Raw genomic sequence first — 72,089 nt, 5'->3', positions numbered from 1 at the left:
GCCGTATACGGTGCAGGAAATGCTTACCCTTCCGGAGCACCTGATTTCACTCCCGGCTTTTGGTGGAGTTCGTGTTTTTTTTAGTCTTTGTTTACTCCTTGGTTTTGATAGTTATTGTCTTACAACATGTGTGCATAGTTTGTTGACATTATCATTTATTATCTTTTCAATTATCTATACCCGCTAAACATGCTAAATGATACTTAGATATACTGATTATATTGTAATACCACATTTGCAAAATCATTGCATTACCCATTAAAAATACTAGTTCTTGAATTTTTTGAAATATAATGAACCAGTTTTTAGAACGCTGCCAATTCTTTGTAATTGCAATTTATACATGATATACAGTTCGAAAAATGACGCTACAAACATGTGTCATACTTGATGTGTCATGCACTACAAACCAGTAAAAGTCTGAAATCGCCTATATCTGTACTGGACTGTACTGACTTTTACTCGACCAGTCTGAATTGGTCTGAAATTACTTGATAATACTCGACTGTAGTCTGAACCATACTTAACAGTCTGAATTTGTACTTGACCAGTTCTTAACCATTTTATACGAGTCTGAACCATGCTCGACCTAGTCTGAACCATACTCGACCTAGTCTGAACCGTACTCGACCTAGTCTGAACCATACTCGACCTAATCTGAACCATACCCGACCAAGTCTCAACCAAACCTAGATCTATTCTTTGTATCTATCAACTGAATTTTATCAATTTAGGAAATATTTCTAATAAAAATGAAATTTGAACAACAACTTGATATTAAAAATGTATTCAATATAGTATTGAAATTAAAATTTCACAAAATTTTATGAATATTTCGGAAGTATTTTATACTAACCGGACTATTTTCACCATTAATTAACTTAAGCCTAGTATAGATTTATGTTCAACTGTCAGTTGACTTTAGTTAATGCAGTGAATGTTTTTTTTTTATTAATATTTATATAAAATAATATATAAAACAACTTAATAAATTTAAAAAAATGAGACCTCAATTGTTTAATTTTATCAAACCAAGAATTTAATATAATCATGATAATAGAATTTCCATAGCGATCCTTGATAACCTTTTTAAAAAAGGAAATGTGTTCCAAAGTAACAGTCAAAATTTATTTCAACTGATTTAAGTATTTTTTGTCAAATTAAAGACATGTCATTCATTAAGCACTTTAATATGGTCTAATTGCCTCAGTACATGTGGGAGTTGGTTGACCTCCCCTTGAATAACATGGCGGTAACAATTTTCCACTAGAGAGAAAGATAGTAGTTTAGAGCTGTAATTAACGAAATAGCCAAAGAAACAGGTTTATTTGACAACATATATATACAAATATTATCAATTAGTCAACTGGAAACACGTACAACTGATATAACTGTGAAAGAAAGTACATTTTGTAGAACGTGGTCATACTTCCGGTCAGTCGTAAACAAACACACGTGTTGCCCATTCTCGATTAGCTGACCTTGGACAATTTGCCAACCGTTTTAAAGAATTAACCCTACATAAATTTATATAAATAAAGATAAACAATTTGCATACAACATATGAAATGGTACAAAAAAACTTTTACAGTGTGGCTAAAGGGAGAAAACCTGGCATTTACAAAGACTGGAGCTCATGTGAGTTAACAATAAATAAATTCAAAAACGCAGTATACAAGGGATTCTCAGGCATTGATCAAGCCATATTATTCCTCTTTGCTGGGAATTATTTCTCATCGTGCAGTGCTATTCCTGTATTTGACATTGAGGATAGGGCACACCGCCCTGTACATTACGGCCATGATTGTTCAGGTCAGTCAGGTACATGTAATTATGAATCTTTGAAATCATTAACACCGTACGTTGAAAATTCTGATAGTGAAACCGAACAAACCGAAGTTCCCAAATTAGTTAATAACATGAATAATGAGAATGAGATAATTCATTCAAATGAAACAGATGATATCCGACAAAACAATTCTGATCATGATTTAAACAACAATACTGGGTGCACCAAACACTGCAAGAATAATAATGGTGATAACATGATTTGCTGCAGCGACTGTCATAGGTGGACACATTACTTATGTACTAAACTTCCCTCATATCAACTCTACACTTTAATCAACTCCAAACGCAAATATTCTTGTGCAAGTTGTAGTTTAGTGCCTGGTGAATTTTTGTCCAAATGGTCAGATTCTATAGACATGAAAGAACCAACAAAACCAACATCAGTCAGTGTTGGATTTCAATACTGAAGAAACCACACATGCATCACTTCACGCCACTCAGGATAAGTCAACTGAGACAAGTACATGTAGTGCAAACACAACTTTAACTGAAAAAGATACTAAAATTTGGCTTCAAAAACTGGAAACAAATCTTGTAGCTGCTGTAACAGAAACACATAAGCTTTATCTTGAAAAAGATATTGACAACCTCAAGACAGAATTAAACGATGAAAGACAAAAGCACAGTTATCTTCATGATAAGGTAACTAAGCTAAGCGCAGAAAAATCTGAGCTTTTAGAAAGATGTAAAAATGATGCAGAATTAAATCCTCTTCGAAAACAATTAGATGATCTCAAAAAAACAAACACATCAATTCAAGGTGTAATAAATACATTAAATCAACAAAATAAGAAGATGATTACTGCCATGGGTGATTTAGACCAATCATTTACTGTTCTAAATGAATCTCAATCTGTGAAAATTCAAAGGCAACCTTCACAGGACGTACAATGTCAAACTATTGTTAAACTAGATACAGATACCACAAAAACAAATAATACACAAGCTCATGATCTTACTTATCACACAGTCTCATCATCAAATAGATTTAATGCACTTGAAGAGAAATCACATGATGCAAATGAAAATATGAATGTTAATTCTTACTATGGTAATGCACTAAAAGGTAAATTAGTGTTAATAGGAAATTCACACTTCAAGCCAATAAGAGAAAAGGACTTTATTTATGACTATGACACAGAAAAGTACATAGCGTTCTCATTTCAAGAGGCAACACATATCTTACAGGAAATAGAAGGCCCTGTTGATTGTCTGGTTGTACATCTTTTCACTAATGATATCAAGGAAAACTCATCAACAAAATGTTTAGATATTGTAGAAAAGTTCATCACATTTATTCATGATAAATGGCATAAAATTCCCATCATCATCTCAGATGCAATACCTAGAGGTGACTACAGTTTGATGAACAAGAGGCTTCAGGAGTGTAATATTAATTTAAGGCATAAATACATTGCAAATGAATTGATTTCAGTATGTGACAACGCTTGCATAGGTATTGGAGGAAATGCTATCAAAAAATGTATATCCTCCGACAAAATTCACCTTTCGACACAAGGTACAAAAGTGCTTGTTGCAAACATCAAATCATCAGTGCAAGAAGCCTTATGCATTCCAAATCCCTTCAAAAAGAAATATGAAAGTCATGTAAGGGATAGAACTCGTCAGTACAATTCAAGGTACTCTGATCAAAACAGAGAGTACTCAGATGCAACCAGAGAGTACTCAGATCAAAACAGAAAGTACTCAGACACAAACAGACAATACTCGGATCAAAACAGACAATACTCAGATCAAAACAGACAATACCCAGATCAAAACGGACAGTACTCGGATCAAAACAGACAATACTCAGATCAAAGCGGACAGTACTCGGATCAACACAGACAGTACTCAGATCCAAACAGACAATACTCAGATCAAAACAGACAATACTCTCGATATAATTCTCAAAATAATAACGAAAATGAGTTTTATGGTGGAAATGGTGGTTACAGAAATCCGTACGATAATTATGGTTCAACTCGCCAATTTAACACCAGAGGAAGACGTGGCTACTAAGATATAATAACAATACATGAAGGATGTGATGCGAATAAAGTGTACATTGAATTTGTAGCTAGATTTCATAGCATTTGTGCAGTTATAAAGAATTACATTAATGTTCAATTTTATTTTTTTTAAATTTTTCTATATGCAGGCTAGTGGCCTTATCCTTTTTATTTTTGTTTTTGTCAAGTAATGCTTAAAATGTAATACAACATGTACATTTTTGTATGAAACTTTTTAAAAAGAAAATTAATGGTGACATACTTTAATTAATATTAAGTTGCAATTCGTTAAATCTGCAAATTATTATTATTTTATTCAAAATTTGTGCTAGTAAAGAAAGAACAAAAACAGAAAGAAGTAAATCAGTATGATGAACATCAATCCATTAAACAAGTAGGAAAAAGAAAGGAACAGTTCATTTTTAAAGTAAATATTTCATTGTTGACCTGCACTTGATAAATTGTACTCTAGTTTTAATTTCACAAACTTCAAAAGTGTTTTCATAGGTATGTTTATCATTAAGTACTACCTTTACACTTTATGTTAAAATGACATACTTGCCAGGTATATATATATTCAATGGTGAAGTACTCCTTCAGCCTACACTTATTTTATATACATGTACAAATAAGAATACTAATACATGTACCAATAGTAAGATTGCTTGAATTTATATATATATATAAATATATGTGAATCTGTACATGTAGTACAGCTATAGTCTTTACTAATGGTTTTTATTGAGGTTATAGAAAAGTTTGTATTGTTAGACATTCCTTTATTTTATTTCAATAGCATGTGTATCATGTTTATATAAAGATAAATTCAGTGGTGATTTCCATTCTAGATATTTAACTGGTAAACAAAAGAAATATAGACATGATAGAAAAGAAAGAAAAAGAAATTTTCTAATTAAGAAATCAATCTTTCATTTATTCATTAACAAAATAAAATGCAGATTTTACAATTATTTTTTTGTTATCTCATTTTAATATGTACACTATATTGCATTGGCTTTAAATTTTCAACAAAAAAATAATTACAGCTCTAATCTACTAACTAATTCTCTTGTTTTGGTAAAACAAATATTTAAGTATAAGAAAGATTAAATGGAAAAAACATCACTTCATATTGCTAGTTGGAATATCAATGGGTATAAATCAAAAGATTTTATTAAATTTGAAGACTCTGAGTTTGTTAGTCTGGTCTCTGATAAGGATATATTCTGTCTAATGGAAACTCATTGTGATTTGCAAAATTGCCTCGAAGTACCTGAATTTGACGTGATTAACTTAATAAGGCCTAGATCTCCAAGAAGTAGAAAGCGATCTGGAGGATTATCTATTTATATAAAAAAAGATATTCGAAAAGGGGTGAAATTTCTTGAACATGAAACCAGTGATTACATCTGGTTAAAATTAGATAAATCTTTTTTTGGAATATCAAGACATATTTATATATGTTTCCTATATGACCCACCAGCGGAATCAACTTATAGTTGCCAATTAGATGCTGACATTCTTTCACTAATTGAGAAAGATATTTCTAAACACTCAAAAGATGGGGATATTATATTGGCAGGGGATTTTAACGCCAGGACTGGAGATGAACCTGACCTTATTCAGGGCGATAGTTCAAATCACACACCCCTTTTTAATTCATACAGCCCTGATTCAGATTTACCCTCTAGAAGTAGTCAAGATCATATACTTTCTCAAAGGGGGAAATATTCAATTGATTTATGTATTCAAGATAAATTAAGAATTCTAAATGGTAGAACATTTGGAGATACTTTTGGACAGTACACCTCACATCAACCTAATGGTAGTAGCGTCATAGATTATTTTATTGTATCTGAATATTTAGTAAAAGACATTTATTTTTTTCATGTGCATGATTTTATTGGAACAATGTCTGACCATTGTCAAATATCTATGATGTTAAATGTAAAATACTCTGTAGAAAATGATTGTAAACATGGTGGTTGTCCTCTTCAACCTCTTCCGCCTTCATACATATGGACAGATAAATCTTCTGTGGAATTCCAAAATGTGTTGTCTTCATCAGAAATTCAGAATGATCTGTCCAATTTCATGAAATTACATGTTGATCAAACAGAATCAGGAATCAATTCTTTAATTAATAACTTTAATCAGGTAATTTATGATGTGGCAAACAAAAGTCTAAGAAGGAAACATCATAGTTTAAAAAAATCTAACAAGAAAAAGAAAAAACCTAATTGGGAAAATCTATCTTTATCAGTCCTAAAAAAGCATCTTATTGATAAAGAAAATTTATTTAAAAAATATAATAAGGATCCATATATTAGATCATCTTATTTTAGTGCTTTGAAGCATTATAGAAAATCTAGAAAAAAACACAATACGTCTCTTTAGACAAAATTTAGTAAATCAGCTTGATACTTTAAAAGATAACAATCCAAAAGCTTACTGGAAATTTCTGAATAAATTTTTAAGTGATGGTGGAGATTCTAGAGCACAATCGCAAGACAATATATCAGCCGAAGAATTGTTGAACTATTTTAGGGAATTAAATACTGCTAAAAATATAAATAACCAGGATCTAAATAAATTGTTAACTGAAGAAGAGAAATGTAAGCAATTTAATGAGCTAGATTTTAAAATTTCTGAAAAAGATGTTCTTGATGCACTGAAATCTTTAAAAAATAAAAAAGCCTGCGGATTTGACCAAATGTCAAATGAAATGTTAAAATATGGTTTTCTACATTTTTCTCAACCCCTTTTGAAAATATTTAATAATGTCCTGACTTGTGGAATTTTTCCTCAAATTTGGTGTTTTTTTTTAACTCCTATACATAAGTCAGGTGACACATCAGAACCTAGTAATTACAGGGGAATCGCAATAATTAGTAATATTGGAAAGTTGTTTACTAGAATATTAAATAATAGACTAGAAAAATATTTAGAAAAGCATGGCATTATATCCCAAGAACAACTTGGTTTCTCTAAAGGTAAAATGACTAGTGATCATCTTTTTGTCTTAAAAACTCTAATAGATAAACACACACAAAAAGGTTCGAAACCATTATACACATGTTTTGTTGACTTTAGAAGAGCTTTTGATACGGTTAATCATACAGGACTGTTTTATAAACTTAGTAAAATTGGAGTAGGAACTCATTTTTATAATATAATCAAAAGTATGTATTCTAATAACATACTATGTATAAAAACACGAAACATGTTAACTTCAGACTTTAGATCATATATTGGAGTAAGACAAGGAGATCATCTTAGCCAAAGTCTCTTTAAAATATTTATAAATGATTTTAAATCTTTATTAGACGAAACATGTGACCCAGTATTGCTATCAAATGTTTCATTAAATTGTCTTCTTTATGCTGACGATCTTGTACTGCTTTCTGAATCTAAAAAAGGCTTACAGAATGCATTAAATAAGCTGGAAATCTATTGTCAAAATTGGGGGTTAGAAGTTAATTTAAAAAAAAACAAGTCTGTAGTTTTTAATACATCTTGCCGTATTAAAGATGCACAGCTTTCATATAAAGACACGTTTATCCAAAGTACCCAACATTATACTTATCTTGGCGTAACTTTTAGTGCATCTGGCAGCTTTTCAGAAGCCAAAAACATGTTATATAAAAAAGGCTTAAAAGCTTTCTTTAAATATACAAAATATTTTACTAATTATAAACCTAATATCTCCACTCTAATGCACATTTTTGATCACACAGTGAAACCTGTATTATTATATGGTTTAGAAATATGGGGTTGTTTTAATTCAAAAAAGTTAAATAATGACACAGAACTAAATTATTTCTATAGATTGTGTAAAGATCTAAAAAATGAAAAAGTGCATCTAAAATTCTGCAGCTTTTCATCAGGAGTGAATAAACACGCAACAAATTTAGCCATATTTGGCGAATTAGGTCGTTATCCTCTAATGATAGATATTTTAACAAACATGATTAAATATTGGAAAAGAATTCATATTAAAAATAATATTTTATTAACAAATGCATACTCTCTCTCAAATACATTATCTAAAGCTGGGAAGAATTGTTGGGCTAGTAATATTGATGCTATCTTGAAATTATTTAATTTAAAAGAGTATCAGGTGCTCTCATCTAAAATAAACATTAGAAATATGGTAAAAAAGAAATTATATTTAAAGTATTGCAGCATATGGAAGAAAGAATTATTTAATGATAAAAGACAAAATAAGACCTCTGGAAATAAACTTAGAACTTATCGATTATTTAAACCAAATTTAATTTTGAGCCTTACTTATTGAAATTACCATATATTCAAAGATGTGTGTTAACAAGATTTAGAATTGGAGCTCACAAACTTGAAATAGAAAAAGGTCGTTACTTTAATATTAAACTAGAAAATAGAATATGCAAACTCTGTAATGAGGAAATAGAAGATGAGATGCATTTTCTTTTAACATGTAAAACTTTGGATAATGTTAGAAATCCCTTTCTAAGCAAAATATATAGTAAAAATAAAAATATTTCAAAACTTGACAACAAATCTCTTTCTATTTGGCTAATGGGAAATGAAGATAAAAACATTTTGATAATAATTTGTCAATTACTAGAGACTCTAAATATAAACAGAAATACAATTTTGAATTAGATTTCTCTATATAAAGATATATAAATGATATGTATGATCAAATATGCATTTACATTAGTTATTTCTTTTATATTTGATAGATTATTAGTGTTCTATGAGGTGTGCTGTCCAATAAAGGGACCAGAGTAACAAACAATTGGTCATATTATATTATATATTTTTATTATTACAAATTGCCTACTTCATTTGCTTTAATATTTTATATCCATCAATTAAATCAAAATCAATCATATTATGTACTTTGTTTAACCTATTTTTAATTTACATTATGTCTGAAAATTATATTGTGATTATTCTGCTCATTTTGGGCGCCGTGATTGGCAAATAAAATATTTGTTTGTTTGTTTGTTTTTTGTTTTACCTGAAGATAAAAAGACAGCCCTATTTTCTTAAATTCGTGTATTATCTTGTATATTCGAAAGCCCTTGTTTTTTAAGTTAAACAGGATGTTGCAATTTTGAATAAATGTTATTTAGAATTTAATACCTCTGACCAGGTGTGATCTCATTTATGAGTTTGCCCCAAGCAGAGGTTATACTTTATATTTCACCACAACTCAGAAAAACAATTTTGTTTACTTATTTAATTTTATCCCTTTTTGATATAAATTATATATAATATATTATTTTTTTATCCTAAATATAATAATAGATATATTTAAACAATTTATAAGTTTTGTTGGCTGTTGTTATATATGTCAGTTAAAAAGAAATTTATTTTAACAGTTAAAAAAGTAGAGGTTATTTCGGCTAGTATGGTTCAGACTGGTCGAGTATTGTTCAGACCTTTGGTTAAGTATGGTTTAGACTAGAAAATAGGTCGAGTACAGATCAAGAATGGGTTAAGACTGTTTCAGACTGGTCGAGTAATAGTTCAGACTATTTTCAACGGCAAAGATAAGGGTCAAGTACGATTCAGTATAGTCGAGTATGGTTCAGACTGGGGTTGAGTAATGTCAAGTAAAAGTCAGACCAATTCAGACTGGTCGAGTAAAAATCAGTACAGTCGAGTACAGGTATAGGCCATTTCAAACTTTAATGGTTTGTAGTGATGTATATTGACAATACATCATGCACGCAGTTTATTTATCAGTCAATACCAAATGGAAAAAATTATTGTGAAAAATGATGTTTGACGTTTTCATTCATCGTCGAATTTTTCTCGTCTCATGCTCCTAATGATTAAATCATTGTAATCATTCCTGCACGATCATGTAACAGTTCCAAAAAAGTAACAATTTTATATGTGTTAAATAATAGTAAAATAAAAAAATTACCGTTTTCTGAGGGAAATAAAAAAAAAAAAAGGAAAAAACCTAATTATCAACATGATCAAATGGCAAAATCAAAAGCTCGAAAACATCAATCGCAAGGACTAAAAATTTATAAAAAAACAACAATATCGTGTTAAATGATTATAGTTTTTATTGGCAAATGTTATTAGAATAGAGACAAATCAACCTTGTCCATAGCTGTTTCTACGTATTTGTCACTGATGATGTGCGTATTGGAAGTAATGGCCAATCTATTGCTTTTAAGACACATAGAACATCCCATGCAGTAGATCATAGAGAGGTCACCCTATATATAACTGGTTCTATCAAAGCTTATGTTATGAAGTGTGAACAAAATAATCAAAATAACAGTAAAATCACACCCTGTATTGAATTATGAGATATATTTGTTTAAACATGTTCAAGCATACTTTTAACCTTTCCTCATCCAAATCATTGTATTTAGTATGAATAAAAGGTGTAGATAACATCTATATGTTAAGAACCAGGAATCCGTTAACACAAAACCTGCCTTTGTTTTTCCAACGTAGCTGGTACTTGCATAATTGTTTTGATTAGTTATGCTTAACATATTTTATCAACGAAATATATTTCCACCACTTTCTCCATAAGACGATACCTGTACCAAGTCAGGAATATGACAGACGTTATCCATTCGTTTGATGTAGTTGAGCTTTTGATTTTGCCATTTGATTTTGCCATTTGATAAGAAACTTTCCGTTTTGAATTTTCAACAGAGTTCATACATTATTGACATTCAACGACTTGAAACTTACGTGTGTGTTGAATGTTGAAAGAAATTGCAAACCACTGAGTTATTTTTTTCGGTTTTTGTTGAATACACATTGTGATAAAAACTCACATCAAGTCATAAAATTATATTTGTTTAAGTAATAATAGTGCAAAATGCCCAAAGTACATGTACCATTATTGGGAAATGGGTTCTTTACTGTCTTAATCGAAAGCAAACACTCAACGTAGAACTGCCATATACACTTTTCATTTTATTTAGTACCAGCCCAAATAAGAAATACGAAAAATGCTTTAATAAACTCTTCTGATACCCTGCATAGAATTCCGACAAAAGGACTTCATATCTAATAGATATAGGATGATGTGGTGTGTGTTCCAATGAGACAACTCTCCATCCAAATAACAATTCATAAAAGTTAACCATTGTAGGTCAATGAACGACCTTCAACACGGAGCCTTGGCTTACACCGAACAAAACTATAAAGGGGCCCAAAATTACTTGTGTAAAACCATTCAAGTACAGATACTATTTTTAAGTTTGAAAATGAAGAAAAGGTCAAATGAACACGAACCCAATTAACCCAAAACAAATAAAAATATCCATTTATTAATTTCTATTCGTATTTGCTGTGGAGTCATTTAGGGTTCACTTACGTACTGATTAGAGGATGTGGGAAATATTGCTATTTATTGAAGATCTATTCACAGTTTAAATTTACGCCATTTATTTGGGCTTGCAGTGTCGTTTAAGACTTTCCTTAATATTGACACTTTTACTTTGAGCTGAATGAAAGTCACAAACGGTCTTTTTATAAACTTGGCGTTTTGTCAATAGCATGCGTGGATTTCGTATCTTTAAGATTTAGTCGATATCCTTTATTTATGAATTTTCAACACTGAAAATCAATATAAAGTGACACGATTCTTGTAAATCATGACTAATTGAACATTGTTGAAAGACGGGTAATATCGCTAGGTTCGTGAGCAAACTACGGGAGTTTTTATTAAACTTCTTTAAGTAGAACCTGAATCTAAACAAAAGAGAAACAAAATATTTGCTTAGCAATTTTACAATGGAGTCTTTATGGGGCATACGTACAATGCACTAGTAAACAACATATACTTTTGTGCATGGAATTTGAATTCTCTGATACCACGTATACCTGTGTATAAGAAAACAGCATTTAAAAAAACCAAAAAAAATACACAGGATTATTTTACAGTTATTGCATAGGACAATTACAGAAATTGAAAAAACAACAACAAACAAACTCATACTTACAACACATGTGGATAGTTGGTTGACATCATCATTTATTACCGTTTTGAGTTCAATTATTTATACTGGTAAAATCATATTTAGATTTACTAAATTAAGTTGTGATATCGCATTTACAAAATCAATGTATTACCCACTGAAAATGCTAATTGTTGAAATGTCTGAGATATAATGCATCAGTTTGAGTACGCTGCCAATTTCTTTGTAATTTAGATTTATACATGATATACAATTTGGCAAGATGACGCTACACAAATGTTTCATATACACTGACAAAACAGCATGCACGCAGTTTACTTTTCAGTCAATACCAAATGGAAAAATTATTGCGGACTTAGAAAATAGAAAAATGTTTGTTTGACGTTTGCATTCACCTTAAATTTGTCTCGTCTCATGCTCCTGCACGATCATGTAACATCCCCCCCCCCCCAAAAAAAAAAAAGATACATAAAATAAGATGATTGCTAACTTGGAAATAACAAAAGGACGTACAAACTGGTTATATTATTGAGACCTGCCAACACCTTCATTTCCTCTCGTCTGAACCGACCAAAAACAATAACAATATGGATGTGTAGTTGCTACTTTCCTACTAAAATAAGAAAAGATTATTTTTTATTTGTTATTTGAAATAAACAGGTGCTACACTGAAAATTACTGTACAGTATGTTTCATATCTTCAGTTTATAATAGAGACACACAGAGAGATTGAACATTTAACATGTATGACAAAAAATATTACATTTGCTTTAAGGTACTTACCTGAATATATATTCGAGTTGATATAATATTTCAGAGCTTGAGTTTCCAATAACGATTTATTTTCATACGTTTGCTCATGAAAAATGAGTAATAATATGTAGGGTTCTAAGATAAATGATTAAATTGGAGTTATTTTGTCGGAGAAACGACGGATGGCACTAATGAAGCAGCAGTTACTTATCTAGACAGGACACGTGAAATTAAGGCGAGTTTTGTTGCGTGTATACTATTTGATTTAGATAATATGTCATGAACTGTTTTTGTTCATTTTCACTTCGACTTCTTCTTTTGTCTTCTTTCTCTCGTTTACATTGAAATTTGAAGCTACAAATCAGATATAGCTCTTCATCTTTTAAATACGCTTTGGATTTCAAATATTTTGACCACGAGCATCACTGAAGAGACATGTATTGTCGAAATGCGCATCTGGTGCAGGAAAATTTGTACCGTTATTGTTATTATATAATGGAACATATTTAAACAAAAGATTTTTCTGCTTTTAGATATGTCATATCAGGTGCAGGGATGAAATGTTTGGCAGAAAAAAAAAACCAATATTGTGTTCAATGGTTATAGTTTTTATTGGCAAAACATATATAACAGAAGAGGTAAATAACCTTGTGCATAACTGTTTCTACGTATTTGTCACTGATGCTGTGCATATGAGAAATAATGACCAACCTATTGTTTTTAAAACTAATACAACAGAACATGCAGTAGATCATATCGAATTAACCCAATATATGACTGGCCCAAACAAACAGTATGTTATAAAGTGTGAACAAAATGATAAAATGCCTTTCCGCTCAACGAACTGTGTATATTCTCGAACAAGTTGATTCATGTGGGATCACGTAAAAGGTGCATTGTTTTATAGTATTCTAAATTAAAGTTTTTTTCATGTTAAATATTTATTATTGAACCATGCTTACATGTAATTTAATGAAATTTAATCAGTTGTATTATATTTACAAAGCGCCGTAAAATATTGATCAGATTGTTTTAACTATTTTGATATAATTATGAAGAACAGCGAGGGATAACAATTCAGTATATAACGCAAACGCATTAAAGTTACTAATGTCGGCGACATATACCGGTAGTTTTAGTCAAAATGTCAGATTTTTTATATATCTCGTAGGTAGTGCTCCTTTAAATAAAATTATTAAACGCTACTCCAAATCTGAATCACATAGAGAAATGTGCTATATCTTTGATTTATAAAAAGTGAGCACAAGTGAATATACGATATCATTATTGAAGCATTCTTTATATCAAGTACATTTCAACAATAACGTAAAGTTTCATATAATCTTATACAATTACATTATATAGTTGAGAGCAATGCACATATTGTTAAACTGTTATGATATTGCGTGGCAACTATTGGTTTAAAGCGTCGATGATGGTTATTATCAATAAAAAACGGCCGTCCTACGTTCTTATTCTGTGCGGATTTGGTAAAGTCCTTCTTTGCATGATAAAATACCTCTTTAGACAATGAAAACATCATGTTATTAATTTTATTAATACTATGTTATTAATTTCGTGAGTCCGAAGCATTTTTCTTGATTACTATTCATCATGAACGCCAAAGCCGAATATTTGGAAGCCGATGATATATAGGAACTAATACAGTTGAAGAGCTATATAACACAACAATATATAAAAATTAGCCAAATCCATCCAAGGTCAACCATGCTTGAGAGAGTTTGAAATAGAAGCGAATTCTGTTTTGCGATGTTATATAGATACTTGTGTATTGCTGTAGATGGTAAACTGACCTCCAAGATTTCAATCATTTCATTTCAAACATTCATAAATCGATACATCAGATTAAACAATTAACGTACAAGATACAGTACTTGCAACCTTAGGCGTTACTATTTCAGCGATCAATCAGCGGTCATCGATCAGTCACCGATCAGTCAAGTTCGCGTCAAACTCACGTCAGCAATCCGTCAGACTTATAGTAAAAGTAATTGACTGATCGGACTGATCGGACGGATAGTAGCGATCGACCTTGATGACGGATTGAACTTTAATACGTCACATGATGAACTAATACAAACTACGGAATCTTAGTTTCGTTTAATTTAATTAAAATGGCGACTCGTGAAAATCGAACGTTCAATGATATATTTTGTTTATTAATTATTTAACAAAGTTTTATGAATTGAAATGAAAAGAAATGTACAGATAAAACCTAAATTAAAATATCATCATTAAATAATGGTATTTTTCGTGTTATTTAGGTTATATATTTTCAAACCCGACGAGTGTCTACATCGCGAAATTGATTTTATTATTTTCCAAACATACTCGGGAAAAACAAAATGAAAGGATCAGTTATTGAAAAATGTAGTCTATTTTTTTCAATATTTAAAATTTTTGTATCCTTATCATCATAAAATTCTTTAAAAAAAAAAATCATAATCATGGACTTTTTATATTCTCGTCACAATCGAAGCCTTTAAAATAGCAAATTACAAAAATAACTACGCCTAAACAATAAAAAGTACAAAAATACAATGGTGGTAAACATAAATATATTCCTTAAAAAGAAAGAAATAATTTTAAGCAGATTTATTCTTGAATAATTCACATTTTCTACACATGAAAATCATTTATAACAACTGATTGCAATTGAAATTACAATATTTTCCAATATGAGAAGAAATATTTGCATTTTGGCAACGTGTACAAAAAAAAATAATATCTTTTTCCTTAAAGTAAACATAATTTATGAAGAACAACCAATCCTGATGAACAAAAAGTAATAAAATCATATGGAGGTTAATAATTTATATCATAATAAAGCAATAACTGCATTCTTATTCCACAAAAATAAAAGTTTAAACATTTTAAGTCTCGTTATATCTCAATTCTAATTAGCAGACTTGTCTCAAGATGGTAAAATAACTGATTTCAAATAAAATAGTATCATTTTCAATAAAAAGAAGAATAATTTTGGTTATTTTAAAAGATGCTAATAAAATTTTAGTATGATTTTTCTGATATTCTTTTAATTTTATGAAAAAAAAAACTATTCTAAACTATAAAAAGTACAAAAATTTAATAGCGGTCAATAATTTGCAGTAAAATGAAGAAATATTTGCATTTTAGGCAACTCATACAAAAATTTAGTATCTTTTTCCTTTAAGTAAGCATATTTTATGAAGAACAGACAATCTGGATGTACAAAAAGTACTCAAATCATATGACGGTTAATAATTTGTATCAAAATAAATCAATAACTGCATTCTTATTCCACAAAAATAAAAGTTTAAGTATTTTGATTCTCATTATATCTCAATTCTGATTAGAAGACTTGTCTCAAGATGGTAAAAATAACTTATTTCAAATAAAATAGTATCATTTTTGATAAAAAGAAGAATAATTTTGGTTATTTTAAACAATGCGAAGAAAATTTTAGTATGATTTTTCTGATATTCTTTTAATTTTATGAAAAAAAAACTATTCTAAACTATAAAAAGTACAAAAATTTAATAGCGGTCAATAATTTGCAGTAAAATGAAGAAATATTTGCATTTTAGGCAACGCATACAAAAATTTAGTATCTTTTTCCTTTAAGTAAGCATATTCTATGAAGAACAGCCAATCTTGATGTACAAAAAGTACTCAAATCATATGACGGTTAATAATTTGTATCAAAATAAATCAATAACTGCATTCTTATTCCACAAAAATAAAAGTTTAAGTATTTTGATTCTCATTATATCTCAATTCTGATTAGCAGACTTGTCTCAAGATGGTAAAAATAACTGATTTCAAATAAAATAGTATCATTTTTGATAAAAAGAAGAATAATTTTGGTTATTTTAAACAATGCGAAGAAAATTTTAGTATGATTTTTCTGACATTCTTTTAATTTTATGAAAAAAAACTATTTTAAACTATAAAAAGTACAAAAATTTAATGGAGGTCAATAATTTTCAGTAAAATGAAGAAATATTTGCATTTTAGGCAACGCGTACAAAAATTTAGTATCTTTTTCCTTAAAGTAAGCATATTTTATGAAGAACAGTCAATCTGGATGTACAAAAAGTACTCAAATCATATGACGGTTAATAATTTGTATCAAATTAAATCAATAACTGCATTCTTATTCCACAAAAATAAAAGTTTAAGTATTTTGATTCTCATTATATCTCAATTCTGATTAGAAGACTTGTCTCAAAATGGTAAAAATAACTGATTTCAAATAAAATAGTATCATTTTTGATAAAAAGAATAATAATTTTGGTTATTTTATACAATGCGAACAAAATTTTAGTATGATTTTTCTGATATTCTTTTAATTTTATGAAAAAAAAACTATTCTAAACTATAAAAAGTACAAAAATTTAATAGCGGTCAAAAATTTTCAGTAAAATGAAAAAATATTTGCATTTTAGGCAACGCGTACAAAAATTTAGTATCTTTTTCCTTTAAGTAAGCATATTTTATGAAGAACAGACAATCTTGATGTACAAAAAGTACTCAAATCATATGACGGTTAATAATTTGTATCAAAATAAATCAATAACTGCATTCTTATTCCACAAAACTAAAAGTTTAAGTATTTTGATTCTCATTATATCTCAATTCTGATTAGGAGACTTGTCTCAAGATGGTAAAAATAACTGATTTCAATTAAAATAATATCATTTCTTTGACATTATTTTAATTTCACAAAAAAAACAACCTATTCGAAACTATAAAAAGTTCAAAAATCCAATGGCGGTCAATCAAGAAGATAAATAAAACTAAGATAACGCTAGGTTAAATGCTTATTTTTGCTACCATTGACGACTGGGACATACGAAAAATTATCGTAATCTTTAATTTTTTTAACACGAGATGGTCGATGCATGTTTTAACGTTCTATGGCTTTAGCTGACAGTGTTGTTTAGATTTGAACAAAACAGCTAATTACTGAAGACAATTTTCAGTAAATTCCAACAAGATCAATCTTGAATTTTAACAAGTTTAAGTGACGTATGAGTTTGTTGTTCATGTCGAATGCACACTATGATTTTGACACCATGAACATCAATGACAGCACTGTGTTTATTTTTTGTCAAGTTTGTTATGATATTATACACCTTTTACTTTCTTTTCTATTGTTTATTGGTCTATAGTTACAATAGCAAGGTACTACAGTACCTTTAGCGTAAACGTTTCTTCATTCGAAAATCGTACGTACATCATTGGGAAGAAATCGTTCGTAGATAGTTTGGACATCGAACATACATCATTGGTATAGCGTTCGTACATCATTCGTTCATCGTATGGTAAATGTCATCCTTTAGGGCTTTATGGATATCGTTAGTCGTTTTATATGTCGTAAGGTACATGCTGTCGTTTATCTTATGGTCCATGATATAGTTTAGAGTTTTGTATATCTTAAAGGGTATATCGTATTGTTTAGCGTATGGTTGATGTTGGTGTTCTATTTCATAAAGATATTTGAACTGTTATATGAAAATATAACGAGTTTACAACTTAAATGTAGATAAATAAAAGATAATTTAATATAAAAAAATGGTTCACACTTATTATTCGAGTGGATTGATTGGTAGTTGATTGCTGAACGTTCAGTGGCGTATATATATGTCATACATATTCAGACCGAGAACGCATTGTAATGTATATATAAACCAATAGGTAAGTAATTAGAAAGAGACCGTATGGAATGAAATTCAGGTAAAGTATTTTACTGTTTGATAGCAAAAGACCTATAGTGACATTTTTTCTATTTCCGTATCTTCCTGGGTATCATATTAGATAGTACGTTATAAATAAACTCATCATAGAAGCCAGGAGTAAATTTTATATATACGCCAGATGCGCGTTTCGTCTACAAAAGACTCATCAGTGACGCTCGAATCCAAACAAGTTTTAAAAAAATGTACTTGACATATATGCATATCGATTGTCTATTAAAGTATATCTTAGTTCTAATTTTTTTGTTTCATACTAATTGCGTATTTCATAATGTCTTTACAGTTGATTGGACTTTTTTTTTTTTTGGGGGGGGGATGTTTATATTGCGAAGCATTGTGTAAATGACATTTCAATTTCGAAAATGTAATATCGGAATATTAAACTCAACAATATCCTTAGACCTTTGGAATCTGATTGATCTATTATACAAAATTGCAAAAGTTTTATCTGGTTGGTGAAAGTTTAAAACGGTTGGAAAACACGATGGTATCGCCTGACCAGCAGTCAGAACTTCGGCGTTGACATGAATATCTATTATATAGTCATTTTTATAAATAGACTGTTTGCAAAAGTATGAATTTTTCGAAATACAAGGATGTTATTATCCCAGGCATATAATATCTCAACCGAATTTGGCACAACTATTAGGAATGTCAGGTCATCAATGCTCTTCAGCTTTATACTTATTTGGTCTTCTTACTTTATTGATCTGAGCGTCACTGATGAGTCTTATGTAGACGAAACGCACGTCTGGCGTATCAAATTATTTCATTCCTTACCAATTTGAACATTAAAGGATCATCGTATATAAACACAGCTAAACTGAATAAAACATTTTTATGCTGTTTGAACCAATGAATTTAAAAATGTGGTTTTGAAAAATCTGTAATTTTCTGCTGAATATAAATATTCAAGTTCCCTGATACTTATTAAAATTTATAAATAAAAACTTAGCCAAGTCAAAATACTAGGTCCTTTTTTTTAAATATAATCTCACTAAGTTAAACATAACAATGTAAAGATATAAATAGGACAATGATTCAAAGTAGTAATTGTTTTACATATGATAAGAATGTTCAATAATATTTAGAACTATTTTTTCTATTTATTCAGTATATAATTTAATTTTGGATGTAACGCGTCTTCTCATTGGCTGACGTTATTTTGTTATCAGCCCATAGACATAATTTAGTCATGTGACCGTGACGTCATCAACGTTTTTTCATGGTTTTCTACGGTTTAAAATGGAATTTTGAATTAAGTTATAAGAAATGACTGTAATATTTTTTCTGTCTATTCGAAATAACATAAAAAATGTTGTGCACACTACGCGCGTTATTGAGTGTACACCACATTTTTAATGTTATTTCTTCATAGATAGAAAAAATATTACAGTCATTCCTTAAATAAATTGCTGCTGCAAAATACAAAATTCATAATTTCGCATTTGGTGAATTGTTATCTATTCTTTTTCGGTCCATGCAGTACTTTTAAATAGTCAGCATGTAGTCATATACGATTTGTTCAGTCGTCTCCCTTTAAAAATATTTATTTAAATTTATTGCATACCTTACGCACACAATCATTTAACACTGATAAACACATCTATAATAAAAGAAAGCAAAACGACAAATTAAAAGCAGGTAAAAAAGGGTTACTTGTTAAAAAAAATCATATCGAAATGAAACTTGTGAGACTTATGATATTTGTTTTATATACTTGCGTTTGTGAATTCTAGTAAGTTTGCCTTATAATTCATTGGTTTTCTTTTTTTCTATTATATTTCTTAAATGATTAACTCATTTTGAAACTTCATGCAAAATAATCTTTACATTTTGAGCAATTAAATGTATTGCAGGTACTATTTTGAATAAATTACCAACCAAACGTCTTCCTATTTCTAATCTTACAGCATTTATTCAAGTTAACACTTTATTTGCTGCATGCAATAAGTTTCCTTTTAAAATATCTGAGTTAACCAATAGATTGCTCGCATGCACATTTACGTAACTGAAAATCACGTGCTCTTTCAATGGTATAAATGACGCATGTCATTCGAAAAAAATGGCATTAATGTTTAAAATGCCATTTAAGATGATGTGAAAATTAGTGTAGATGGAAACCTGGTTTTGAAGTTAAGGAATTATATTATTTAACTACAGTGCATTAAGTTGTATCGTGCAATGTCAAATAATGTATTTCCAGAGGTGCAAGTCAACAACGAAGTGCAATATTTCAATAAAACAAAAAGTGTTCTCCCAAAATTTTTAACACAAGTAATAGGAAAAGATACACAATCAGAACCAAATTTGCGAACAAGTTCTTTGAAGAAAAAAAAGCAGACTGATTGTATAAAAAAAGTTGTGCGAAATATAAGTTTTAATCTGCCTTTGGACGAAATATCAAGATCTTCAAATGACTTGTTTGTTAATGGAATAAATAAAAAATCTAAAAAAATACGATCTTTTGAAACAACAAAAGATAGACCTTTAAGCGACAGTCTTCCTTTTTATCGTAGAAAAAGCAGCGGTGCGTCAGTTTCATCTCACTATAGATCCCTTCTAGCAGATTCAAGAAAAAGCAGTGTTTCTTTAGTTTCATCTAACTATAGATTTCTTTCAGCGGATCGTAGAAAAAGCAGTGGTTCTTCAGTGTCATCTAACTATAGATTTCTTTCAGTGGATCGTAGAAAAAGCAGTGGTTCTTCAGTGTCATCTAACTATAGATCTCTTTCATCGGATCGTAGAAAAGGCAGTGGATCGTCATTTTCATCTCATTGTAGATCAAGACTAACAAGTGATGCTTCTAATGACAGTTCTCGGAGTTTCTCAACTGGATACTATAGAGTACCAATTATAGGTGCTCATGGTGTTGGAAAAACAGCATTAAAAGATCGGTTTATGAGCTCAGAGTACATGGCACCTATGCAATCAGATATCGGTAAGTTATTTTTTGTATCTAAATCAGAAAATTTACATAAATGTCGTCCAAAATGAGTTCAAATAATTTGTTTGTAATCAGCATCTTTTTCAAAAATGATTTTCATCATTCGTTTTTAACTATTAGAAGTGAAAACCTAGATCATTAAATAAAACTTACAGTAAATAGAAAGCAAAAAAATGAAGAAAAAAGATAGGAATCATGCAAACGGAAGACAGCAATTACATGAACTAAAAAAACATAGGAAATTGACAGGACATCATAAAGTTTCAATAGTAGATAGGTGTTAATGCAATACGTCATACACACAATCTGTAAAAGTACTGACGAAATAAGATAACAAAATTCAAAGTAATGCAATCAACACCACATTCTATAAATGATAAAACACGTCAATATGCAAAATCACATGACACATGACAACATCAATGACGCATTGTAACTCGTCTTAAACTTTTGTTTACATCTTACATTTGCAGATGAATTCGATGAAAAGAAACTCACTATTGTTGTCGACAATGAGGAATCTACAATGGAATTTATTGATTTGTCTTCCATTAAGGTAAGTTTATAAATATTTTTTTCCTTTTCACAGATAGAGGAAGATGTGGTGTGAGTGCCAATGAGACAACTCTCCATCCAAATAACAATTCTCCCTTTTTCTGAAACAATAGCATAACATCACAGCAAAGAAAACCACACGATAAAATATCAATTGGAAGGCTTAACTCAATATAAAACGTAAATTAAAATGTTTGCTTTTTGGTAATATTAATGATGTTCTTGTACCGTTGAACGACACTAGCTGCATTGTATACATATTCAGGCTGAGAAGATAACCATGTCTTACCGATTGAACAAAAGGAGGATAAATCAGATTAAATCAGTATTACTGTTTTTGTCAAGACATTGAAGGAAAGCATCACATATTTTTGGATATACATAATCTAACGTTTACTTGTTACATTTAGAAATTACACAAAACGATACATACCTTTGGTTTGTCAGACATAACAAAATATATTTACTTTAAATAAAGCTGTTTGTGTGATAATTGAGTAGGTGAAGACGTTCATTGATACCTAAAGAGTTCCTTGATTTATTTCAGCAGGAATATGGAAAACAGCAATGCTGTAATTAATATTTATAAATTGTTTCCTATAGGAGTATGATCGACCAACAGACGCCCATGTTGTTGTCTTTTCTGTCCACGATAGTGATTCATTCACACAAGCACAGGGTTTTCTACAACATCTTCGAATCGAACTTGATAGTGACAGACCAATAATACTAGTAGCCAATAAAATAGATCTAGTCAGAAAAAGACAAATTACCAAAGAAGGTAAGATGTCGACATTTTTTATGTGTTACATAATCATCATAATTATAACTGTTTTGTTAATCATATTCGTGGTGGCTCTTTTTCATGTTTTTGTGTTCTTCTCTGTTGGCGGGCGTTTGTGTTTCTTTGACACATTTCGCGTTTCCATCCATAACTTTATCATGTTCTGCTATCATTTATTTTCAATGTTTATGATAATTGTAAACATATGTAAATATAAGAAGATGTGGTACGAGTGCCAAGGAGACAACTCTACACATCCAAGTAACAATTTATAAAAGTAAACTATTATAGGTCAAGTGCACCACAAATAATTTGTTTTTAATCTAACACAGTAAGTAAAATAGTTTACAAAAAGTTTACGATAATATGATAGACTTCAGTTTTAGATTCTGTTAAACATAGAATTTAAACCTTTGTCTTACTATTTTCAGATGCACTCCAGCTTGCTAAAGAATTTGAATGTAAATACATTGAAACATCAGCTGTGTTAAACCTCAAAGTAGACGAACTTCTAGTGGGATTATTGAAACAAATAAAACTAAAGCTAAATCCAGAAGCCATCGAAAAAGCAGCTATTTTGAAACAGGGAAAAGGGAAAAAGAATGCTACATTAAAAGGGCCAAAAAGACTTCTAAATAAAATCTTTAAACGTTACTCGAAACCTGTATCACAATGTGAAAATTTATTTCTTCTTTAATTTGTAATATGTTAAGATGATGAATTATATCATTATATTAATTAAGCATTACTCAATTCCAGTATATTTCAACGTTAACATGCAGTACAAGTAGATTATGTGATTGAGCGATATAAACATCAATAAACATACTTCTTTAAAGAATATAATCATATCATTAATTCTTATTCATCATACAAATATTAAGGAAAATATAATTATCTGATTAAGACTTCTGGTAAAATGGTAAACACGTTTGCATTTAAGTGCCTTATCATTTCGATCTAAACGTTATCATAATAAAATGAATGTCATTTACTGTGCCTTTATTTTTGTATTGTATAAGAAGACTTTATGTTTCCCTTTTATAACTTAACTTAAAGTGTGACAACTTATAAAATGTTTGGAATGTTATCACTGCCTTTCAATGTCGTTGACTATTTGTTTAATCAAATGTTGTTACACATGTTTCATGTTGCATTGCAATATTGAGCACCTTGAAATTGTTATTCAAGATTGTTATACTGTTTATTATATTGTTATATTATTACGAGTAAAAATATATGGCGTCCAAACTGTTTCGTTTTGAACACCACTTATAATTCTTAGAAACACAAAACGTCAGAATTATAACGGAGTAATTCATATCATTAGATGTTATATTGGTAATTCTCATCGGATTTTGTCTAATGCTTAGTCCGTTGCTGTGTGTTACATTTGAATGTTGTGTCGTTGTTCTCCTCTTATTTTAATGCGTTTCCCTCAGTTTTAGTTTGTTACCCCGATTTTGGTTTTTTGTCCATAGATTTACGATTTTTGAACAGCGATATACTACTGTTGCCTTTATTTAAGCCTTTTATCTTGGATCTTTATATATATATATATATATATATATATATATATATATATATATATACAAAATAGACTTGATATCTACGTTATCTGAAAAATAAAAGTCCACAGTAAAAGAGGGACGAAAGATACCAAAGGGACAGTCATAAATCTAAAACAACTGACAACGCCATGGCTAAAAATGAAAAAAGACAAACAAACAACAGCACACACGACACAACATAGAAAACTAAAGAATAAACAATACGAACCCCACTTAAATGTACTTATCGCAGATGATGCAGTACGTATTACCTTCAATGGACTTACCTAGATATTAAATTAAGGTTAAAATGCGATAGTTTGGTTTTTTTAATAAGATGTTGTTCTGTTGAGAACGAAACTTTACAAACAGTGAGATAATGTATCATTAACGCAATTGTGTGTGTACTCAATTTTTGTGTAGTTATATTTAAGAAAAAATCGTTGGTTTCCAATCAAATGGCAAAATCAAAAGCTGAAACACATCAAACGAATAGATAACAACTGTCATATTTCTGATTTGGTACAGGCAATTTATTTATGTAGAAAAAGGGTGGATTACACCTGATTTTACAGCAACCTAAGTCTCTCACATGTATGACAGCCGCACCATTATATTGACAACGATGTGTGAACAAAACAAACAGACATTATAGGTAATTGATTAACAACTTAATCACTAAAAACACTCAAAGAATTACATGTATATAACAAAGAAGCACAAAGTGGCATATTGACCAGGCACATTAGCAAAATTATCGACAATAGTGCATGCTGTCAAAGATAGGAGGAATATATAAGAAGGGCAAATAACGACAACCGTAATATACCGGTGTGCTAAAATGTCCTCAATCGATTGAGATAAAACAAATCCGGTTTAAAAACTCAAACCGTAGAAAACAATTTCCAATTTAACGTTGTCAGTGATATTACAATACTTGTAAAAAAAGCATTTTTATAGGTGTGACTAAATATTTATCACTTTAATTGTGCGTATGGAAGATTATAACTTACCTCATCATGGTCATTCCATTGACAACTTACCATAGGTCATGTAAATAAGGATGACTATCATGATAATAGAAAATCAACATGTTTTTAACAACTTCATTTATCTTGATATTGAAGCCTTAAACATTTCCGTTGCGTCGGTCAGGTTGATTAGTGTAACAAAAAATAAAAGCAAATATGACAACTCTTTAAACAAATGAAGACTTTGTTGTTTAACGTAACTTTTGTTCTCAAAATTTAGGTGATAATTAAAAAAAAAGGTACAATTCCTTCAATTTCTAATTTTTAATTTTCATCTTAGAATGTATTAAAAAGACAATTAGATTTCATTTGGCATTCTTAATTCTTGACACATACATCGTATATGAACAATCCATCATTACCACGGTTTGTTAATCAGTTTATACGAAATTTCAAACTGAGAAGAAAAAAAAACCCAACATTTTTTTTAAACATTGTAGCCACCTTAAGGATGTACAGCTCACAGAAGCCAAATAAATTCTAGAAATAAACTTTTCTTCTAACTTAACTGATTTTGGGGTTTATATGATAACTATGTACACCACTAGGTCGATGACACTTCTTGTGGACGTTTCGTCCCCGATGGTATCACCAGCCTAGTAGTCAAAACTTCGGTGTTGACATGGATGTCAATAATGTGGTCATTTTTATAAATTTCCAGTTTACAAAAACTTTGAATTTTTCGAAAAAACTAAGGATTTTCTTATCCCAGGTATAGATAACCTTAGCCGTATTTGGCACAACTTTTTGAAATTTTAAATCCCCAATGCTCTTCAACGTTTACTTGTTTGGCTTTATAAATATTTTGATATGAGCGTTACTGTTAATATCATATTTTGATGTTTTTTTGCCGTCAATTTTTTAAATTTGTTATTTCGTTTTAACAAAATGCGTATTATTTTAACTTCTTTGTTATAAATGATTGAAACAATACATATATAAGATATTTACAAAGAAAACATGATGTGGGATGTATAATTTTCTGGTTAAATTATTTCTTGCACCCCTATCCAATTTTCTCCAAAAATTGGCTTAAAAGACTGACTTGATTGGTAATAAAATTTGAAAAAAAAATTACTCAAAAACTTCTTATTGTAAATATTTTTTCACAGAGATAAGTTTGATTTATGAAATTTATTAAGTTCATTATTATTTACCATTTGCACCACATTTTTGGAAATAATTTTTGAACGAGATTTCAACGAGACTAAATCGTCAGAACAATAAATCCTAAAAATTGTTTACGTCACATGATCAGTTAGATGACAACATGTTGAAAGATAAGCTTCAATATACCAAGATGTCCATAGTAACAGTTTCAAAACTGAAGCTTCCACAATGTGTTATGCTTAAACAATTCACAATCAATATATGTTGGAGGATATCAAACGACCAGTGTATGAGTATATAAAAAAATGGATATTTTAAAATAGTTGCAATTTTTGGATGACGAAAACAGAATCAAGAATCAGAATCAATTCAGAATTGAAAAATGAAAAGTTGTCAAAAACTTAACTTTACTCCTAAAAGTGGTGAATCCTGCTTTCCTTTCGCGGATTTTAAATTTCTATGTTCGAATATCTCTGAAATGATTGTTCTCTACAAAATGCTAATACACTTTGAGTAAATGGTAAAGTGTTTATTATTGTTCCCAATAATTTTTGAACAATATCATAATTTGGACGACCGTTACGCATTATCTATATAAAAGAAAAAAAAGTATACTGTCATTGCCAGGATCCTGTCACATTTTAGTTGTATCATTAAATGTAGGTGACCGAGAGGTGTCACTCGTGGAGCATTGTAGAGCAGTATCTGATAATTGCACTGCAACAACTGACACTTGTTCTTTTTGTTTTATTGGGTTGATGATAATAATTCTGAACGTAGGAATTTGATCACGATATTGCTGGCCCAAATAATGGTCTATTTTATAAAGTAGATGTATTATCAAAATGACCAAAACTATAGCACAAGTTGTTAATTATTGTATATTGTTATAGTGACATTTTAATCGTTTTATAGTATTTCCTACGACTATCCAGTACATATTATAGTACATAGTACTTTTCTATGTTGTGATGTTATACTATTGTTTCAGTAAAAGGGAGAAGGTTTGGTACCATTATTTAAAACGTTTTATCCCGTTGCAAATGTTTGCACCTGTCCTAAGTCAGGAATCTGATGTACAGTAGTTGTCGTTTGTTTATGTAATTTATACGGCTTTCTCGTTTCTCTTTTTTTTTTTATATATATTAGACCGTTGTTTTCCCCGTTTGAATAGTTTTTACACTAGTAATTTTGGGGCCCTTTATAGCTTTTTGTTCGGTGTGAGCCAAGGCTCCGTGTTCAATGCCGTACCTTGACCTATAATGATTTACTTTTATAAATTGTTATTTGGATGGAGAGTTGTCTCATTGGCACTCATACCACATCTTCCTATATCTGGTTCGAGTACACAGTTATCGTCCTTTGATTTTTGTTGTCCACGAATATAGTCCTTAGTGTGGACAGTGTGTTACTTGCTAATATTTTTTATACCCCTTCCAAATTTTTTCTCCATGTTTTATGCCTCATAAAGCAAGAAGGGGGGTGAAATGACATTGTTAAAAAATTTTGGGTCATAATTTTTATGTAAAGTAGTGATTAGGTCAAGCTGAAAAAGGTTTAAAAAAAATAGCACTTCGGAAGCTGTCAAAGGATTTCAAGACCCCCTTAACATAAAAGTGTCCATATTTTGAGTTAGAGCTGATGAAGTTTTCTATAATTTTGATATAATTTGTCCCAAAAATAGTACAACGCACTGTCAAACAAACAAAGGAAGTCTCTAATGGATTAAATGTTCTTCGCAAGGATAGCAAAGAATATCAATAGCATTATGAAATGATTCATTTGCAACTCACATTGAAAAACTAATGACTGCGTCAAACAATAGGAAGACTAAAAAACTTATGTTTGTCATAAATAAAATTGAGGATGGAAATAGGAAATTTGTCAAAGAGAAAACAACCCCACAAAAAGAAGATAACAGCAAACCTTGAATACCCTTCCGGAGCACCTGAGATCACCCCTAGTTTTTAGTGGGGTTCATGTTGTTTATTCTTTAGTGTTCTATGTTGTGTCATGTGTACTATTGTTTATGTGTTTGCTTTTTTATTTTTAGCCATGGCATTGTCAGTTTATTTTCGATTTATGAGTTTGACTGTTCCTCTGGTATCTGTCGTCCTTCTTTGATTAAGGTCGTCCATTTGTATTCATAGCAAGGAATATATAGAGATATGTAGCAGATACTTTGATTTCTATAGTTTTCTTATGAAAAGGTCAATGGGATATTAAAAAAATTAAAAGGATAAACTTTAGTATCAGGTATTGCACGTCATAAATATAAATTATTCCACTGCATTCAGTGTTTTGCGATATCTATCCGCTCGAGATAGTTTAATTTCAAAATTTAAAAACGAGACCCGCCGAACATTTAAAGTATTTAAAATCTAACTGTTAAACATTGATAAATATCGTATTGCCCGAGATATGGTGGTGAATTGTTTCTCTAATGACGATATGCAGAAAACCTTAATTCTTAACCTTTTCGAGCGACTTGTAAAACCGATATGTTCTACGTGACGTCATCATGCATCGTCACCTTTTTCCATGTAGTCATAATTAAATTTTGACCAATGAACAACTGGAATCAAACGAACCAGATGTTAATTAGATAAAAATAATAAATAGGTCAGGAAAAAGATAAATTGAGTAAAAATTAGAGAAATATATAAACAATACGTAACTAAAACGCGTTGCAAGAAGCTACCTCTACTTTTCTTGTGGAGGTTTAATGCAATCTCTGCGCCAAGTTACGAAACTTGTATAACCTCATATTTGTTCAATGTTAGAATCGGCATTACTTTAGCACGTATAGTTTTCCAAAAAAACTTGTTATAAACATGGTATTATTCACCAATGATTTTCTCATTTAGTGTTGGTGATAATATTTAAGAAACCATGTATTTCTTTATAGATAACAGTTTGTTGAAAGATTTGACGGACTGAATAACTAAACAACAGTTTGTTTACAGATTTGACGAAACAAATAGTTTAAAAACAGTTTGTTTACAGATTACGTAGAACGATTAATTGAATAACAGTTCATAAGTAATGTTACACACACTTAATATATGTCTTTCTATTCTTATAATAGTTTAGTAGGTTAAAATCAAATACTACATGTAATATCACATTCGTTACATAAAGAACTGGAATAGCTTTCATCTAAATCGATCGGAACTTTAAGATAGTTATGGATATAATATAATAACGTATTATAAGAATGATAAAGGTTGAGGTCGGTAAGAGGCAACGTAATATTCCCGTAAATACATTTTGTATAATACAAATCATATGACTTTGTGTTACGATATGATAAGGATGTGTTGTCATTCAGGTATATTAAATCTAAGAACAGGAAACCGTGGTTCTCGTGTGTTGTAACATAGATGCATCGCATCGCTCAACTTTTGGAGATGATGACCGTTTGTTTGTAAAGTGTTGATTGCCGTACTTCCTTCTCATATCCGTACTAGATGAAGTTTTCTCTCGAAAGCGGAACCGCCTAGATGAAGTTCAAATATATCAACATGCACTTGCTTAATGTATCATAGGGATATAAAAACACATGAACTGCAAAAAATATATTATCTCTTTGAAGAAAACACCTAAACAAAGACAAACAGAAATGGCGGACACATGTTAAGAACTTATTCATACAGCAATTGGAACTGATAGCAGTGTACAGTAATTTGATGGCCATACGTGATAAAAGTTCAATAACAACTTTTCACCATTTAAATTTCTGTTTTTCAGACATCTTTACATATTGTCTTTTGACTCGGACTTCTCTTGAACTGAATTTTAATGTGCGTATTGTTATGCGTTTACTTTTCTGCACTGGCTAGAGGTATAGGGGGAGGGTTGAGATCTCTTATACATGTTTAACCCGGCCGCATTTTTGCGCCTGTCCTAAGTCAGGAGCCTCTGGCCTTTGTTAGTCTTGTATTATTTTAACTTTTAGTTTCTTGTGTACAATTTGGAGTTTAGTATGGGGTTCATTATCACTGAACCAGTATATATTTGTTTAGGGGCCAGCTGAAGGACGCCTCTTTTCTAATAAACGTTTGCATGTTTAGAATGACTGAAACATTATAAGTTTAGACACAAAATCATTATGTTCGTATATATCATTTGTTTACAAATTTTCGGCTCTACCTTGACACCATTTGAGAGTATGGCCTTGAGAAACAACGATGGTCCGTCGTAAGGAAACAATATATGGTTGACCCGTGTAAGTGATAGTCACAACTGTAGAACGTAAAAGACACCCTTTGTAGATTGCAAAAAGAGCAGAATAATGCCGCTACAAAGCAGCATTTGCACCTGCTAGGTGGACGGGATTTAATATAAGTTGCTTGTTTCCCAATTATGTAAATAAATATGTTAAAACTAAAATAAACTAAAACAAGTCACCCTTTCCACTCAAAAGCATGTTATATTCAGCTGATCAATATTAAAACAATAAATACCCTTCATTTTCGAACATATATACTATCCTTACAGATCCAGTGTTACAATTCCTTATAATTATGTCCTTTCGTTTGCTATTTTGTCAGAAATTTTAAAAGTTATATTGTGACCTTTATCAAACTGTATTCCTCAATGTTGTTAGCACCTAAATCTTGAAATGGAAAATAGGAAAATAAAGAGATAATATTACAAAACATGATCAGTGTTTACATACAAGTTTACTTTTAAAAATGATTATCCTTTTCTTTTTTATAATGAGCGATCATGAGTTCTTATCACAAAAAAAGTATGATTTCATTTGACACATGATCATCTCTATTGATTTATTTCATATTCCAAAGTTTTTCTATTAAGCAGCGTTTTTCTGCATATTGTTTAATTCGAAAATCAAACATAACATTTGCAAACATTGGCATCCCATTTGGCCATTGCATCTTGTTATTTTTGTTATGGTGTAAATGGAAGACCCTTCTGTTAAAAAAAATTCTTTTATAAAATATTGAACAATTATGATACTTTATGTTTATGATGCAATGATTCAGACGAACGTTTAGTCTAATTAGGACTAGGCAACACAATTTTCGAAGGCCAAATGCCTTGAACACTTATTGATTTTTCCAGTTAAACATTTTTTGTTGCGTTATAAACTTAGAATGATTTATGTATGGATAATGATCTCAGTTGTCAAGGACCAAACTAATGTAGTTGATAGAGAGACTAGTATTTAATAAATCAATAAAACAATTTTTGCATAACATTGGAAAAAAATACCTTAAAAGTGGTTTATCATTTAAAACTACTAAATTATAAGCGTTTTACAGATGTTTGCAAAATAACCCATTGGTAATGCCTGTCATACTGTTATCCAAGTCAAACCATGTTTGAAATGTAGTGTCGAATCTAAATATAAAAACAGCAGCTTTTATACTGAATAAAGGAATAATAATTACCAGAATTTTCTTTTTCATTTTGAATGGCAGAAACAAGTTTCGTTTTCAATAAACTCACCAGAGACGCTCGAATCAACACTATTTTAAAAATGGTCAAATGTAAAAGAGCCCTTAAACACAAAAATCTAAGTGTTATGCCATATCCAGCTAACACAATTAAGGGTAGAAAATTCTTAGTATTTTGAAACCTTCATAGTTTTGAAAATAGTTTTTTTTGTAATGTGTTTATTGGCAAAGAACTACATATATATTAATAATAGTAAATAAGTTCATAGTACATCAGCAAAATCGAGACAAGTAGATACAGTTGATATTTTGAATCCTTCTATAAACGTATAATATTATTAATAATAATTTTAAAAAAGAACAGAAAATCTTACTCTGAGGTAGCATGGATTGGGTAGATATTTTTTATTACGTGAAAATTAATTTATAAAATCATTCTATTAGTTGGAGCCAGGGGTTCCAGCAGGTGTACGCTCTTTGCAATGGTTTATTTTTATAAAATATTATTTTTTCAATGAACAAATTTTCTTTAAGATAATTTTTAAGGCTACACTATTTACTTGTCCACATTGCATTTTTGTTTTGTATATATAATATTTAGTTAATAGTATTATGAGATTTTTTAAGTAGTTTTTTTCTGTTTTTTCTAATATCCCAAATGAGACAATATCTAAATTAAGTGGTAGTTCAATTTGGACTTTTGAATATATCCATTTATTAAGTTCTTCCCAAACATCAAAAACTTTTGGACATGTCCAGAATATGTGTTCAATAGTTTCTATTGAGTCCGTACAGAAAGTGCATTTATTGTTTTGTGAGACTTTAATTTTGAAGAGTAATTTATTAGATCCCAAAATTCTGTGATTAATCCTGTATTGGAGCCACTGTAATTTTGAGTTTTTAGTAATGTAAAATGGAAGTCTGTATATTTTATTCCAAATAATATTATGTCTATTTAAGATTAAGGACCACTTTTCCTGTGATGTGATATTTGTTATTTTTTCATTAAAAAAAGTTTTGAAAATAGTTTTTTTTTATTTTTGTGATAATATACATAGCAAAGACAAAATTTAAAAGAGGCCTTTGATACATGAAGAAAATACATGTGCAATCAAAAAAGACAAAACAATAAGAATACCAACCGAATAAAAATCTAGAGTAAACATTCGGTCATGATTCGGAATCGGGAAAAATGACAGTGTTTAGTGAAATAACAGCACGTAGTAAGTACCCATTGTCATCACATTGCGTTGATGGTCCGCAAAATGACAAATACATTCGTAAAATATGAAATAGAATATATAGAAAAAAGGATAAACTACATACACCACTTACACTGGTTCGGAGTAGAGGGAGTGAATAAAGAACACAGTTTATAAAGTCCCTAACATGACCAGTATGTTACCTGCAATTATTTCAACCTTAATTATTCTTATTATACATTATAAAGGTTGCTTAAACCCTGTGTGTCTAATGAATTTTTTTTGCAGCTGTTGGTATTTCTAATCACGTCATTTATAATAATTGAACATAAGAAAATATTTTGGTACACTCATTTACTTTCTTATAATCAAGGATACATGTCAATTAATTTAGAACGAGCAATTAAGGTTACATTCAAAATACAAATTTAGACGAAAAAACTAAATGTAAACAAAAAAATAAGAAACAATTGACCATTTATATACAGGGGATTATCCCATTGTTGTTGAATTTACACGTAAGAGCGAGTATTATACTTAATATGTGTGGGTTATGTGTTATTTCTTTTCACAGTTCGGCAAGCACAGCCATAAATCGAATTTCCGATCGTCATGAACAACAGATATTATATATTATTTTCAAATAACAGATGCTGTCATTTAGGTCATTTTGAAATTAATATTTTATAGGATAATGACTGCGTCATTTGTTGTAAAGAACAATATAACAACAGGACTTGTTTTTGGTCCTCTATGATTATATCTTGATAATGTAGAGTCCATGATATTTCTTCATTGTAATGCACTCAAATAAGGACCTTAGAAATGACTTAAACTTGTGTGAAGTTAGAAGATATGATATTATCAGAAGCACCGAATTAACTGAGAAAAGGAGGAAGTCAATAAGATATACAAAATCACACGATCTGCTACATCAACAAACACAACTCATGGAACACAACTGTCCTTTAAAAATTGAGCATAGAAATGGGGAATGTGTCAAAGAGGCAACCATCCGACGAAAGAGTAGAAAACAGTCCGACCATCAATTGGTCTTCAATACAGCGAGACATTCCAACACACTGCAATACACAAAGTTTAACTCAGTTTGAAAGAGGTCTTAAAACAACTTTGAACAAGTAAGTAGTGGGTAAAACCTGGTTTTATAGCTAGGACATTCTCCTCCTGTCTTATGAGTTTAAATGTCCCTCTGGTATATCTGTCCTTCTTTTATGAGAGTTGTTCATTGTTCCATTTCCCTGATGAAATTTGGTGAGCAATCCAAATAATTGTTTTGTGCAAACAATGGTTTAAGTTATAGGCAAAATACAAATTAAGATCAACAATAAGAAAAACGAGACTTAGAGTACAACACATTCAGTCTTAGAAAGTATTTGACACAATTATGTTAAATATAGATGTAACATCCAAGATCAAATATTACCCATTGCATGTTAGGTTCATGTCTTAAATGTTTGGACAGTTCTGCAAGCACACGAATGAAAATAGTATATGTCCGTCATTAATAAACGTGATGCACAAGTTGTCATTGCTTTACATTAAACTTAAAAGAGTATTATACAAACAGAAAAAGAATTATGCAAACTACCAATACATGATTTAAGGCACAATATTTCGTTTTTATTAATAAAGATTCTGCAATTTGACTCGGAACATGTCAACTAATATACTTGTTTTTAATAATATGCAGTATCTCTGGTGTTACTTTCGTCATCTCTAAGACTCAAACACATCAAACGGATGGATAACAACTGCCATATTCCAAACGATAATAATAATAAAAAAAGAAACAACAGCTAGTTTTTGATACAGATATATATCGGAAAAATGTTAAAAAAATGAGGGGGGGGGGGGAATATACCAAATTACAGAACAAAATAAACTGATAACGCCATGGCTACAAACAAAATACAAACAGACAAATAATTGAACGCTAATATTATATATATAAAAAAAGACAAAGCAATCCAAACCTAATTAAAAACTCGGGGTGATCTCAGATGTCCGGAAGGGTAAGCAGATCCTGCTCCATATGTGGCACCCGTCGTGAAATGATTTGTCAGATCAGTAAGCACTTACTCATTCATCAGTTGCCCGTCGGTAAATTAGTGTTTAATGGGTTCGCAGTTTTATCTGTATATCAGATTTGTTTTTTCGTTCATTCACGAATAAAGCATGCCATTAGTTTTCTGTCTTAATTGTTATACATTTGTTATTTGAGGTGTAATATATATAACAACGTGTCATTGGTTTTGATCCTTATTGATATGTTTATATGTGCTCCTTCCAATATAAAAGTGTTTTACTTACCAAATTATTGTTTGTGTTTTACACTTATGTGCAGAAAGAATTTAAAGGTATACACATTTATCAAAATGGGTGCAATTTGGAAACTATGGAAATATGACAATTACGATTTTGTTCAAGCAAAATAGTTAACCAATTTCTAGTATGATATGATAAGCATCATTTTATAATTTTGATCAAATTCCATGAATGCTTATAATTTTGAATTGAATTGTTATCAATTATGCCATTATTTTCTTACCTGGATTATTTCGCATTTTCCATTTGATGTTTTTGGTATCTAAATCTGAATATTAGGTGGTTATTCATGGACTGTTTTATTGTTGAAGGACGCACAGTAAACTTTCGGTGAGTTTTGACTTATTTGAATATTTCCGTATTTGATTTATCCCAACTATTCTATTGTTAACTCTGATCAAAACATAACCGAAGTAAGTTGACCTCTACATTAATGGTTGACAGGAAGGTCGACAATCTACTTGGTATTTTTAGAAGGAATTATTAAACTTTAAACAGTTCACCGAATGGTATTTCTAATTTAATCCGAGTATTTAGGAGAAGCTTGATTTGAACATGTTGAAGCCAGTACGTTTTAAAACAGAAATCCAAATGTTTCGTACTCTGCACTCTATGTAAACTTTATTTAGAAAAAGATTTATTTACTAAAGGTTTACTTCGATGAAAAGGATGCAACGTTGCTTGTTTGCGATTAACTCTTTGTATTTCAAATTTCCTTTAAACCCGACTATAATAATGTCATTGACCTGTCTTGGATTGATGCAGACAAAGCAAGCTTCATATGAAATTAAAATTCACTGACTTAACCAACAACAAATAAATGCGATTGTGGAGCATATATAACTGATTTCATATCACCTTCATATAACATTATGCCATTCAGCCTCAACATCAGAACTGTCCATGTATATATATATCAGTTCAAATGAATAGCCTGAACAATAATATAGTTGTAGGATTCTATAAACACCGGCATATAGAGTATATATCTCCTAATTGCTTTTGTGCCATTGTGATCCTATAAAATCGTCTTGATAGAGGGTTATTGTTGATAATAAAAATATTACACCCTTTGATCCAAATTGTTAAGTTGAAATAATCCCTTCGAATGTTGTCTGGTGCCATCATATTATAATTGACTGTTACGACCTGGATCATATTGGACTACAAAAAAATTAAAAGAAAACAATGATATTCATTACCTCAGCTGTACTATAAAACTCCTATATGATATCCATACATTATTAGAAAATAACCAAAGGGGTACATCTTCACTCGAACAGTACGTGCTACTGTAATGCACATCTCAGTCTTGAGCAAAAATAAAATAAAAAAAAAAAAAAAAAACAAGAGAAAAACGACTACCACCGAAGTTCTTTTGGAAAAATCAAAGACACATGTATCAAAAAAAGGGACGAAAGATACCAGAGGGACAGTCAAATTCAGAAATCGAAAATAAACTGACAACGCTATGGCTAAAAATGAAAAGGACTAACAGAAAAACAATAGGAAACACGACACAACATAGAAAATTAAAGAATAAACAACACGAAATCAATAGATATCATTATCTGCATCATGTAAAGAATAATGATATAAAGTATATGTTACGAGGGAGAAAATAGAAGAGTGTAAAAGGTTTGCTTTATTTTCCCTAAAATATATATAGTGGCATTAGAACATGCTACAATTGGTCATTGTACGACAATGTTACAGTTAAATACATGTATAGTACAAATATCCGATTCTATTACGGGTGATTGTATTTAACAAGTAATCCCGTCATACAATGTTTAATGGTTATTTTAGTTTAGAGTTTGACTGTTAAAATTACTAAGATTGCTGAAGGTGTCGTCACTTTTCATTATCTCGAATCATACATACAATTGTGACATTTATCAAAAATGCTAATGATTATCGTGGTTTAACAGTTTGAAATAAACGCTAACATTAACAGTTTGAACACGAGGGACTGTTAACTGATATAAATATTTTCTCTGAATAGACATTTATACACACGCTTTTAAATCTTATATTTCAGAAGATTAAAAAAAAATCGCAAAACGTAGCAATAAAAACACTGCTTTAGTCTCACAGATAATCATGAAATAAAATATACCTACATGTAAGCAAAACCGACAATATATTGCAAACAAATTTCAAGATGCAACACAGACAAAAAGCAGTCTTCAAAAGAATATTAAGAAAACAAAGACGGAGAAAAATAAAAGGAATCAAACACCAGAAACTATATTGGGTGATCCAGATGGGTATGTATATCCTGCTTTGCCGGTTGCAACCACAGTGTTGTAAATGTCTCTTTCCCCTGACGATAGAACATTTTATAAAAAAAATTAAAAAATTAAAAACAACCATTAACACGAAAATACAAAAACTAAACAAACTTAACGTGTTTTGTAAAATATAATACATTGAAAGTTAGTTAGTGATATCCAATTTTTTATATGAATATTTGAGATACTATACAACTTTTAAACCAAATCTGTGAATATTTTAAATAATTCAGTTAAGGTTAAAAGCAGTCTATGTATGGTAACGCAACATATATGAAAATCAGTTTAACTGAAGAAACAAAAAAGTAAAATCACAAAAAAAAATCCAAGGGAAATTCAAAACAGAAATTCTTAATCAAATGACAAAATCAAAAGCTCAAACCCTTCAAAAGAAGGGATAACATGAAATATATATAGAAACGATCATCAGTTATATAGTACGAGTGAGGAGTCAAATACATAAAACCAAATGTTCTAGTTATAACAAAGTAAACACCAAAGGCAAAGTTATCAAGATACAATTTTATTCTGTTGTTTAAACCGTATTCAGATTTGAAATAGAAGAAAGATACTTTCACTTGGTTTCAGACAGTGACATCATCGTCGGTCACTCTCAACATTTGTGTTGCGTATATAACATATTATCGCTATTTTGTGCATTTTTCCTTTGATCTTTTTTTGTGATAATTTTCATATCATGCTACTCGCTTGAGATGGAAAATTATCACCAGAAACTTAGCAGGCATGTGGCGTTGCTAACGAAATTGACATGAAATGGACAACGTCGTCATAGGTTATAGCGATAAACGGATTATCATTGATCATCTCAACTCGATTGTCTTTCTCGCTTTCGCCGTCCCGGCCAAAGCGAGAATACCAATCTCGTTGAATTGATCAAGTATAATCTATAATTATATTGAAATCATGCTATAACGCACAACTACGCATTAATCATGTTAATAAAAGATATAGAAATGCTATATTCAACTGTTAAATGATTGATAGTTATGTAACTTTAAAAACGATAAAGGGTTGTACTACTCATGCATCTCAGATATATACACTATCATCTGTTTTCTTTTAATTTCAATGATGATATCCTATGTACAAAACGTATGAATCAGAATGACGTATTTGAATACAGGAATGGAAATAGATCCTTTTATTTCATTGAAATCTATTTAAGACAAAAGTTAAATCCACAACAGCGTTTGAAGAGAGGAAATGGTAGAAGTGTTGATGCATTTTCATGTTTACAGGCACTATTCAACATTAGATCGATGCGGTCTATTCTAGCATTTATCCGAAGTTGTTTTTAAGAACAATCTATTTTATTTCATCTATTGTCTTGATAAAGGCAATGTTAGAGGTAATATAATATTTCAAAGATAATGACTTATAACTAAAATATTTTTGCGCAGATGCTCTGATTTATTGGAATGCATTTCTTGTCAATACTCGTATTTGACAAAGAAGCAAAGAGAAAAAATATGGCTATTGTATGGTATAAATTGGAAATTATTTATTATCACCTTAATTAAATACAATTATCGAATACAATTTCTTTACTGAAAAAAAATTTATAAGAATACTAGTATTTGATATTCATAATTCATGAAGGTCATTCAACGACAGAAAATTAATAGAGGTTAATATACTGTGCTTCACGTATATGTTAGCTTTGGACCATAATTCACAAGTAACAATGGAGCAACATGTATCGTCAGCAACTTTTGTCAGTTTGTTATTTAAATTTTACTAGAAATTCTAAAAGTCGAATGTTTGGACAAGTTTATTGAGATTATGAAATGAGGCTTGATAGCAATAAACTGAAAATATCTTTCTTGGTATTAGCAAAGTTTTGTAACTAAAGTTTAAATGTCCCTTTGGTTATGTTTATATGTTTTGAACTAACACTAGTTAAAAAGTTCTGAAATTGAAGCAGAATTTTGATCTTAAGAATTCTTAATTAACCGGAAAAAATGGGAACGCGATGTTAAGATCTTAAGGTGGTATAGGTGTCTAAAATAAAAATGATAGATTTTTCCAAAACTTTGCACAGTTGATCCCTACAAGGTATATAGTGAAAATATAAAAAAAAAAAAAAAAAAAAAAATGGGGGGTCACCGGCCATATAAGAAAATTACGTGAACCTTAAAAAACCATAAATTTCGGCTTTTTTGTATAGATATATAGGGAAATTAGTCACCTTCTATGCTTCAAGTCATATTTTCATTAAAAAACAAATGATAGAAATTTGATATATTTTAGAGATGAAGTGCTGATACCATAAGCTTTAAAAAAACACGAAAAAAATATAGGTCACCGTGCATATAAGAAAGAAAAATATCATTTTATTTCGGTTTCCATGGAAACTTTACTGATATTTCTTGAAAATATTCAATTAAGGGATAGTTACAGGCTCAAATGATGGAATTTTATTAATGTTTTATCAGTTATGTGAAGGTGCAAGAGTATAGACTTTAAAAAACACTAATAAAAAACGGTTGCCATGGAAACAAATGAAACAATCACATTAAAGTTGGTAATTTTGTCCCTATATTAACATGCAAAATGAAAATACTCAATTGAAAATGCCGTTACATCAGGCCTGGAAGGATTTTTTTTAAGGAGTTCTAAAAAACAATAAAATAAATGCACTATCGAGGAAATATATCTGTATTAATGCTTTGTTAAGGGGGTTTGGGGTGGGGTCAGAGGGGTCCTGATCCCGAAATCCTGGGCTTAAAAACATGAAATCCCGAGGTCCCGAATTCAAAGAAATTTAAATCCTAAAAGTCGAAAAAAAATCCCGGATCCCGAAAGGATCAATCCCGAAATCCCGAGTTTAAAAACACCCGATCCAACGTCCCGAAAAGGGTCATGCCCCCTGTTGTTTCTATGTAAACAAAAAATTATAAAAACCAGAAAACGCGATTCTATGAAATTTGATGATTTTCTGCATTACATTTTTTTGGTTTAGTTGAAAATCTTATATATATCAGCTGCTTTATTTTTCCGTATAAATTGTTATATTTTGTTATATTTCGGCCCTATATAACTGATTATGCCACATGGATTTGGCTCATTGTTGAATGCTAATTATGACCTTTAGTGATAACCTCTATGGCAATTGGTATCTGTGAAGGAGAGTTGTCTATATGACAGGATTTTTTCCTTTATTTGAATATACTTAGTTATCCGTAGGCCGTTGAGCTTAGGAAAATAAAAAATCAAAGACTGACTTTTGTCACAGAGGTCTTGGGTTTGAGTCCATGGGGAGAAATCGATTTTGAATGTAGAATTGCTTACATGGTGGATAGTTGTCTCATTGTCAATCATTCCACAACTCCTTATTTTCACATTTTTCTGCAAGGTTCCCAATTCAGCATTGTGTAGAATCATGCTCTCTAGTTACATATTCTAATTGAAAATCATACCACATCTTATTATATATATACTGCACAATAATAGAAATGGTGGTTCAAATTTAAATACAGGCTTCAGATGTATCAAATTGTTAAAATAAAACAAATTGACTATTTTGTTCGCCATAAATGAAAACAAATATGGGTATAAATACTAGTTTTTATGATTATGCGATCACGGATCAATTTTGTTATGTCGAACATTTACATTTAGATGCACTGGTATATTTCCAGGTATAGGTTCTATATCTATGTTGTATATTTGTGTTGCTTGGTTGCTGTCCCATCAAGCTATTCCAACATGTCCTGTAACTTATATTTCTAAGTGTAAATAACTGCACATGTATTTGTGTGATGGTTGAAAACTGACAGGTTGTGTTATATACAACCAGAGCAGACAAATTATGTATTATTTGGACTAAAGTGTTTTTTGTCGAGCCTGCGACTTTTGTGGCAGAAAGCATGCCATAGGGTTAGTACATGATCCAAAGACGGCAGTGGCATAAGATAACTTCTTAAAAGCTTTATATCTAAATTTTTAGAAGGTGGATACTTCATACTTTGTATATAGATACTCCAGTCTTCATGATTTTAAGTTTCCGTCTGTCCATTGTCCTTGACCTCATTTTCATGGTTCAGTGACTACTTGAAAAAAAGTTAGGATATTTGTAATGTTAATTTCTTTTATTGTGAGTAACTATATTTGGAATATGCGTAGCTTGCAAGGTCCTCATGTCTGTCACATAGTTTTCACTTGACCTCGACCTCATTTCATGGATCTGTGAACAAGGTTAAGTTTTATTGGTCAAGTCCATATCTCAGATACATTATCAAATAGGTCTAGTACTATTTCCGGTCTATGGAAAAACTTTAAGCTGTACATGAATAAATGAAAGGTGTTATCTGACCTTGACCTCAATTTCATGGTTCAATGGTTACAGTTCAGTTTTTGTGCTTTGGTCTGGGTTTTTTTTATACTGCAATAGATTTACTATATTTGTTGTATGGAATGTTTGTAATATGTACTGTCATTCTCACAGGTTGTATTTGACCTTGGCCTCATTTTCATGTTTCATTGCTGAGTGTTAAGTTTTTGTGTTTTTTGGTCTGTTTTTTCTTAAACAGTAAGTAATAGGTCAACTTTATTTGTTGTAGGAAGGATTTTAAGCTGTACATGTATGCCTGGCGTGATTCATCTGACCTTGACTTGTGTGTCTGCACTCTTGGTTTAAAGAATTAAGAAACTATAGAATAAGGCAAAAAGAATGATAATTTTTTTTTATTGTCAGTACTATAAACACAGGTGTAGTCCAACACAAGTATGACCAAGTAGACAACAGACTGTTAGTACTCAATGTTATAACTACAAACATAAAAATAAAAAATGTATATGGTTCTGTAGCATTTTTTTATGAATTAAACATTATCAAAATGCTACAAGTAAGTTGTCAATGTTGGATAAAGCATGTAAATTAGGAGATAACTGTATTGTTTTTTAAGCTCCGACGGCATCAATTTGGGATTTGATGGTCGCAAATTAAGTTTACTGGCGACGCGTTAGCGGAGACAGTAAACGGGTATTTGCGACCATCAAATCCCAAATTGATGCCGAAAGTGACGTTATCCAATCAAAATGAACGTTACAAACGTTGTTGCATTAGAATGTCATATTACATTAAAAAATTTACCAAGCCCAAACAAAAAGACTAGTAGCTGAAAAATTAAACACCTGCATATAATTCCAATTTACAGGAGAAAGGACTGACAATGATGATTCAATGTATTAACAGTTAAAGTTGGAATAAGTTATTTCTTAAAAGGTCGTGTGAGAATTAAATTTGTTTTAATTATCCTGTACCGAGAATGAAAGTCACTGTATGTAGTGCTATTATATTCTTTATCATTTATAACAACAAAAAAAATCCTTAAAAATTCATGTTTGTGTATAGAATAAACAAAATTATCTATTTATGTACCAGTATACATTTTCTCCAGCCAGTTAAATATTTTATACAGCATCAAATACATGTTAGAAATCTACTTAACACATTTCACAATATTTTAAAAATAAGTTTTATAATCATTTTAACAATACAGACCTGGACATATAGGCCAAATGAAATAATTGATATCAACATTCTACAATGCCAATGGACAGGCAATTAATGACAGGCAAAATTAGAAAAAAATATTATATACACAGTCTTATATAACTATCCATAGTACATATATTGTCCTATATATAACCAAATAATTGATGTAGGCCAAGCAAAAGAATTATCTCATATCCACTGTCTTATATCATCATATCTGACTCGTCAGGCAAGTATTTAGTATTTATGACTGATGTAGGCAAAGTAAAAAAACTCGACATACACTTTTTTTCTATCAATCTTCTCTAACATTGTCTAATACATAAACCAATAACTAAGAGAAAAAAAATCATATCTAATCTGTCTTTCATCATCATCTCTTAGTAATGCAGTCCAATTAAAAAAAATCATATCCCCTGTCTGATAAAATCATATCGAACATTGTCATACATGTACTAATAATTGATGTAGGCCAAGTACAGAATTCTTCATGTATACGCATTCATACATGGTCATATCTAACATTATGATACATGTACTAATAATTGATATAGGCCAAGTAAACAACTCTAAATATACATTCATACATTGTCATATCTAATATTAAGATAAGTGTTCTAATATTTGATGTAGGCCAAGTAAAAAACTCTACATATGCCTTAACACATTGTCATATCTAACATTATGATACATGTACTAATATTTGTTTTAGACCAAGTAAAAAACTCTTCATGTATACACATTCATACATTTTCATATCCAACATTATGATACATGTACTAATACTTGTTTTAGTAAAAAGTAAAAAAAACTCTTCATGCATACACATTGAATACATTGTCATATCTAACATTATGATGCATTTACTAATATTTGATGTAGGCCAAGTAAAAAAAATCTTCATGTATACACATTCATACATTGTCATATCTAACATTATGATACATGTACTAATATTTGATGTAGGCCAAGTAAAAAACTACACATACACATTCATACATTGTCATATCTAACATTATGATATATGTACTAATATTTGATGTAGGCCAAGTAAAGAATTCTACATTCACATTCATACATTGTTATATCAAAAATTCTCATTTACATGTATGATTGTACTAAAAGTTGATATAGGCCAAGTAAAAGTTCATTGTTTTTCAAAGTAATCAAATATTCTTTGTAATATTTTCTTGTTTTTGTCACTCTGACATCTCCTGTTTTAACTGACTTTTCTGACAGTAATGCTATTAGCCCCATTTTACCACCTTTATCTATAGACATTTTCAAATGGCATAATTTCAGATTTGATTTAGCTGCTTTCAGTGCCATAGCTTTTGAAATTACTTTTTCCTTTATTACTTTGGAATATGTTTTCAAATTGCACAACTGCAAGCGGTACTGGTCAGGATAGTTTGGTGAAAAAGCTAAATCATCAAGGTAATTTGAAATATTTCCCTTGTCAGTTATTAGTTTAAGCAATAATCTTGCATCATGGACAGCATTATGTGACTCATACTCTTGTCCTAGTAAGTTATTAACTAAAAAAGACTGACTGTATGATGCTAAACCAGGAACAACCTGTTTAAACAAATTCAAAGAATCTATAAAACAAGATATTTGGGAAGAAAATTCATTCCACATATTTAGAGAGAACAATGTATTAAATAAAACATGGCAATCAAATCTTTTAATGTTATGTCCTATTAATATAGGTTTGTCTTTAAATTCGGATATGTAACTTAAAAAGTCAGTCAATCCTTCATGGGGTAGTTTGTAAGGAACCAATAAACCATTGTGATACATCTTATTACCAACTACAGTTAATCCAGTAATTCTAGAGGCTTCTGCTGATATAGGCTGGTTAGGGAAAATATAACGACTGAATATTCTGTCTACATTGCAAGCTGCAATTTGAGTAATATCTGAATATCTACCTGAAAAAAAAATTTAAAATAAGAAACAGTTTTTAATTTCAGATTTTCTTTTAAAGCATTAAAATTCATTCATCATAAGTTCTAAAACTGCAATATTAAGTCATGAATATATAATCAAATGTAAGAAGTGTTATTTCCCTACTAGTTCTACGTTGAAAAACTTATTTACTCAAAACTATATTTTAAAATGACTGATTTTCATTAAAAGGGAATCTGGACATATCATTTAACAAAAAAATGTTGACCTACAGATAAGCATAAAGAATGCATATGACTATTGAGAATATCTCCTTTTAGTCAGGCCAGTGATATGATTTCTGGGCTTTCTACTTACTGAGACCAGTCGTCTCCAAATCAAAAACCACTAATGATGCACCAGTAGTTACAACTTGGTGGCTATCATCTGGCATATCTGGTATATTTTCTATGTCATCTTTCTTCTGATCAATCTGTAAACCTGGTTTTAAAAGCAAATTTCATACTATAAAGGTATATTGATTTTAAAAGAATAAGATTTTTTTCAAAATGCTTCTTTCTTCATACTCTTATCACCAGAATGTTAGGTATGTATTTCACATGTGGCATGCAAATGACCCTGTAGTTTAATGTTTTCATATTTTTCAGGTCAAGGCCTTTCATAGCAGACTGTAATGTTTACCTTTTTCTCATTGTTGAAGGTCATAGATTGTTAATAATTGCCTCTATCAACATGGCTTTAATTTTGGTTGATAGTTGTCACCTTGGTGCAAATTAAAATGTAAATATTCAAACATTTTTATATGTGTTGAAATCTTTCTTAAATTACCGATTGAACTTTGGTATGTCGTTCCTTCCTTCGTTTCAGACAATACTGTTCTTTTGGCTCTTTTCTTTTTCAAAAATATTCTCTTCTTCTTCCATTCCTTACTTTGGGTCTTTGCTTTCTTCTTCGATCTCTGCAGGTTAAGCTTTGAACCCCTTCGTATTGTCTCATTTCCTGGTGATAGTCCTATAGATGTATTTAACTGAAATTAAAGAAAGGTAATACATACTCACATCATATATATGTGTCAATATAAGTACAAGACACCAAACAGAATATTTTGTTTCTTGTCCATATGATTACTTTATACTACTTACAAAATTATTATATAGTGTAAACATGAATACGGTTTAGATAATATGCACATTATAAAGCATCATATGATGGGCTGACTGCTTATAATGTTGTGTGAACTATATTGGTAATTAATTTTAATGATGCCTTAGCTGTACTTGATATAGCTTTTTTTTTTCTAAACTTGATATTTGAAAAAGTTCCGTAATTTGTATAGATCTTGACAAATTTTATCATTATTCAGAAAAAATAATTATTGTATGGAGATAAGGTTCAGTTGACAATTTCAGCCCAGCCAACAAATCTGTGTGGATCTTGTTAATTATGTTTATTTGTTGAAAAAGTAAGTATTTCAAGGGCAATAACTTTTATAATTGAAAATTCCTCCATTTTAACATAATTTAAGATAATATTGGTTGAACTATTTTTACTAACCAAAGGTACTCTCTATCAACTTTAATTTAGGTTTAGTTTCCTCAAAGATGATGAAAAGGGTTAAGATGAAAAAAAATTAAAGGCATCAACTCCTGTAAGAAGATATCTTCAAATGAAGGTCATGTGTGCTAGAACTGAATAAAATACAGGATTTAAATAATTCTATTACCTCTGAAATGTAATGATATCCCTCGTTCTTTTGCAGTACAGCAGAGCTGACTCTGTAGTTAAGGCTGGAAGATGAGGAAAAATGTTTAGTTTTTGGAGCTTTTAAAGCTATTATATTGTTAACGCTCTCATTTGCCTGTGAAGACCCTAATTGGGATAATTTGTCCGACTGTGGTACCATCTGCTTTATAAATAGCTTTTCTAGGTCTGATTTAAGTGATGCGGAAGATAAATCTTTTCCATAAGGAAGGTTTGAGTGGACATAGTTTTGTTTGTTTTTCAAATATCCACACCAATTTTCTGTGCAGTATTGGTGGTCACCATACATATGGTTGACTGTGGCATGAAAACCTTTTTCAATTCCTTCAGGATTACCATTATTCTGTTCCAATACATATGACACATTCTTAACTATTGATTCTGCAACCATTCCTGACAACTCTCTATGCTTTGACTTTAAATCATTTACTTTTTTTATTATATTGTGTTTTATATGGTTTTTGTCATTGATTTTGACCATTGAGGAACTTGGCATTAATACTTTTGCCCTGTCAAAACCAGTAGAGTCGTCATCACCTACAACCTGTGAAATTACTATGTCTTTGTCATCCAGTCCTTTTAGCATTTCTACCACCATATCTGGCTCCATACCCTAAGAAAAAAATTGCAAGAATGTATACCAGAAATTGTCTCTCTTGTATATATTTATTCAAAAAAGAGAAAACAATCTATAGACAAGTAATATGAAGAAATGTATCCATAATCTGGGTTTCTTATGTTTAACATCTTTTAATGTACCTATTACACCTATGCTTGCCCAAATAAAACAAATTCATGACCAAATTTTTCAAGAACAGAATTCATATATTACAGAATCATCAAAATCATAATTTTTTCAACATTTTTGTTTTTCAAATAAACGGGCAAACTATGTTGACCAATTTCTTGAAAGATAGGGCACCTTTTGCAAAACTATAAGGCTAAGTGCAAACCAGATGCTCCGCAGGGCGCAGCTTTATACGACTGCAGAGGTTGAACCCTGAACGGTTGGGGCAAGTATGGACACAACATCAAAGCTGGATTCAGCTCTAAATTTGGATTGTGATTAAATAGTTGACACAGCATAGGTTTCGGACACAGAATGAATGTGGTCTAATAAACTTAAAATATTTTTTTTGCCTTTGAGCAATTCACTATGCTGTTGAATATAAATCCTCTCAAAAAAATGTTTAAAGAAATTTTCTTTTTATTTATGAAATATGAAATGAGAAAAAATTTAACCCCCCCTTTTTTCACATCCCCCTTTCCCTTTTTCCAAAATTGATCTCAATTCAAATTTCTAATGGAGTTTGCAACCAGAACTACTCATTTAAATACATCATAAAATATTAAAATGTAACAAAAGGTGCTTGTTATCACTGAATGGTAAAGATTGTTTTAATTTATCAGTTGGTAGTAAAAGTGAATATACATTGTATATTGTATAAAACAATGATTTAAGTTGATTCAACTACTATTCTGGACAAAGAAAGATAACTCCAATCAATTGAAAATTTCTTGCTATTGCACAATATTGTGCAATTAGATATTTCTTGCTATTTCGCAATACTGTGCAATTGAAAATTTCTTGCTATTGCACAATACTGTGGAATTGAAGATTTCTTGCTATTGCTGAATACTGTGCAATTGAAAATTTCTTGCTATTGCACAATACTTAATATAATAATTTTGGATCCTGATTTGAACCAACTTGAAAACTGGGCCCATAATCAAATCTAAGTATATGTTTAGATTCAGCATATCAAAAAAGCCCAAGAATTCAATTTTTGTTAAAATCAAACTTAGTTTAATTTTGGACCCTTTGGACTTTAATGTAGACCAATTTGAAAACGGGACTAAAAATTAAGAATCTACATACACAGTTAGATTTGGCATATCAAAGAATCCCAATTATTCAATTTTTGATGAAATCAAGCAAAGTTTAATTTTGGACCCTGATTTGGACCAACTTGAAAACTGGGCCAATAATCAAAAATCTAAGTACATTTTAATATTCAGCATATCAAAGAACCCCAAGTATTCAATTTTTGTTAAAATCAAACTTAGTTTAATTTTGGATGTTATGGTGCGAAAACCAAGAAAATGCTTATTTGGGCCCTTTTTGGGCCCTTTTTGGCCCCTAATTCCTAAAATGTTGGGACCAAAACTCCCAGAATCAATCCCAACCTTCCTTTTGTGGTCATAAACCTTGTGTTAAAATTTCATAGATTTCCATTCACTTTTACTAAAGTGCGAAAACTAAAAGTATTCGGACGACGACGACGCAGACGACAACGCCAACGTGATACCAATATACGACCAAAAATTTTTCAATTTTTGCGGTCGTATAAAAATCTTGAAATTGAAAGAGGTAGATACATGAAAGTTAACAGAGAAGAAAGATTGTGCAAATTTCATGGTTCGAAAAGTGCCCAATGACATGCTACATGTATGTAGTATTGTTTAATTGCTGCATCATTACTATTTGTTTAGGCTGTTGCCAATTATTGTAATTGAGTTTGTGCCAATAAAATATTTGTATATATTTATTGGTATAATAAACCAAGTCAAGGTTCATTTATGTGATTCAGAGTTAAGTGTACTTTCATTTTCACTCAACTAGTATGGATAATGGTTAGGAGTCCAGCTAAATCCCCATCTGCTGTGTTGAAAAATTAAATAGGTGGCCTTGGGCTGTATTTGCTCTTTAGTCATGTTGTTGTCTACATGACACTTTTCCCATTTTAAATCTCAATTTTATGTTCGACAAACAAAATTTTGTCTGAAATTTCCTATGGACACATATTTTTTAAATCTATATTAATTAGCTAAGTTATTGATAATTATGAAATCCAAAATCCAGGTCAGTGGAATATTTATAGATGTAGAATCTCAATTGACTTCATTTTGTACATAATTCAATAGTAATAGTTTATGAGTATTTGTACAAGGAGGATATTACTTGTCAAACCATTTATACCTGACAAACTATTGTAGGATCTACCAGAACCTTTCTTCTGCCAGCATGTGTCGGTTGATACAGATATACCTGTTTGTGTGTCACCATTTTCCTCTGCACGAAAATACATATATTGAAATCATGATAATTAAGAGAGAAAGTTTTTTTTTTCCTATAGCTAAGATATATAGTGGTTATATTTTCACTGTTTGTACTATATTGTAATTAACAGTCATTTCCAAATTATACAACTAACATGACTATGAGAATAACAGTACCGTAGTAAAAGATAAATAAATATTTATTAAAGAATTTTGTGAACAATAATATGAAAGGTTTTAAATAATGTACTGCTGAAACAGAAAACAATGAAATTAAAGTAGCAATATTTTATAACACTTAACTCATAAAAATAGTAAAATTTGTGAACCATGTCATGACTGAAGGAATATGGACAATAATATTCAATAATAGTTTAGAAATACGATATGGCAATAATAATTCTACTGCATACTAAATATCATAGACCTACAATTAAGGGTTCCCTGTAAAATGAACTTTAATATGTAAGATATGCAAAAGTGTCAAAGTCAATGGACCATGCCCAAACACTCTCCATGGAAAAAAAATGTCAAGGCTTCTTAATCATGTTAATTATTAAATTTAAACACTTGTTAACGTTCCATTTTGAAAAATCTAATGACCTTTGTCTGAATTCACTTCAAAGTCTGTATATAGGTGAACTTTTTTAAGTATTCAATTTTAAATTCAAGTAAATCTTAAAATAAGTAACAATGCAACACAGATGTCCAGTTGAACAGAAGCTTGTATCTGGCTAATTTAAAATTTAAACCTGTAAATGACTGGTTTATTTCTTCTTGTAAGTATCTTTCCTCAGATATTTCTGCTTGTGCTTCTATAGCAGCTCCAGTTTCATTTTCTCTCTCTTTTAATGCCTTGAAATCTATGCTATGTATGTTGAGTACAGACAAAAAGTTGCTCAACTGTGTTCCTCCGATGCCGGAATGTATCATACCTGGATATTTTGAAATATAATGAATTACATGTATCATGATTATGAGAACTTTATATGTAATCATTTAAATCTGGACACATTTCAACTTTTAGTTGCACTTAAAAAACATAAACCCACTTTTTTCATTCATATTAAATTCAGCATAGTGAACATGTATGTATTTGCCTGCCCCAAGTCAGAAGCCTGTAATTCAATCGTCATTGTTTTTTTATGTGTTACATATTTGTTTTTCGTTCATTTTTTAAATAAATTAGGCTGTTACTTTTATCGTTTGAATTGTTTAACATTGTCATTTCAGGGCCTTTATAGCTGACTATGCAGTACAGGCTTTGCTCATTGTTGAAGGCTGTACAGTTACCTATAATTGTTAATTTCTGTGTCATTTTGGTCTCTTGTGGAGAGTTGTCTCATTGGCAATCATACCACATCTTTTTTTTATATTCAAATATACCCATGAAATTATGGCATATAATACACATGTATAAAAAAAATTGGGATCTCTTAGACATCAGGATGTATATTGAATCCATGAAGAATCATCACACTGGCAAACCGCCCCATTTTTTCACTTGCACCACTTTCTGAATTGACCAAATTAGATTTACCAAATGGCCCCACTTGTGAAAAAGAATTGAAAATGGGTTGTTTAACTTGCACCATTTATGAAAAGGGTAAAAATCACTCTGAAATAAGGTCTGTCAACTCACCCCACTTGTGAGAAATAGATTAGTCCTGATGAATTAAGTATTGTCAACTTGCCCTACTTGATTAAAAAGATGCAATCCTTTTGTATATTTATCATGTTCCCATCCCACTAATTAATAACATCAATATCTATGAAAACATTAGATAAATAAATATTGACTCTGTCATGTCTGTGGTTAAAGTTTGTATTTGTATTTTATATTTGTATAATATAATGTTACTTATATATGGACGTAGCTGGTCTTCCAGTAACTATTACATGCAATCTGCAGTAAACGTTCCTCAACTTCATAAATTAGGCGAGATACTCGGTTCTGTGAAGGGATGTCATCATTGCTCAACATACCACATCTTCTTATATTTAATTTGTAGTTCTTTTCTTTTTGTTGAAATAAAGCATAAAGAAGTGACTATCAGTATTTCTTTGACCTGAATGCCAACCAAAGTTGGAGAGTTGGCAGACATCATCACATGAAAATTATATATTCATCTAGCATTTGCATTTTTTCATTAAGTGGGACAAGTTGGCCGAAGGAACATTGACAGGATTTAAGTTAACACTTTTCACAAGTCGGACGATTTGTTCTGCTCAATGAATATCATTACAATTAAAACCTGGTAACGGGAACTGATGTCCCTTACTGTTATAAACATAAAATTAAACATTTTTTAATGCATGTTAACCTGTAGCTATTTTAGTGTTGACATCAAATACACCTATGCCTCTCTTGTTTTCACCAGGGTAATGCGTCTTCCCTAATTTAATTTTGTTTAAACGACCACATATTGGTCTATGGCAGACAATATACAAAATTCCTGAAACGCCATAGCATCTAACACCCCTGGCATCGTGCAAATGAAGGGTTTTGTTACACCCGATACAGCTTTTCAGCTGACTAGCCAAATACTCTAATTCACACAGGAATCTACAATGGTCTAGAGGGACAAGATCAGATGGAATATATTCATGAAATAAATCATCTATGTCATGTTCGTGATAGCTTTTGTTGGTTTCAGGAGGATATTTGGTTAATGTAGATGATGTTTGCAGTGATGATGAAATAAAATAAGGGTGGTCTTCTAAAACTATGTCTGAGACAAAGAACTTCTTTGGTTGTGTTTTAACTTTTCGTCTACTTTCAATAAAGTTATGTATTCTTTCTACAGGTTTCTTAGTTGAAAAGCGCCCTTTAACACTCCTAATGGTAGGCATTTCTAGGAGGCAGACGACATATAAAGATATTACGATAGTCGCATTAAACATGAAATTATACCTTTTTCTTCTTCTGTCGACGGATCAACACGACTGTTTGAGGATTCGTTCTATGTATGTGATTTATGTGAAACTGCCTCATAGTACACCAAAATGCTGCTCATGTTCTATATTTTCTGAGCAGCAAGTTAGTTATTGTAAAAAGCAGTTCACCGTTGAGCAATGTAAACATCTCCACGTCTTTTGTTGTGTCCATTTTTGCATTTCCGTGCATGCCGGAAGTGATCACTGCCAAATGTTATTATTAAAAGATGTGTATTTGAATTTATTTTTCAATAAAAAAAGTGAACCCGATTAATTGAAGGACATAATGAAGAGAATTATGTTTTATTTTCATCTTGGTACAAAGTATTTCATTTACGACAACAGATCGAATGTCGATATCAGATGCGCAACTTCTTGCGCAGAAGGCGCGAAAATTTAAACTCCTATACCACCTTAAGTCAATTTGGTGACGTAAACTTTATTATTACCACCATGAATTGGTTCACCGATACGATGGGTAGAGTTCTCATCTTAATGACATTGTACAAAAACATACATCCTTAGTTTAGTCTTCTGATATGATAGTTTACTTATTGTATCTTATTGCGAAATGTAATGTAACCTCCGGGGTGCACATAAGCAATTCGAGAATTGGCTTTCATAACCGAAAATTAATTACAAGTATAATAATAGGTATACAGAGTATACAGAAACATAACACTTTTCCAAAAAGAGTAATATTTCAACTTTGACAAACAGGTATTTTGTTGCATGACCCGTAAATTTTGTCGTTGTCCATTCCTTTTTGCTAATATAATATGATCTTCAGTAAGCACATACTCAAACTGTGAAGATTAAAATATACATAAATGCAATAGCTTTTTATAATATATAACACAAGACATTGACGGCGTGCATAAAGCTGAGTTCACAAACGTAACATCTTCAAATTATTAAAATCATTTACGATTTCGGCATTTCTATAATTTTAAGCATAAACGTTCAACATATTTTTTTTTCAAACATAAAGCATAGCAAATGTACATTCTGGAAATCAAAAAAAAAAAAATATATGCTAATGTGTAATGGAAATAATCAGCGACTTTGCCGTGGACCCTTTTAAAAAATAGCGTTAAAACGTAATTTCTTTAAACTGTAACATAATAGCTGGACATTTAAAAAATTCAGGTGACTGTTCAGCCTGGACTATCGAATCATTTATAATTTGCAGATTTTTTTTAAACCCTTTTAAATGCATATTTTGAATATCAAGTCATTTCGAAATAGGAAAATAGCAAGTAAAAATCTTTTTACCGATCTTCAATTTTCTAATATTAATCCTTCCAAATTACTACTTCTTACACATAACGAAATTCTGTTGTAGGAAAATGCAGGAAAATACTTTTAATTTGTACAAATTTCAGATAAAAAAATCTATTTTATGCTTATTTAATGTTACAAGTTTCATATATTTTTGCCGCGTTCTGCATGTTAGTTTTGTACTTTATAGATGTAATTTTGGTAACCTTTTTAATTATGTGTATTTTAATGGCACGCTTTAATCATTCCATGATAAAAAATGCTTCTCGTATAAAATGTTGTATAAAGCTACTTTTAAAAGCGCATTTAACAGTTGCCGTTATTTTTGTGCACGCCGTCATTGCATAAATGAGTACGTATTATTATCTATGATGCTAGGTAAATTCAAATAAACTTTTTGAGAAAAGAAACGAATACATTTATTACCAAACCCGATCTAATTTATATTTTCCCCAGAAACTGACGTTATTTAAAGTCTAAAAAATTAAGAAAGGATTGATGTGATATATAATAATTTTTCATTATAAACCACTGACGCATCTAAGTGACGTCAGTTGCAAATTGACTCAAATATTATTGAAATCGTATGATTACCTAGACTATTTAACATAATGCCAAATATAACATTCACAAAATACTCCATATTACGTTAAACCATATTGGAAAATCTAATATACTTGTGGGATGTTTTTTTTTTTTAATTAAAGATTTAAACAACAATTTCTAGATATTTAATTAATAATACCATTAGTAAAAAAGTACGACAAAACAATCAATTAACAATATTAAAAGACTGATTTATTGAAGATATGTATAATACATATAATAGAGGAATATAACGTTTGTTTTCTTTTTGTTTCATGTGTTTGAGTTTTTGATTTTGACATTTGATAAAGAGCTTTTCTGTTTTGAATTTTTCTCTGACTTCGAGATTTTTAATATTTTATCTTTTTTTTTCACAAATTGAGATTCAAAATCCTTTCAGTTTATTTCATTCATTCAGTTAACTGCTAGTAGTCTGTTGTTATTTATGTATTATTGTCATTTTGTTTATTTTCTTTGGTTACATCTTCTGACATCAGACTCGGACTTCTCTTGGACTCAATTTTAATATGCGTATTGTTATGCGTTTACTTTTCTACATTGGCTAGAGGTATAGGGGGAGGGTTGAGATCTCACAAACATGTTTAACCCCGCCGCATTTTTGCGCCTGTCCCAAGTCAGGAGCCTCTGGCCTTTGTTAGTCTTGTATTATTTTAATTTTAGTTTCTTGTGTACAATTTGGAAATTAGTATGGGGTTCATTATCACTGAACTAGTATATATTTGTTTAGGGGCCAGCTGAAGGACGTCTCCGGGTACGGGAATTTCTCGCTACATTGAAGACCTATTGGTGACCTTCTGCTGTTGTTTTTTTCAATGGTCGGGTTGTTGTCTCTTTGGCACATTCCCCATTTCCATTCTCAATTTTATAGTTCAGCATTGCAATATCTTAGCATATGCATAAAGATATTATCTATGTCAATTTGAGGTCAATTGCAAACATTCTATTAAAATGGTAATGTATAAGGCAATAGAAATACATCACTATTTCAATCTACATTTTTACAATTTTGATTACTTTTCTCAATGAATGTTCTATATCATTTGTTAATAAAAATAGGTGTTTATTTAGGTCAATTTGACATCAACCTTTTTACACATTAAAACTAAGAAAATAAGCATGAATCAAAATAAAGCTGATATTTGCCTTCTACTCCACATCTTTTTTAACTGATAAATTAGCGATCAACTTGTTTTCTTCTTCAAATTCTACTAAATCCTAGTATCAAACTTACAAATGGAAATGGAAAATGTAAAAAACACAACACCCCGACCAAAGAACCGAAACAGCCGAATGGCCACTGCCAGAGTTAACATATTGAATAAGATGTATATTATTGTATATACCGCAGATTTTAGGACTACATCATGTAAAGATTTAAGAAACGTTTATAAACATCATGAACATGGTGTTAACAACAAATGTTTTTCATTTTTTACATTTCCTTTTTTAGTGCGAATGATAATATTTAAGAAACCATGTCATTTCCTTATAGATAACAGTTTGTTGAAAGATTTGACAGAACGGCTAACTGAAAAACAGTCTGTTTACAGATTTGACGAAACAAATAGTTGAAAAACAGTTTGTTTACAGATTACGTAGAACGATTAATTGAATAACAGTTTATAAGTAATGTTACAAACACTTAAAATATATGTCTTTCTATCTTTATAATAGTTTAATAGGTTAAAATCAAATACTACATGTACTATCACATTCGTTACATAAAGAGCTGTAATAGCTTTTATCTAAATCGATCGGAACTTTAAGACAGTTATTGATATAGTATAATAACGTATTATAAGAAAGATTAAGATTGGAGTCGGTAAGAGGCAACGTAATATTCTCGTTAATACATTAGACTTTGTGAGACGATAGGATAAACATGTGTAGTAATTCGGGTATATTAAATCTAAGAACAGGAAACCGTGGTTCTTGTGAGTTGTTACATAGGTGCATCGCAACGATAAACTTTTCGAGATGATGACCGTTTGTTTGATTGCCGTACTTCCTTCTAGATACAACCCTACTAGATGAAGTGTTCTCTCGATAGCGGAACCGCCTAACTGAAGTCTAAATAATATCAAAATGCACGTGCTTAATGTATCCATTGGGATATAAAAACACATGAACAGAAAAAAATATATTATTCTTTGAAGAAAACATCAAACAAAGACAAACATAAATGGTGGACACATGTTAAGAACTAGGCCATAAAGCCATCGGAACTGGTAGCAATGTGCAGTAATGTAAGTTCAATAAGAACTGTTCACCATTCCAGACCGCTTTCACATTTTTGGTTTTCAATCATTTTTACAGGTTGTCTTTCAAAAAATTCAGTCCATGATGATACTGGATCTATTTTGTTTTTGTTTTTATATTTTCTCTGTTAATCTTTTAATCCAACATTTTTTTTTATCTTATTGCAGACCTTTTTTTCATTTTCGCCTGTTTATACAATAAAATAATGGAATATCAGCTACACATATGATAACGTATATGTTCTTAAGGTTGTATACAGACTTATGTCCACTTTTCCCGAATTTGACATACCGAATTCGAATAATTACCGGGTTTTGTACTTACATGAATACAGCTTCCAAATATTGAGCAGCATCTGCTTATCCTTTCGGAGCACTTGATATTAGTATTTGGTTGGGTTCGTGTTGCTTAGTTTTTAGTTTAGTATATTGAGTTTTGTGTACTACTATTTATCTGTGTGTCTTTTTCTTATTTTGGCTATGGCGTGGTCAGTTTATTTTCGACTTAAAAAGGGAAATCATTCTATAAATACTACTAATAATAATTTATTGAAATTTTGCATGTAGACAGATCATACTTATTACAATTTTTTTAGGCGAAAATAAAAATTAGGGTCACAGATGTTGTTTTCGAGATATGACGTCATCAAAAAGCAAAGAATCGCGTTATACCGAAATATAGAACTAGCGCTTTAAATTGATAATTGAAGGCAAAATTATTGAAAAACGATGTTTAAGGATGTATTCATCTGACTTTTCAGTCTCGTTCAGTCTCGTTATTGAATTATTTCCAAAACATGTGATAAAAGTGGAAAATATCAATGAATTTTAAAAATATTATAATCAAACATAACTCTGTGAAAAAATTGTGTATTTACAATGAATGTTTTTTGAGTAATCAGGTTTTCAAATTTTACGACCAATCAAGCCAGTATTTTTAGCCAAAATTTTGAGAAAATGGGTTAGGGAAACAAAAAATGATTTTACAAGAATCATGTACATCCCATGCCATTTTGGTCTTTTCGAATTTCTTAGATATGTATTTTTTCAATTATTTATAACAAAAAAGTTGAAATAATATGCATTTTGTTCTTAAAACTGAGAAAAATCACAAAAATACAAAATTGACAGCATGGTAAATTTTACACAAAAAAGCGTCAAAATATGACAAAACTTTCTTATATTAACACCTACCTATAGTTTTTTTAAGTAAATTTTATTCAGATTGGTCCACTTCATCTTTATAGAAAGTATGAAAAAAGTTTAATTGTGGAACTGTGATTTTTTTCACAATAATAGCCCAAAAATAGGTAAAAATCGATGAAAAATAGGAAAATCATCCAAATTGGGCATTTTCAAAGGGCCGTAGCAAAAAAAGAAGTGCACCACTATATGTTTTATTCTTCACCAATTATTTTTTTACAGTCTTATAAACCCAAAAATCTGGTTAAGAAAAAAAGTTTAATTCTAGAAATGTTTGGCGCCTCAGAGGTGTACATCCTTAAATGGTAAAACTAAAGCAGTTAATTCCAACTTTTACCTTATACATATTTATTTTTCTCAGTTTCCTTATTTTTAAAGGCCTTTGAACATTTCCCGCCATTTTCAGTTTCAATTTATTATAGATTTTTCTTGAAATAAAAAAGATCTACTGAAGTTTTTTTCCTTCAAACTTCTGCATAACTTGTAGCTTTAGGGGAGATTTTAATAAAAGCGTAAAAAAATGGGGGTCACCGATGTTTTAAATTCGCTAAAACGGAAATAATCTTATTATCGATTTTTGGCGGGAACTATAACTAAAGTTATAGAACTTAAATCTTTTCACTACAAAATATAATAAACTTTTTTTTCAAGGTATTTCGATTATTCATTGATATTTTTTCAATCTATCGAAACGTTTAAACATTACATATACAACAGTTTATTATAAAGTAATTGTCAAAGTTGAGGTCATCTAAATTTTTTAATTGTATTTGTTGTATAGAGAAAACGAATGTCTGCCTCATTCCGTATTAAGGAAATAATTTACGACTTGCAGAAAAAGAATATTCTACTTCGGAAGACTGAGGGTGTCCGAGCTGAAAAGTAACACGTTCAATTTAGACTAACAGAATAAATTCACTAACTTGTCCATTCTCACCGGGAAGATAAAACCTGAAATGCGGTGTATAAAAAGCCACAAACTCGGCACTTAAAAAAAGCCCTTAATGACACCATTTTCATAAGAAATTTAAAATTAGTTAACATTTCCGTAATTGCACAACGCTCCATAATCGAACCAACTTAAGTTTGACTTCCAGTGAAATTTGAGTTTAAGGTCGAGTTTTATTGTGATTTCAAACATTTATTCCAGTAAGAGTTCTAGTTAAAGCTCGAGTTACACTTAGAAACTTCCGAGTTATACTGTTAGACAGAGTAAAAATTATTGTAAGAGTTAAAATTTTGAGATCCGATGAAATTAAGAGTAAGATTGTAGTTTCTATTTTCCGTTGGTACATTTTTTTTTCTTTAAATGTATATTCTTTTATCACATTTATCTTTCATAAATTCTTGGCCAATACTGATTAATGGTAGTTTATTTAAAAATAACTGATTGAGAATCTGTGTGCACTCTCTGCTACCTTTGTATTTAAAAATTGTTTGACCTTTTCAGTCATGGTCCGACAATATCACTGTATCACTGTATCACTGTCGACAGGCAAGTGATCACATTGTGTGATCTAAACACAAAACTACTTCTGAACTATTATTATTTTTTTTCGCATTTTGCAAACTTTCAGTGGCAAATATTACATGAACATCAGTACAAAACATTTTTCTATATGAGTGGAATATTTCTTTCACCAGACGGACCATTAATGTGTTGGTTACTATTGAGCAGTACTCTGTGAGACATGCAACTCTACATAAATACATGTGTGTCAGTGTTAAATATTTCTCTTAATGGAGAATTTTTAAGCCAAATGTATATTACATGTACGTGTTAAATTTTTATACGTCCGTTTACGGGACGTATTATGGTATATCGTTGTCTGTCCGTCCGTCCGTCGTCAACATGTCGGACGCTTAAACCAATTGGCATAAAACTTAGGAATTGTTTATATCTATAGTCGTGAGCTCCCTTTCGGTTTTATGAATTAAAGATTTTATGTTTCCGAGTTATAGGGTTTTATTCATTAATAAAAGGGGGATTTTTTAGTTTTCGGACATTAACTCAATAATGCTTTCAGCAGTTCTCATGAAACTTTGGTGAATTGTTCATATCTTTTGATGTAAGTTCGCGTTCGATTTCTATCGATTTTCGATTTTACAGTTCCGAAATATGGGTTTTATCCATTTAAAAGGGTGATTTTCTAGTTTTCGTACGCTAACTCTAAAATGCTTTCACCAATTCTCATACTACTTTGATGAATTGTTTATATCTGTTAATGTAAATTCCGTTTTGATTTTCATAATTTTCTAATATGAAATTGAGAAGTTATATTGTACCACAATGTTTCACATCACAAATGAAAGGCTGAAATTGAGTTTGGGGGGTACATGTAATTGCTCCAAACGCTCAGGAATTAGGGGCCAAAACAAGCATTTTACCAGTTTTACCATTTTACAATGAATTGTGTTTAAGTGTGTTGATCTATCTAAAACTGTACAACAAGGTTCCATACCACAAATTAGATAAAACATACTTTTAAAAACAGGTGGAAAATATTTGCTAATTTGACAAAACTCCAGCGGTGCCAAATACTTTAAACATGGTTAGTAGTATCAAAGGACAAATGCTGTTATTTCAATTTTAATAAATTTTATATCAATGCACACTTCGTTTGTTGATTTTGCAATATGACTTGGTACATGTACATTAATATACTTGTTTTTAATTATATGCAGTTGGTTGTTTTACATCCATCATATCTAAAGTTCAAACACATTGAAAGAACGAATAACAACTATCTCATTTCTGACTTGGTACAGGTCAATACTAAAAGCAAGTGAACAGCTAGTTGTCGATGCATTGTACATGCATACATGTGTATCGGTAAGGTGTTGAAAAATACCACATGAACATTCAAACTCATAGATAAAGAACACAGAGACAACGCCGTGGCCAAAAAAGAAAAAGACATACAGACACACAATAGTACACAAATACAACATAGATAAATTAAGACTAAACAACACGAACCTCACCAAAAGTTGGAGGTGAAATCAGGTGTTCCGGAAGGGGAGGAAGATCCTGCACATCATGTGGCAACCGTCGTTAAATTATTCGACAGTTCAGTTAGCACTTACTCATATATAGTTTCTGATCGTCATTAATAACCGATATTAGTTTATACTACTACTACCAGGTGTTAATTTGACAATACCCAGCGGTGCCAAATACAAGTAATACATTTATTATATTGTATAAATTTATTTTACTAAAATATACGATAAAGAAAGTGAAATAATCTATTTGAATGGTTGTTTGTTTCGTATAAACAACATTCACCAGATGCCCGTACGATGTCAGAATTCGGTAATTTATAAATATTGATATATAGAGAGATATCTTTAATTATACCAATATTCAGGATGAAGATATCTAAATCATCTACTACTCACCAATATGTACATTGCTATATGCAATTTTATATTCACCAGGAATTTGTTAACAAATATTCACAACATTAAACATTGTTAAAGGACTACTGTTTATAGTTGAAAATGTAGACATAAGCATATTTGACTAAAATCCTTGCAAGGCAAGTTTTGTTTCACGAAATGAACGTCGACAATCTGAAATCATAATAAACGTCCTCTGCATAATCGGATTTTGAATGCAATATACGAACGGCTTTAAATTATATCTTAAAATGTCCTCATAGAGATCGTTGAACGAAGAACCAACTTAACATGAAGAGGTCAACTTCCTTTTTTAAGGTTTTAAGTTCATCATAATTTTGTATAAAATATCCTAAATTGTAAACACATAGATCGAAGGAAGAAGGATGCAACGTTGCTTCTTTGTAAAGAACATCGTGTTTTACACATTTCAGTTTAGCTCGACATAATGTCAGTGACCTGTCTTGAATTGATGCAAAAAAGGTAAGCTACACATGAATTTAAAGTTCACTCATTTATCTTCCCACAAGTAAATGCTTGTCATCGTCTAGCATATATGAGCGATTTCATATGCGCTTTCATTGAACGTTATGCCATTTAACCTCAGTATCAGAACTGTTCACATATAAATCATAGGTGAAAAATAAAATTTATCGAACAATAAGGTTACTGTAAGATTCTCAAAACGCCGGCATATAGAGTAAATATCTCCGTGTTGCTACGATATTCCAGGGCATGCGATCCTATCAAATCTTCTTGATAGAGAGTTATTGTTGATAACACGTGTATTTCAACCTTTATTCCAAGTGGTCAAGTTGGAATAGTCCCTTCGAATGTTTTACGGGCGCAATCATATTGTAGTTAACGTTATGGAATACCTGTATCAAGTTTGACTGCAAAAACATGAAAAAGGGTTAAAGAAAACAATGATATTCATTACCTTAGCTTTAATACAGAACAATACATAAAGAATAATAATATAAAGTATATGGTAACATTTTGCGAAAAGAGATACGTGTAAAATGAATGTCATAGTTCCTCCTTAAATAGTGGCATTAAGAAATGCTACAATTGGTCATTGTCCAACAATTACACAGTTAAATATAGTGCGAATATCAAATTTGAATACCGGCAATTGAATTTAACAAGTAAATTCGTCTCCCAATGTTTAATGATTATCGTAGTTTGACTGTTTGTAATCAGCGCTAACATTACTCAGTTTGTACAAGGTGTCGTCACTTTTCAATATATTTGATCATTTATAAAAACTTAGCTGTGACATTTGTCGATATTTATCGATAATGTGAATAATTATCATGCTTTAACAGTTTGAAATTAGCGCTACAAATAACATTTTTATACGGGGGACTGTTAATTGATATAAACATTTTTTTTCTAAACAGAATTTCAAAAACACGCTTTTAAATGTAATATTTCAGAAGGTTATATTTTTTGTTTTAGAAAAAACACTGCTTAAATCTAACGGATAATCATGAAAAGATGATACCTGAGCAACACCGACAATATATATGCAAACAAATTTCAAGATGCAACGTAGACAAACAGCAGTCTACTTAACAATACATAGAAAAATGAAAGAAATCAAACGTCGGGCATTGTATCGGGTGCCTTGATGGGTAAGTATATCCTGCTTTGCAAGTTGCAACCATAGTTTTGTAAATGTCTTGTTTGCCTTTAATAAAGCTTTATGTTAGTCTCATTAGCCAAATAAGAGCGTCTCTACAATGTATCAAGCTTACCTATCCCCTGATGATAGAAATTATATATAACAAATAAGGCAGTAAAAACTACCATTAAAACCAAAATGCCACCCACGCAACAAATTTGATTCGACTGTCATACAAGTGAGAGGTTTAGCTAGCTAATAAACCAGATTTAATCCACAATTTTCTACATAAGAAAATATATGTACCAAGTCAGGAATATGACAGTTGTTATCCATTCGTTTGATGTGTTTGAACTTTTGATTTTGCCATTTGATTGGGGCAATTTTTGAATTTTCCTTGGAGTTCAGTATTTTTGTGATTTTACTTTTTCCAATAACAAAAAGTAAACAAACATAACGTGCATTGCAAAATATAATACCTTGCAATTTGGTAAGTGATATCCCGTTTTTTTATATGAATTCTACAGATACTACAAAACTTTTAAACGAAATCTGTGAATCTTTGAAAAAAATTAGTTAAGGTTAAAAGCAATCTATGGTAACGCAACATAGATTCAAATCAGGTTAACTGTAGAAACAAAAAGAAGAAAAATCACAAAAATACTGAAACTCAAAACGGAAAGTCCCTGATCAAATGGCAAAATCATAAGCTCAAACCCATCAAACGAATTGACACCATGCAAAATAAAGATGAAATATCTTCAATTATATAGTACGAGTGAGAGACCAAATGTTCTAGTTACCAAAAAGTCAACGCGAGAGGCAAACTTATCTGTGCACGATACAATTTTATTCCTTTTTCAAAACCATATTCAGATTTGAAATACAAGGAATTAAGAGTCGTTCACTTGGTTTTGTCAGACTGTGACATTATCGTCGTTCACTCTCAAGATTTGTGTAGTGCAAAACACATAGAATACTAACATGATGCTATAACGCACAGCTACGCATTAATAATATTAATAAAAGATATAGAAATTCTATATTTGTCCGTAAAATGTTTTGATATTTATGCTACATAAAGAAAGATAAAGGATTGTACTACTCATTCATCTCTAACCTAGATGTTGATCTTTTCTTTGTTTCCGATGATGTACTGTGTAAAAAACGTATGCATTAGAATGACGTATTTGATTACCAGAATGAAAATAGATCTTTAAGAAGTCTTTTATTTCATTGAAATCTATTTAAGACAACACAGCTTAAAGAGAGGAGATGGTAGGAGTTTCAATATATTTTTATGGGAACAGACAATACAACAACATTCAATCGATATAGTCTTTTTTTAGCATTTGCACTGTGTTGTTTGTGAGATACAGCTGTTTAATTTCTTCTTTGTCTTGATACAGAGGTTCTTGTTAGATCTAGTTAGAGATCATATAATGTTTCAAAGATTGTTACTACAATTTCTTTGCTCAGATGATCACATGCACATGTATTAGGATGCATTTCTGATCGATACACGTACTATATAAACAAAAATAGAGAAGAAATATGGCTATTAAAGGGTATCACTTTGAAAATTTATAACAACAGGTGAATAAAATAACAAGTATTGAAAACCATTTCTTTAATTGAAATAGATTATGAATGTTTGATATTTACAACTGTGACAGCCATTCAACGGTGGAAAACATACAAGTGATAAATTTTTCCTCAACAATTGTAAAATGATCGATTAAGGCGAAGTGTACGTAATTGCACGCCTCTAGCGGAATACGGGATTAAAAACGTTCGTCGTTAGTTACGCAAGTTATCTCCCTTACTCCAAGAAAGGACACACGAAAGAGAAACTACTTTCTGCGGTCTATAATGAATCCAACAAGCACGCCTGTGCTGTCTTAAACCTCATAGAAATTATCTAAATAACTCCAATTATAAATCACAGCATTCTGTACGTTGTTCTGTGTGCAGCCTGACTTAAAAACACTGTTTTTTTTGTTTTAGGCGCGTAGGAGAAGGCATTTCGTGTTTATGATATCAACAGAAAGAAAAAACGCCTCACAACAAAATTATAAACAAATAAACAAATAAACATGTAACAAATTTTCTTCTATTGATATCAAATTAATTAAAATGAAACCTGAATTGACCCAACAATATCGTTTTAAAAAGCCGTAGTCTTGAACGAAAAACACAGTACTCAACGTAAAGTTTTATAATAGGTTACAAATAATTAATGAAAGACGTGTGAATTTAATTGTTTAATCAAAAAGACGTTGAAATGTTCGTATTTTGTGCAATTGAAAATTTAAGGACATGACTTATATTCATATAAGAAATCAGACGATACCAAGAGAATAATTTGATCACTAGTGCAACATTTACAAGTCGGAAGAACAAAGACGGAAAACAAACAAAAAATAAACAAATTATGCCCCAAAAATTACTCAGTAACTTAAGAAGTCTAACATTTATCTTAAAATAAGTAAAAATTATGTCATTCAACTCCCAGTTTTCAACTTTTTCTACATGTGCAGAAAATAAACAGGTGTCTTCTATTCCGTCCGCAATTTATGGGAAAAATAAATCTAAATTTAGAACCATATTGAAATTGAAAGTACACATGTAAGATAAAATATAACATGTCATTTCTTCTTTCACAAATTCCAATTTCGAAGAGATATATAGCGAAATCTGTTTTCTTTTATTGTGCCTGTGTGCATCATTCAAAATTAGAGAATGTAATTTTGAAGTATCAAGTCTCAATTCAAGATTAAGAATGAATAGAATATAGAATTACGAGGGGGGAGGGGGTAGGACCTTTATCGGAACTCCGGGATCCGGGAATTCTATTTCCGAATTTCGGGTAGTCGGGATTTGATTTTTTTTTAATTCGGGACCTCGCCGGATTTCGTGTTTTTAAGCCCGGGATTTCAATATCTGGATCCCTCCTCCCCTCCTCCCTCTATTATGGTTAAAGAAAAGAGGTCAGGGAAGTTTTGTGATACTTGTAACTGCAATTTAATATTTAGTGGAATGAGCGGTGAAATGTGTTCAGACTATTACATTTCGATTTTTTTTAAAATTTAACCAAAGTTTACTGCAAGGGGTGTTTAACGACCTCGATGATTATCCATGAGGATCTCGCACTCGGTCAGCTCTAGGTTTTCACCTAGTTCATTATCATACAAGAATTGAGAAGCCTGTGGTTTACTAGTCTTATAATATGAGATTTTGGAGTTCATATAATTTACATTCAACGTTTTTTTATTGAATATTTCAAGGCTTTTTGACTATCAATGTTGACCCCCCCCCCCTTTTCCAATTGATTGGATAAAACGAATGGATTGCCGCCCCTATTTCAAACTGAAGTCCTATAAACTGACTGGTATTCGAATTTGTTAAAAGAAATAATTGGTATCTCTATTGATGCAATACCGTAATGCCGAAAATTTGTTTCCACGAATTCCGAACAGCTAGAAATATATTCCCGAGTTTCAATTTGAGTAACTCGAATAATTCAAGCCCTTTCCATGTCCGATTTTCTCCCACACGAGAAATGTAGCATTTCTACATCAGCTGAAAAATACGACTGAATTATTCGGGTTACAATTTGTGTAAATCCCGAATGCAAATAAAAGTAAAGGTCCAGCCCGACTTTCGGAAATGAACTGTTGTAAATTTCAGATTGATTTCCAGAAATAAAAATCATACAAAAATGTTTCACGCAAATATTCGTCTTCAGACGTGTAAAGTTATACAACGGTTACTAGCCGGTCTGGATTGTGATAAAAAGAAGCGCATGCGATGCATAAAATATATAATGTCGTGGCTCAGGGATGTGTTGAATTATAGAGATGCTTATGCGGCACAAAGATAAGATTAATTTACCCAAATGTACTAAGAATTACCACACAACTTAAATTTACTTAAATATTGATTTGTTATCCTGTGCCAGACAGATGGCTGATATTCTGAGAAGAGACCTTGATGAAATGAAGTTTTATGAGAACAAAGATTTTGAAAACACGTCGCAGTGTTTAGATTTTAACAAAAAATAAGGCACCGAGGTAGAAAATAGTTCTAGAACTTAAGACCGAGCAACACGAACTCCAACAAAACGGTATATATTTCATACAAGTATAGGACTATATGAAGCGTCGTAACTGTTACGGCGACGTCAATAACGTTGTCGTTGTTTTTTGGTTTTTTTTACACTCAAGATTCAACTTTAACAGGGTATAGCTTGAAAAGTAGCACGGTTGCTAAGGACTTTCTTTGCACCAATCGGTTCCTCAGACATTTTAGAATCGTCTCGTAAATTTAAAAAAAAATCGATTGTCTAATATAATAGAAAATCTTGGAAATATAACAATTCCTGCCGAATTTCACGATTTTCCCTATATATCCTTTGTAATTTTGGTGTATGATGCTGTTAACTTCAACAGCTCGTATCTCAAAAACGAAAACGGTTACCCCCTTTTTTATTTTATTTTCCGATTTATTTTTACAAGCAGAATCTACATGTAAAATTTAAAAAACATCCATTGTGTAGTTTAATTACGTACACTTCGCCTTAATCTAATGCAATTTCAATTCTGTGACTAAAGCTTTACAATGATCATCATGAATTGGTTGACCGATGCAATGTATGGTGTCTCAACGTTAACTCAATGACATATTTTATTTATTGTGTCCTATTCACAATTGTGACGTTTTGGATTTCAAGTGTTTTTGCCACGAGCATCACTGAAGAGACATGTATTGTCGAAATGCGCATCTGGTGCAAGAAAATTGGTACCGTTAATTTTACGAAATTGCAGGGCGAGTGATAAATTTTGAGCAGGAGCCACTAAGTCCGTCGACATATCTCATGTTGCTTCGTGTTTATTTCTTTTGATTACCTAAGTTTGTGCTGGAAAGGCTCGTGTTGTTCAATCATAGATTGTGTGTAGTGTTTTGTCGATTATTGTTTAGTTACTTTTGGAATTACAGTTTTTTGTAGTGCCCTTCTTATCATTATCCTCTTCATACAAACAGACGACATGTAGAAAATTTGCAATGTAATTGACCAGAACGAATGTTGTCTAAAACTTCATAATGTAAAAATTACAAGCATGTACTAGTAATTGATATGAAAATAAACTCATCATAGATACCAGGACTAAATTTAGTATATACACCAGACGCGCGTTCCGTCTACAAAAGACTCATCAGTGACGCTCGAATCCAAAAAAGTTAAAATGGCCAAATAAAGTACGAGGTTGAAGAGCATTGAGGCCCAAAATTCCTAAACGTTTTGCTAAATACATCTAAGGTAATCTATGCCTGAGGTAGAAAATTAAACGAAAACATTTACAAATATAAACATAAACAAAAATATTAAGTCCTTGTTACTACAAGTATAAGCACTATATTGCATGTATTTGGTATTCTGAGTTTGAATTATATAATTCGTATACATTTTTCTTTCAAAAGATTGCCTTGAAACACGTTTTGGTCAATAACACCATTCAACCTCTATGACAAAGGTCAATAAGCTCATATTGTTTAATCCGATTAATAAAGTCTTTAACTTTTACAAACATTGACTTCGTTATATGACCCCTACGTTGTGTCATTGTCCTTTTCTTTTGCGAAATATGATGAGACCTTTAGTATGAGCATGAGCGAACTGAGAGAGAGCTTTAAATCCCAAAATGTAATTATAGGTATAACAAAACGCAACGCTTCACCGATCAAATGCAACAGGATAAAAGCCATTTTCGTTCGATTCGCATTGCCAAAAAGTTGATAACTGTATGCACAAATACCGAGTTAAGAGCCAACAAACTAATATGAACAAAATAGAAAAAAGACAAATGAATGGAAACTGTGAAGAAAATAAAAAGATACATAAGCTCAACAGCTGTTTATAAAATATAATGCAATACCATCTGGCAATATTTGTTAAGTGTACACTGCATACATCTATTGATCTAGGTCTATTTGCTCAGATCGATACTGATTAAGTTTTACAAAATCTGGGTCGCGGTAGCAAGCTCTCGAATATTACATGAGTTGATAAATGAATTGCTTTAGAGGGTGAAGTTGATATATTGCTGATAAGATGAGGAAAACTAAAATTAATTTGTTCGTCATAAAAAAAAGTAAAACGAAACAGATTGAAAAACTTTTCAAAATTCTGAAAATGCAAAAAAAAAAAAAAAAAAACAACAAATAAAGTGATGTATGTCCTTTTATAAACATTGGGAATTATTTTCTTTCAAAAAGATAGGTCATTCTTTTGCAGAAACAACCCGAACGATACCTTTTTTCAAACAAATGTGCTCCAAGGCATAAAATAATGACCTGATTAAAATACTACTTTAACTGTTTGTTAACATATTATATTCATTTTATTTCACATGAATTGATAATAACGAAAAATTAAAAGTCATTTTTTTTTGTCACTCTAGTCTGTTGATCATTCAACCGAAGCACTATCAACTGGTTCAATGGCAGCTGCTGATGGTTTTGCCTTTTTTCTTTCATTTGACGATCTTAATCCATACAAGATGTTCGATGCCTCTATTTATAATAGTTTATCGGCAGAAGTTTTTTTGTAAACTCTTACTGCTTTACTATGTTGACCTGCAATACATACCTTACTTGTTTTTGTGTTTACGTTTAACTTTGAATGAAGTTTTGTTTTAACTGCAAATTCATAAATCACAATAAATATAATTAAACTCAAAATTTTACCAGTTATTCAAGTTTGCAAACAGACGAGCGGACATAAATCACAATACATATAATTAAACTCAAAATTTTACCAGTTATTCAAGTTTGACAAACAGACGAGCGGACGAGTAATTGTACATCTGATTACCAAAATAATTCGTGATCGGAACAGATACAATGTATCTTAAACAGTTACCTGAAGTCTCTGTACTTTGATAATTATACATTTATGTTACAATCATTAGTTCTCAATAAAAGCAATTGATACACAATGAAAAAGAACAGATATTCCGTAATATAATGCAGACAATAAAACCTTTCGTGTTTTCTGTTCATGGCATTGTATGTGTGCTATATAAGAATATTAAAAATAAAAGACTATCAATAATAACGTTTCAATTTACTATTTCATTACCTGTTGTCTGAGCAACACGTTGTTTTTCTATGCCAGCATTATAAAGACATATAGCTGCTGAGGCTCGGAGACTATGGTTTGCACGTTTTCCAGTTAGTCCAATACTTGTGCATAACCTTTTCTAATACCCTTGTAAAGTGTTGGGTTCAAAATGAGTGTTTCTATACAATAGCTATCAAAGGTACCAGGATTATAATTTAGTACGCCAGACGCGCGTTTCATCTGCATAAGACTCATCAGTGACGCTCATATCAAAATATTTATAAAGCCAAACAAGTACAAAGTTGAAGAGCATTAGAATCCAAAATTACAAAAAGTTGTGCCAAATAATGCTAAGGTAATCAATGCCTGGGATAAGGGAATCCTGAGTTTTTCCAAAAATTCAAAGTTTTGTAAACAGGAAATTTATAAAAATGACCACATTTTTGATATTCATGTCAACACCGAAGTGTTGACTACTGGGCTGGAGATACCTAATTGTCCATATTTGACATGCTTTAAAGGTGTAAGGTGAAAACGATCCTTTCCTCCATGTGTTGGACTGAAATACCAGAAACCCTAATGTAAAATCTTACTTCATACACACATAATATAATAATGTACAGCTGATTTAAAGTATATGTTAATTAAACGGACCTTCGTTAGGTTAGATCAACCAGGAAAAACTGTTCACACTTTTAAAACAAATATTTTTAAAATTTTATTATATTCAATCACAAGAAGATATATATTTAAGAAAACAATATGGAATCCTGTGGATTCGTATTAGAAAATTTTAGGAGACCTTTGGCTGTCTGTTTCGTTTTAGTTTTGTTTAGATGTGTTACATATACATCAGACAATTTTCTGCTACCTTTGTTTTTTAATTTTAGTAAAAGTTCTTTAAATTGTTTGTACCGTACATTCTTTACAAGATTAATTTTTTTATATTTATTCATGTTCTATAGCATTATACAGAAAGCGGCCCAGAGAGAGTTTCGTATTTTAAATTTGGGGGAGAGGTATACCACTGGCGTTGTCAGTTAATTTTCGATCTACATGTTTGAATGTCCCTCTGATCCATGTATCTTTCGTCCCTCTTCTATTGTCATTTTCACGTATTAAGAATACCATTTGTCAGGTTTCTTTTTTGTAAGTGTTAAAATATAACCTACGTTAGAGGTATTATCCTATTGCATGTAAGTTAAAGGTTTGGTAGGATTGCTGGTTTTGTTTATTTAAATTTTTGCTCAAGCATTGTAATAAGGATTGACATCTGCAAACAACGGATGGTTGTAGCTTCAGCTTGTTCAAATGTACTCAAATAATGCAAGCAACCCAACAAAATCTTGAAATGTAATGCATAAGAAAATTGCTGGAACTCGTTAAATATAAGCCCCCCCCCCCCCCCCCCTCCATTTTATTAATGCTTTTATATAAAATAAGCTACTTACCAAAGTGACTTGTACTTTTCAAATACTGTAATAATACATGTATTCCTGTTTTCTGGGTTTTCAAATGCTCAGACACATTTTTGAGCATCTTTTTTGTGCTGAAGGGCACCTACGTTTGCTTTTGAAACGGTCTCTTTGTACAACAGGTATCTTAATTTAGCATTCATATCTTGAAACGGGACAGTCATTTGCGGATAAGAATTCAGTCTGAGCCGTCGGTGTTCATTTCCTCCCTTTGATGCAAAATGCAAACAACACAAATACAGCAACGTGTTTAGAAGTTGTTGGAGATTATCCACGCCAAGGATACCCTTAACATATAATGCCATTTCATTATCTACCGATATCACATCAGGCTGCTTGCGCGTACTTGCACAAAGGC

The 72,089-nt window shown here is 30.7% G+C and overlaps 3 protein-coding genes across 4 annotated transcripts; 1 reads left to right on the top strand and 2 right to left on the bottom strand.

Annotated features, from left to right (window-relative positions):
- The first annotated feature begins 20,460 nt into the window (after positions 1-20,460).
- On the top strand, positions 20,461-23,849 carry LOC143078172 (GTP-binding protein RAD-like). Of its 2 annotated transcripts, XM_076253121.1 has the most exons (4): positions 20,461-21,265; positions 21,745-21,827; positions 22,430-22,607; positions 23,042-23,849. In XM_076253121.1, exons 1-4 carry the CDS (start codon positions 20,509-20,511, stop codon positions 23,305-23,307), a joined length of 1,284 nt encoding a protein of 427 aa, XP_076109236.1. In that variant the 5' UTR covers positions 20,461-20,508; the 3' UTR covers positions 23,308-23,849. The 2 variants fall into 2 exon arrangements, with proteins under 2 accessions (XP_076109236.1, XP_076109237.1); XM_076253122.1 differs by lacking the exon at positions 20,461-21,265 and having other exon boundaries at positions 21,689-21,827.
- A 20,331-nt stretch (positions 23,850-44,180) lies between these two features.
- LOC143078171 (uncharacterized) lies at positions 44,181-47,957 on the bottom strand. The gene is made up of 4 exons (XM_076253120.1): positions 46,722-47,957; positions 45,827-46,025; positions 45,356-45,478; positions 44,181-45,021 (listed from the first exon to the last, which is right to left on the bottom strand). The coding sequence occupies exons 1-4, from the start codon at positions 47,367-47,369 to the stop codon at positions 44,189-44,191; spliced, it is 1,803 nt and encodes a 600-aa protein (XP_076109235.1). The 5' UTR covers positions 47,370-47,957; the 3' UTR covers positions 44,181-44,188.
- A 1,720-nt stretch (positions 47,958-49,677) lies between these two features.
- Positions 49,678-50,844, bottom strand: LOC143078603 (uncharacterized). The gene is made up of 2 exons (XM_076253459.1): positions 50,572-50,844; positions 49,678-49,832 (listed from the first exon to the last, which is right to left on the bottom strand). Exons 1-2 carry the CDS (start codon positions 50,816-50,818, stop codon positions 49,678-49,680), a joined length of 402 nt encoding a protein of 133 aa, XP_076109574.1. The 5' UTR covers positions 50,819-50,844.
- Between the last annotated feature and the right edge of the window lie 21,245 nt (positions 50,845-72,089).

The sequence above is a fragment of the Mytilus galloprovincialis genome, chromosome 6, assembly GCF_965363235.1.
Source record: "Mytilus galloprovincialis chromosome 6, xbMytGall1.hap1.1, whole genome shotgun sequence".
Taxonomy (NCBI): domain Eukaryota; kingdom Metazoa; phylum Mollusca; class Bivalvia; order Mytilida; family Mytilidae; genus Mytilus; species Mytilus galloprovincialis.
Note: the sequence above shows the minus strand (reverse complement) of the source record. Positions and strands in the feature narration are given on the sequence as shown.

Coding starts and splice junctions, on each gene's coding strand:
- LOC143078172 (XM_076253121.1), top strand. CDS start 20,509: ATGTCAAATAATGTATTTCCAGAGGTGCAAGTCAACAACGAAGTGCAA. Junction 21,266..21,744: donor ACCTATGCAATCAGATATCG/GTAAGTTATTTT, acceptor TTACATTTGCAG/ATGAATTCGATGAAAAGAAA. Junction 21,828..22,429: donor TTGATTTGTCTTCCATTAAG/GTAAGTTTATAA, acceptor TGTTTCCTATAG/GAGTATGATCGACCAACAGA.
- LOC143078171 (XM_076253120.1), bottom strand. CDS start 47,369: ATGGAGCCAGATATGGTGGTAGAAATGCTAAAAGGACTGGATGACAAA. Junction 45,479..45,826: donor GACATACCAAAGTTCAATCG/GTAATTTAAGAA, acceptor TTTTAAAACCAG/GTTTACAGATTGATCAGAAG. Junction 45,022..45,355: donor TTTGGAGACGACTGGTCTCA/GTAAGTAGAAAG, acceptor TTTTTTTTTCAG/GTAGATATTCAGATATTACT.
- LOC143078603 (XM_076253459.1), bottom strand. CDS start 50,818: ATGATTACATATAAAGTTCTCATAATCATGATACATGTAATTCATTAT. Junction 49,833..50,571: donor AATAAACCAGTCATTTACAG/GTTTAAATTTTA, acceptor ATTTTCGTGCAG/AGGAAAATGGTGACACACAA.